The sequence below is a fragment of the Cyprinus carpio genome, chromosome A6 (genome assembly GCF_018340385.1).
Source record: "Cyprinus carpio isolate SPL01 chromosome A6, ASM1834038v1, whole genome shotgun sequence".
Classification (NCBI taxonomy): Eukaryota; Metazoa; Chordata; class Actinopteri; order Cypriniformes; family Cyprinidae; genus Cyprinus; species Cyprinus carpio.
In genome coordinates, this window is record NC_056577.1 from 29,070,047 (window position 1) to 29,142,135 (window position 72,089).

General features: G+C 36.1%; 1 protein-coding gene across 1 annotated transcript; it reads right to left on the reverse strand.

The window, feature by feature from the left end:
- Window positions 1-1,730: 1,730 nt before the first annotated feature.
- On the reverse strand, window positions 1,731-10,258 carry LOC109088765 (phosphatidylinositol glycan anchor biosynthesis class U protein-like). The gene is made up of 12 exons (XM_019102897.2): window positions 10,070-10,258; window positions 9,431-9,495; window positions 9,291-9,350; window positions 9,020-9,082; window positions 7,442-7,551; window positions 7,234-7,334; window positions 6,670-6,767; window positions 6,436-6,590; window positions 6,210-6,353; window positions 6,000-6,124; window positions 4,057-4,199; window positions 1,731-3,885 (listed from the first exon to the last, which is right to left on the reverse strand). The coding sequence occupies exons 1-12, from the start codon at window positions 10,197-10,199 to the stop codon at window positions 3,772-3,774; spliced, it is 1,308 nt and encodes a 435-aa protein (XP_018958442.1). The 5' UTR covers window positions 10,200-10,258; the 3' UTR covers window positions 1,731-3,771.
- Between the last annotated feature and the right edge of the window lie 61,831 nt (window positions 10,259-72,089).

The following is a 72,089-nucleotide window of genomic DNA, read 5'->3' on the forward strand; positions in this document are numbered from 1 at the left end:
AGCCTTTGTTTATATTCCGGTGTGAGGAAAATGGTGGCATGGTCCGATTTGCCGAAAGCCGGTAGTGAGCGAGCTTTGTAGGCATGCTTAAACTGAGTGTAGCAATGATCCAGTGTATTCAGTCCTCTGGTTGGACAGGATACATGTTGATAAAAATTAGGCATAACCTGCCTGAGGTTGGCTTTGTTAAAGTCCCCAGGGATGATAACAGCAGCGTCAGGATGTTTGTTGATGTTGCCGCTGAGCGCATCGTGAAGCTTGGACAAAGCCAAGCCGGTGTCTGCTTGTGGTGGGATGTAAACAGCAGTGATTATGATCAATGAAAACTACCGGGGCAGATAGAATGGGCGGCAAATAATAGGTAAATGTTCCAGATGAGGCAAGCAGGAGCGCGACAAAGTGGAGATATTCCTGGGGTCACACCATTTCTTGTTAATCATGAAACACACTCCTCCACCTTTGGATTTACCGGCCTCGGCTGTCCTGTCCATCCGTAAAACAGAGAAGTTTTCAGACGGCGTTACAGCAGCGTCCGGGACCGAGGGCGTGAGCCATGTTTCAGACAAACAAAGGATGTTACAGTCCCTAATGTCCCGTTGGAAACTTATCCTGGCTCTAAGATCGTCCATCTTATTATCCAGAGACTGGACATTGGCAAGCAGAATGCTCGGCAGTGGAGGACTGTGAGCTCTTTTTCTCAGTCTATCGCGGACCCCAGCGTGTTTCCCGCGGTGTTTCTTGATCCGTCGCCTCGGGTGGTTATTCAGGTGGCCATTGTTCATCTCGGCATTCCGGAGAATCTCAGATGGCCACGATGGGTTGGAGGATAAAGTGTCCTGAAACAGGTTAGTGAAGCGGTATCCAATGTCCAAAAGTGTTCCTTTGTCGTAGGTGATCAGTGCAGAGGTTATGTGTGTAAAAAGAGAAAGCAAAAGTAGGTAAAAAAGTAAATAAAAACACAATCTAAGCGGAGCGACCTGGACGGCGACCGAACTCGGCGGCGCCATCTTGGAAATTCCAGGCAAGTCACACCAAACTTCCTGGTTGCAAGGAATTGTAGCTAGATTTTTAATTTTATTGCAACGTTATATTGTCCTAAAATCTAGTTTTCAACGTGTACCACTTGCATAAACACTGCATCCGTAGGCAATATTGTCTGTTTGGGCTGCCATTGTTGTTTCGCGGGCTATGTGACGTCAGAGCTCGTAACTGGGAGTACATCGATCTAGTGCGAGTCCACGGGGGGGAAGTCTCGGGTTTGACTGTGGTTCCAGTGCACTTTCACGGGTAGAAGGTTGGGAAAAACACGGGTTACGGGTTGCCTGGAACGCGGCATAACCCTTCAGTCATTGATTATCTGACTTGTTCAGGTGTGTTTGATTAGGGTTGAAGCAAAACTCTGCAGGACTGAATTTCGCCACCCCGATCTATAGAATATGTAGAGAACTTTAAACTTTACTAAGAAATCTATTTATTACTTCACTCATCAAGTCATGATTTCAGCAATGGTTTGTACATACTTAAACTGTGACACAATATTTGCTGACATGAGAGATTATTCTTCATGTTTCCTATAAAAACACATGACAGGCTCAGTTTAAATAGCACTTTTTCCTAGAAAACAGATCATAAGACTGCTGTTGTTCACTGAGCATAACGGGTTGATCTTTTACAAGTTTTGATAAAACCCCTGAATCAAGAGCCAACATGGTTTAACAAAACAACACAACTGAGAAATAATCTTTATTGGCATTTTAATCACTGCATAATTTACAAATCATTTCAAATCAGCGTTATGACAACCAAAATGACCCAAACCTTCCTTTCAGGCTGAAAGGGGAACCAGAGTAATGTGAAATGGAGGTCATGTAATGCGTAATACTTCAGTGTGCACATTTCTGAACCGCTTAGGCATTCAAAATGAAAGAAAAATATTCCTGAAAACACATTGAAGTTTTTCAAATGTCATGGCTGAGTTAAGAAAAAGATTCCCTGCAGCTCCATCTCTGATGCAAGCAGGAGAGAAGCCCTTAATTGTGCCAACTACAGACATGTTCACATTTCGCAGGCCATTCAAATGTTTCTTACTTGGTACAGAGAAACACTAATGAACTTAAGTCTGTTGTTCATCCAAGGTAAAATGGAGTAGAGAAATTAATTTAAAAGAACACAATTAATAATCACCATGCGGACTGAAAAAAAAAAAAAAAAATTGGTACTGGCTAGTACAACTGCTCAGAATGGTCAAAGTCAGTAGTTTTAGTCAAAATGCTGTATTATACCACCACCAGAAGAAAAAGAAAAAAAGTAGTCTTAATCAGTCTTTCTTGTTGCCACTAACAATATCTAAACAGCGTCAAAAAACACCAGTTTGTTTTCAAATTGAACAAGATATAAAACTTTTAAGTTAATTTTCTTACATTACTGATGTTTGTTTTTATAAACAAAATAATGTAGTAAGAGAAGCAAACTTAACTGAATATTTATTCTCTGAAAAGTCTTCTTAATTTTGTTTGTTTTTACTCAAAATCAGGAAAAAAAACAGGTTCTTGGTTAATATACAGTATGATATAAAATATTTTAATTGTTACTAATTAATTAGTTTAAGAAAATTTGTTTGCGTTATAAATGTCATTTAAGGTCAACATCAGGTATGGTAAGATATGTGATTTCATGTGGAAATAAAATGGCAAGCAGTTGTTTGTAAACCTTCAGCATCTACATCTTTATGACTTCAGAGATGATTTCCACACACTAGACATTGAAACAGCTGACCTCATGATCAAAGCCACCCGGATGTTGACGTCTTCCTACCTGGCCAAAGAGTGGATCATTCTAAAAGTCTGGAAACAATACAAGCAATGGAAAATTCCATCATCTAAAAACTACAAGGAAGGTCTAACCACAAAAAGGAGGAGTTATACAGGTGTCGATAGGTAGATAGGTTCACATGCCCTGGTGGTGTTAGATCAAAAGCACAGATCAAAGTAAATCCAGGCGGTTAATTAGTGGTTAATTATTAAGGGAATCATACAGAACATCAAACCGAATTCAAACATGGGCCAATTTCAAAATAACTAAAAATTCAGTGCAGTTTAATCCCTCATTTTGTAAGAAAATAAACAAAACAAACAAAACTGTTGTACAAAAAGTACCAAATCTGAATATTTACGCAACTCTTATGCCTTTTGCATTATTAAAATGTGTAAAAAAAAAAAAAAAAAAAAAAAAAAACAAGAAACCAAGAAAAGCATTCAGAGAGCATTTGAACAAAACCACCTCTTCATGTCAGAATCACTGATAAAATGTCCACAAAGGCGCAGAGGGGTCTGTCACATTCATGTTATGCCCTCTGCTGACCATGGCTTCAAACTGCATGTCCAACCAAATAACCTCACTTTTTGAATCGACTTTAATAAAGAAAACAAATCCTTCGAAACAAAGAAAGACGAGCAAATCGAACGTGAAAATAACTTTGTACCCGCCTCATGGGAGCCAAAACAGTAAAGTCCTGTATCACTCAGATACCTTCAGTCAGCCCCCATTATCAAAAAGTCTCTTACAAAACAGCTTTGGTCCAAGAGGGGGTGCCAACATTCAAACATGAGGTAAAATGCTCAAATGTGTAAAAGAAAGTAACAGGTTTTGAAAAAAAAGAAAGGAGAGGCAAATAGAGCTGAGGGAGTAAAAGAGCTGGGAAAAAAAATGTAGTGTGGAAAGTTATGAGAGTGTGAGGCAGTCGGTGAGATCTCGAAGACATGTGACAGAAGGTCACTTTAACACTAGAGTGGCTTCAGTGCCATCTTTCTTCTTCAGATAGAGGCCGTGGGTCAGGTGGTGTTCTCGACGCAGGTAGGCGTAGAAATAATCGGACACCAGGAGGATCTGTGGTGGTGTAAACACACATGACACTAGGTTCATGTAATCTGTAAACTTTACAGTGAATTTTCACAGTACTTTTTTGTTTACCTCAAAGCATGAGCAAAACAGACAACGTTCCAGCTATATTTCCAGTTGTGTTTAGGTGAAATGGTTTATTAAGTTTAGACTCTTTACCTGTCCAAAGTTGAAGAGCAAAGTGATGGCATAGTAGAAATTAGAGTTGGCACTGCCAGCGTATATCCACAGATGCCAGAGTACAGGAAAGAGCGCGGAGCATGCCAACAGCACACATGACACCAGAAAGATGTTTCTCAAAACTGAAATAGAGAAAAAAAGAAAAAAATAATTTCTACAAAAAAGCGCATTTCTAGAATTCAATACTTGTAGTTGATTTCTTTAAAAAGCTTGCTAGCAGATTTCAGCCTTAATTAGATGCACAAATACAAAGGAGGGCATGTCTATTCAGGCTTCAACGGAATCTGCAATCAAAGAATTCAACTGGGAGCTCGACATATTTCTGCAGAATTAGAATAATAGTCCTCCACAAAGTTTTAGAGAAGCTTAACTCCTTACATTTGTGTTTATTAAATAGTTTGAAATTACAACAGTGCTTTTGGCTGCCAAGTGCAGTTTTTTTTTTCAGGATTCTTTGATGAATAAAAAGTTAAAAAGAACAGCGTTGATTCAAAATATAAATCTTTTCTAACAATATAAATCTTTGCTATCACCTCTTAACAATTTAACACATCCTTGCTGAATAAAAGTTTAAATTTCTTTCAAAAAAAAAAAGAAAGAAAAAAAATTTACTGACCCCAAACTTATGAAAGGTAGTGTATATTGTTAGAAAAGATTTCTATTTTAAATAAATGCTGCTCTTCTTAACTTTTTATTCATCAAAGAATCCTGTAAAAAAAGTATCACAGGTTCCAAAAAATATTAAGTTTCCAGCTCTGATAATAAATCATCATATTAGAATGATTTCTGAAGATCATGTGACACTGAAGACTGGAGTAATGATGCTGAAAATTCAGCTTTGCATCACAGGAATACATTAGATTTTAATGTATATAAAATAGAGAAACATTATTTTACATCATAATATTTCACAATATTAAATTTTTTCCCCCTGTATTTTTGATCAAATAAAGGCAGCCTTGAGGATGAAACTCCTGTAAAAAAACATTAAAAATCATTCTGATCCCAAACTTTTGACCGGTAGTGTGTGTGTGTGTGTATATACTTGTGTGTATATATATATATATTTATAAAATGTATATAACAGAATATACTCCACATTTTATTAATTCACATAAAAGAAAAAAAAAGGTTTGGGGTCAGTAAGATTTTTTAAAATGTTTTTGTAAGAACTCTCTTACGCTCACCAAGGCTGCATTTAACTGATCAAAATACAGTATAAAAAAACTAATATTTGTGAAATATTATTACCCCTTAAAATAACTTGTTTTTAATCTGCTTAATATTTTTCCATAAAGTGCAATTTTTTCAGGTTTTTGAATAAATTGAAAGTTCAAGACAACAGCATTTATTTGAAATAGAAATCTTCAGTAACCGTAAAAATGTTTTTACTGTCACTTTTGATCAATTTAATGCATCCATACTGAATAAAAGTATTAATGTCTTTAAAACAAATTCTTCCTGACCCTTTTTTATGGCAGTGTATCAATATATCATGCATCAAGAGTGTACAAATTCATAAAAGGTATAATTTAAGCACTTTCATATTACTAAAGAATCAAAATTGAGAATTAAAAAAAATATAAATCGAGGTTCTTTTGCCTTTCTTTTAGCTTATATGATGTGTACTCCTAAAAACTGATAAAATAAACTTTTAAAATTTTAAATAGACTTCTTTTCTAAGAAAATGAACAAACAGCACAACTGATTATTATAATAATTAATATTTCTTTCAATAAAATGCTCTCTAGAATGAGAATGTCACTTATTATCACCTGTCTCCAACTAGCAATAGTAAGTAGCAAATGGTTAAAAAATAACATAAATAAATAAATAAATAAAACACTTTTGCTATGCCTTACTCCATTTATCTGTTTCAGTAGCAAATCTGTCAGCATATTTAAATGAAAACTGATACTCACATCGGTAAAGGTGACTCCAGGCCGGCAAAAATGCCATGTAGAGGGCGACATCTCCCACAGTAGGGTACGACTTAAAGATGGAGATGATGGCAATCTGCATGAAGATGAGGAACACCGGATGCTCCCTGTTTGATTGAATTGTTTACCCATAAGAGTGCTATACATGCTAAATAAATGCATTGCTCATGTTCAGGTATATGCAGGACCTACTTGAGTTTGATGGAGAGCGGGATGGTGTAAAAAAAGACATTGATCTGAAAGACGCAGATGAAGAAGAGACGGAAATGCTCAAACATTTCTGCAAAGAAGTACCAGAAGAGTCCGATGTTTGGAGTCAGGTCTGGAACAGAAAATCTGTGGAATACACACACAGTAAATATTTGAATAATAAATACACATTTAAATAGAAGTGTACGACGTATGACTGCTGACTGACATGAATCCATAGACAGAAGGGATGAAGTCCCAGGAGCCCAGGAGGAAGAAAGAGAGTCCAGTGATCACCACCAGACTGCCAACATATATGAACGCATACTGAAGAGTGAAGAACCAGAAACTACTCCTCCTCAGGTTCACTGGGATATATAACCTCTGAAACAGACAGAGACAGAAGCTTCATTTTGGCCATCAGAGCAACTGTGTCAGCATTAGTCTGAGTTCAGACTCTCACCTGAAGGAAGAACAGGAGTGCAGGAGCAAACAGGGTTAGAGGATAGATGGACTGATATGTGGCCAAGGCCAACAATATCCCACTCAACAAGGCACTACCTGAAGAAACAATAACACCACATATAGTAACCACAGATAATTATTTCATACTACTTTTATACTTATAAATAATTTCTTATTATTACCAATGTTTTGACTAGATGACTAGTGATATAGATGACTAGTGATATTGGTTTATTGTGTACCTATAGACTTATCTCGATGAATAGAAAGTTCAAAAGAACATTAATGTGAAATAGAAATATTAATCTTTTGTCTTATTATCCTTTCTGAAAATGATTAAATTAAATTAAAAAAGAAAAGAAAAATATGATTGATCCCTAACTTGTGAACGGCAGTGTGTATTACAATACTTGGCAAGTGGGTCTATGATACCAAGACAATACAGTCCCAATACTGGCATACTGTTTCACTACATACATACTCAGAAGTATGTACTTTACCTTCACCTGCAAAGCACTTTTGAAACAAAGCACAGCCTTTAAGTGTTCTAAGGAACACTCACCTTTTAATGTACAGAGAATGAAGAGCGCAATAATGGCATTGTTCAGCCCACAAGTTGACTTTGCCACACAAGACAGGATGGTGAAGGGATTTAACAGATAACTGGAAGACAGTTAGGCAAATGAAAACATCTGCCTTACGTTTCTTTTTTTAAATGAGAAAAAAAAAGTGATAGCATAATAACGATTTAAAGCCTGATCAGGACTTACAACATGGCAACCTTGAGGGGGATGTAGAACATTTCCTTGGGAGAGCGGAGGAGCTCCAAACAGTCTGCAGGATACCGGTCCGATTCCAAGGCATACTTCTGTTTTCTAAACTACAAAGTACACAATGATGCAAGATATGTTTAACTATAAAATATTAAAAAATATAATATAAAATAATACTAATAATATTAAAATACAATGAATTAAAGGGTTAGTTCAGCCAAAAATGAAAATTATGTCATTAATGACTCACCCTCATGTCGTTCCAAACCTGTAAGACCTCCGTTCATCTTCGGAACACAGTTTAAGATATTTTAGATTTAGTCCGAGAGCTTTCTGTTCCTCCATTGAGAATGTATGTGCGGTATACTGTCCACGTCCAGAAAGGTAATAAAAACATCTTCAAAGTAGTCCATGTGACATCAGAGGGTCTGTTAGAATTTACTGAAACATCGAAAATACATTTTGCTCCAAAAATAACAAAAATGACGACTTTATTCAGGATTGTCTTCTCTTCCGGGTCTGTTGTGAATGCGACCGCTGTGACTGTTGACGTACGGCGCTGCTGATGTGTTCTCTGGTGTGCCCAATAACAAAGAAAACACGTCAGCAGCGTCATACGTCAGTGGCGTCACTGCAGTGTTGTGAACGCGCTCACAACAGAAGCGGTGTAGAAGAAAATGCTGAATAAAGTCGTCATTTTTGTTATTTTTGGAGCAAAATGTATATTTGATGCTTCAACAAATTCTAACGGACCCTCTGATGTCACATGGACTACTTTGAAGATGTTTTTATTACCTTTCTGGACGTGGATAGTATACCGTACATATATTTTCAATGAAGGGACAGAAAGCTCTCGGACTAAATCTAAAATATCTTAAACTGTGTTCCGAAGATGAACGGAGGTCTCACGGGTTTGGAACGACATGAGGGTGAGTCATTAATGACATAATTTTCATTTTTGGCTGAACTAACCCTTTAAAGTGCCCCTATTATGGATTTTTGAAAATTACCTTTCATGCAGGGTGTAACACAGCTCTAAGTGAATGAAAACATCCTGCAAAGTTTTACATTTGAAAGTGCAACATGTAAAACGTTATTGTGTCTCAAAAGAAAGAGTTGACTCTGAATCCCAAGTCGTTTAGTGTTGACGTCAACATGAAACATAAGCACATTGCCTGCCCACTTATTGGTCTTTTCGTGTTGGTCTGAATGAAAATGCAAATTCATCCTTTGCCACTTCGGTAATGCTGTACACAAAGCAGCACTGCGCTCACAAACGCAGCTTTATCAGGCATTACAGGCATGATAAATGAAAATGAGACCAATCGGACCAATCACCGAAGAGTATCATCACGCAAAGGAGGGGTTTGGAAAAATTAATCGCTGAGCAAGGTAAAAATAAATGCATATTATAAGACAAAGAAAGGTATTTTTTGACCTTGAATGCATGTCAACCTGTTGTTGGGGACTCCCAAAACCAAAATATGAACCTTTCGTTACCCATAAAAGGGGCACTTTAAGACTCTAACTTATGAAACATATGCAGATATCAGCAAAATACAAGCTATAACTTACCACATTCTTGTTATAAGTCTGAATTGACAGATAAAGAGCCACGGCTGTGATTCCATCTGCTATCTGGTGACAAACCATTATATGGGTATATTTACATGCGTACAAGCATAGAATTGTACAAAAACACAAACACGATTGATGATCTGAATTCATAGCATACTGGAAAATTGCATAGTAAATCAGATTTGGGTTCGTCACTACCAATTGCCATTTATGCAAGGTACAAAGATGTAAGAAAACGGGAAAGACAAAAAACTAAATCAGGACTTACCATAAAAACAATCTCTGCATAGTCAACCACAAAATGAAAGAGGTATATCATAAAGGGTGTCTGGAAGAAATAAAAAGAACAATTAAACACTGGCATCCGAGTATAGACTTGAAAAGAAAATGAATCAAACTCAAACTTACTTCATGAAACACATCTCCTGAGTAAGGCGAGACCCCCAGATCCAACAAGGCAAGACCCTCTACAACTGTTTAATCCACAAATCAGTCACATCATGCATTTAATAAGCAAAGAACTTGAGGACATCTCACCATTATATGACCATCAAATACATAAGTGATTGTATTCAGGGCAGTGAAGTGAACGATAGTGATAACATGTCTGTAAGGGGTTTTCTATTGGAACAACGCCCAAAAAACACATCACTTCAGTGTTTATCAATATTTGCCCGACTGTTTAAATATAACATAGATGATGGTTGTTGGATGATGCACGTAACACGGATTTGATGTGAAATCAAACTTAGAAGCAATTTGAAGGTAATGCAATCAATTCAAGACAAGACAAACTGTAAATAGATATTAAGCTGGGTGCCACGACAGACTGTGCAGTTCAAAATCTGCGTATTCCATTGATGCTGTATATTTGGGAGCAGATATATAAGTAAACAGTAATGTTACCAACAATAACAGACTTAAAAATAAAGCATAAAAACATGATGTGCTAAAAATGTCTTCTACTGACAGCTCAGCAATGCTGCCATGCAAGCACATATCATCAGTATACAGCATTCCCATACAGAAAAAAACCCATTAACATACCTCGTTTCCACGCATTCAAAGGCGACACCACCTCGACCCTCTCTGAAATTAATTCCGCCCAACTGGATCGGAATAAAACAGCTCTTATTGTAACAGCCACTATCAGCAGGAGTGTTAAAGGCGCCGCCATTTTTGTCGCGAGGAAGAAGCTGTCAGCGCGATGCACTCTGGGAAACGAAGTTCACTGCCACCTTCCTGCTTAAAGATTCAAGGAGAAAATGGGAGCTTAAATTAGTCAGTGGAATTTACAAATTGGAATTCATGAGAACAGACGACAGATTTAAATCACATACTGTCTTATTTTCCTTATGTGCAATACAATAACAATACAGCAAAACATAACCCTTTCACTGCTCTTACAGATTTTATTTTTCATGACCTTATTTCTTCTTTATACTGTTCTCCATTAGAGCCATAGTTTCTTTTTTCCTTTTCAGTGTCTTTCATTATTGCTTTGGTATTATTTTAGCAAGTCAAAAGCTGCAAAGGTTAAGACTTTTTTTAACTGACCTTTTCACTACATCTAAGAATTGTTCCATCTAGACATATATTTAATTTTAAAATAATATATTTTCATATTGAAATTATCATGAATATATACACTGCCGTTCAAAAGTTTGGATTGCTAAAATTTGTAATTTGTTTGAAAGAAGTCTCTTCTCCTCACCAAGGCTGCATTTATTTGATCAGAAATACAGAAAGAAAATAAAAGCAGTAATTTTGTGAAATATTATTGCAATTTAAATGAATGGTTTTCTATTTTATATACTTTTAAATATAATTTATTCTTGTTATACAAAGCTGAATTTTCAGCATCATTACTCCAGTCTTCAGTGTCACATGATCCTTCAGAAATCATTCTAATATACTGATTTATTACCAATTTTGGAAACAGTTGTGCTACTTTTTTCAGGATTATTTGATGAATAAAAAGTAAAAAAGAACAGCATTTATTCAAAATAGAAAACTTTTGTTACAATGTACACTACCGTTCAAAAGTTTGGGGTCAGTAGTTTTCCTTCTTTGTTTTCTTTTTATTTGAAAGAAATGGATGCTTTTATTAAGCAAGGATGTTTTAAATTGATAAAAAGTAATAATAAAGGCATATATTGTTAGAAAAGATTTCTGTTTTAAATGCGTTTTTTTTTTTTTTTACTTTATTCATCAAGTAATCCTGGGGGAAAAAGTATCGGAGGTTCCAGAAAAATATTACTCAGCAACACAACTGTTTCCAACATTGATAATAAATCAGCATTTTAGAATGATTTCTGAAGGTTCATGTGACACTGAAAACTGGACTATTTATGATGAAAAATCAGGTTTGCATCAAATAAATATATTATATTTTAAAGTATATTTAAATAGATAACTGTTATTTTAAATGGTAATAATATTTTTCAATATTGCTGTTTTTTTTCTGTATTTTTGGTTAAATAAATGACGCCTTGATGAACAGGAGACTCTTCTTCCAAAAATATTAAAAATACTGATCCCAAACTTTTGAACTGTAGTGTGTGTGTGTGTGTGTGTGTGTGTGTGTGTATATATATATATATATATATATATATATATATATATATATATATATATATATATATATATATATATATATATATATATATCATGCAGGTTCGACGTGAGGATGAATAACTACAGTACAGATGAACATTTTCACTAAAATGTGGTGCAGGATTCAAAACCGACCACAAGATGGCAGTGGATGCACACTCAATCGCTTCTGTTCATAAATCAACAAGGGCACTAGATGGTAAACGAGATTCTTGTATTAACAAAGAACTATCCTTAAGTTTTTCAAATTAATTTTTGGTCGTATGCAGACCAGTTTTGTGTCCCATTACAGTCTTTCTGAACCTATCAAGGACATGCTGACCCAAAAAGAGCCCCACTACATAGGCCAAGAAACATTTATGGATGCAGTGTCACATTATGGGAGAACCCTTGTCTGTATAATATGCCACATCAGCCAGTGAAGGCTAAATGGAGCTGATGGGGAGAAGATGACTAGAGCGTGTGTCAGAGGATTACTGAGTGTGTGTCATAAACCAGAGATTCAGGTCATTTAAAGATACCACTAGCTTGATGCACACAGGATCATGAGGGTCTCAGCGGGGGAAGCGGCAAAGTTCAAGGTCTGGACAAAGAGAGATGATGTTGGTCTGGGGATGTAATGAAGTCAGGGAGAAGAGCGCATTAAATCCTTCCCCTCCAGACACAGTCTAGCCCCTCTTTCTCGCTCTGGGCAGGGCTGGAACGGGCCGGTGAGTGGATAAAGATTATTAAGCAACTGTGTTGACCGACACCGGCTCACCCTTCTGAAGAACGGCTAAAGCACCAGGCCACTGAGGTCAGGTAACAGCATGTGGAGAGAAGCTGAGCAGTGAGTCAGTGAGATGTGGATAGAGAGGGATTAGAAAAGAGAAAGTTCAGGATGAGAAGAGTGACCTTAGAAAGAGCAAGAAATAAGGATGTGTGACTGAAATACATTTTTAATATAGCATGCTGAGCTTCCTGTTCTAGTGAGATTGACTTTCTTTATATTTGGAGTCCCAGAGACCCCAATTAATATATTTTACTTTCAATTTTTTCAATGTTCCTCTGAACTAATCAAAACCCAGCAGACAGATACTGAAGCTTTAGCCCTCTGTTGTATCATATAATAGGCATGGATTTTAACTTTATGTTTTTTACCTAGAATATTAATATGGTTTCTGTTTGGTCTTAAGTTGACCTTCACAGGAACATTCATTTGCATTTATTAATTTATAAATTAACTAGTGATATTGGTTTATTGTTGACCAATAGACCTCTCTGTTGAAAGAATCAGCATCGGCTGGCTAGGTATGTTTTGAAGAATGGCTGCTGGTTTTAGCTGGTTCTGAGCATATGCTGTTTTTTTCAACAGGGCTTAATCAGGTTAGATGCCATGTTAAATTGCATGGATCTCTTGCTTAGCTTTCAAAACTGTTTCTTGTCGTATGTTGCAGTATTTCTAAAATCTGGTCAGTAGAATGTGCAATAATAATTTGTCCTCCACGTTCAGGTTGAAAAGCCTCAAAAGTGCAAAAGTGGATGTCAACTGCAAACTCAAATTCAAGTCTGGCTCTATTCAGGAATAAAACAACGCACTTTTCATGATCCAGCAGTTCCTGTGGCTAAAATCTACATTTCTTCTACATCACATTGTGGAAATCAAATAGACTGTGAATGGATTGCATGATGACTTATGATATACAGTATATATTATTTAATGGGTTAAATGTGAGGATTTTTTTTTTTCAGTGTTTCCTGTGGTCATATCATTAAGTTACAGACAGTTGCCAATAACATTATCAACCAACTCATGCTGACCCAAACTTTAGTATGTTTGCTGCAACTTCTTTGAAAGGATGAAAAGCGTTACATCAGAAGCAGAAGTCAGACAGCTATCAAAGGCTGGGCTCACCTTTCAAAAACCCCTGCCTATGATGTTTTCTCCATTCTCTTGCTTTTAATTCAACAGGAGTCTCTTTCTGTTTGACTGAGGATAACTCATTCCATCCTGCCTGAAACTCTGTGTATGTCTTTCTCTCTTGGAATTTCAAGAGGGAAGTCATGGCCTAATGGTTAGAGAGTTTGACTCCTAACCCTAGGGTTGTGGGTTCGAGTCTTGGGCTGGCAATACCATGACTGAGGTGCCATTGAGCAAGTCACCAAACCCCCAACTGCTCCCTGGGCGCCGCAGCATAAATGGCTGCCCACTGCTCCGGGTGTGTGTTCACGGTGTGTGTGTGTTCACTGCTGTGTGTGTGTGTGTTCAATTTGGATGGGTTAAATGCAGAGCACGAATGTCACGTCACTTAAAAAAAAAAGTGTCTGGCTTGCTGAGAGTCTTAGTGTGTAATAATTTGTAAAGTTCAACAATTAAAAACCTGGTATACGATGTGTGCTCATAAATCAAGGTGAAAACGATTTACACAGTCAAAAATATTCAAGTTGACTTTGAACATGGGATTTTTATTGACAGAATGAATAATATCCAGAAGAACAAGGCAATAATGCAAGAATCAGTTTAAATGTTTAAAATAAACTTTAGTATCTTATAACAAATTTAAATTAATATTATACAATCCCCCTTTTTTGGCAGAGTCTCCTAGAACTTGCTTTAATGTTTATTAAATTTATATTAATTTGACATTATTATTTATTAACTTGATTAATTTGCTTGATTTAGGCAGCAGAATGAGAAACAAAATTTCATTCAAATTTAATCCTGTCTTGCAGGCATGAATTAACATAAAAACCAACCGCCTGTCCAGAGGCCTCCATTGACCTGAGGGCCCTGAACTGTCACAGATATTGTGCACATGCAATTAAATTCATGTTTTTGACAGTGTAAGTGAAAATGATGCTATGCCTAAGAAATTATTTTAAAATGGGGTTTTGTGATATGAAGTAGCCATTTTGCATAAAGGAAGAATGAAGTGCAGATAATGATCAACAGAACAATGTTTTAAGGTAGATGCACAAGTCTCTTTTATTTATCAAACTTTGGCCCATGACCAAAACCAAGTCATAATGATGACATAAAATTAATCCATATAAAATTTCTTATTATTATCATTGTTTTTAGTACTGACCTCAAACTTTTGGACTGAATCAGTATTTCTCACATCACTACTACTGGCATTGTCTGTAACACTGGGTCACTAAATCCCTGGTTGTCCCTGTAATATTAGAGATCAGAGTTGGAGATAGATATTCTGGTGGACTGCCACAGTTGTTGTTGACACACATCTCATATGGGAATTAGGCCTTTCTGTCAGCATTATGATTACCTGCATCTCTAGCACTGGAAAAACATTATCAGTAGCTTCATTTTTCAGGGAAATCATCACCATGATCATCATTTACTCACCCTTTTGTAGTTAAAATCCATCAGACTATGGTTATCTTCAAAACACAAATTAAGATATTTTATAATGAAACCTGAAAGCTTTCTTTCCCTTAAGTAACCGACCATGTATGTATATATATATATATATATATAAAAAGTAAAAAAAAAAAAAGTTTGACTCTCAAGAGTGTAAAAAGCTTCATTTTTTTCCCCAAACAGTAATTCAATGACATTTAACACAGTAAAATCACATTCTATAGGTGAAGAAATTGCTTAATATTTTCAATTTAGATGTGTATTTATCTGGATATTTGATTTTAAAATATGTAAAAATTTAAGTTAATCCAAATAGATTTAGTGATAATTTATGATATAATCATGTAAAAAAAAAAAAATCAAAAAAAAAAACAACAATATAAAAATATATATATATATATATATATATATATATATATATATATATATATATATATATATATATATATATATATATATATATATATATTTAGTTGAAAGTGAATTTTTAGTTTCAGTTGACTAGAAATTTGATTTGGTCAAACTTTTTTTTTTTTTTTTTAGGTGAGAAAAGTAAACCGATTCCTTGTAACAAGTTGAAGCAATTTTTTATTTTATTTTTTTACTTTGATCCAATTATCATTTTTCAGTGCAGTAATAATTTTTCACAATATGAGTATTTTTTTATAAAAAATAATAAAATAAATGCAGCCTTGGTGAGCATAAGAGAGTTCTTTAAAAAACTATATTGTAATATGTTATATATTAAAAAATATTATATTTCAAAAATATATATATATTTTTGTGGCATGTAGGGAGGACTCACATTGGGACACTTTTTGCCATTTAGATGACTGGAAAAATATAGCTGTAGTAGAATATTTATATACAGACCATGCCTCCACTGTATTTTTGTAAGGGAAATAAAGTGCAGGTATAGTGAATAAATATATTATTGTCAAGTCGAGTCATTGTTCCTGTAAATATTTTTACAGAATCTTAAATTTGAATGACATAGATCTCTATCCACACAGGTTCCTTGACATTATAGTTCTGTAAACCACAGGCCATAAATTGTGCATTTGTGCGAGAGTGTGGTTCAGATAGGGATTCGTGAGGATCTGGCAAGGGTCTTCATTCATTAAACACAGAGACACTGATGATTCAGAGTTCCAGTGACTTGATTACCTAAAAAATGATGACATTTCCAGGAAGCGATCACAGGTTGAATTAGGAATAGCTTACTAGCATCGGCCTACTATTCCATATACTCCTAAGAAAAAAAAGTACAAAAGCTGTCATCTTTCAAACCCATTTAGGTACTAATGTGTACATTTAAGGTAGTAATATACCTTTGAGGTACTAATATGCACCTGTTAGGGGTAAATATGGTACAAAAGTGTACAGCACTGTAAGAATTTTTAGGTAGCATTTCGTTTTAATGGGACAGCCTTAGACTATTGAACTAGCTATGTGACTTGGTGTGGTTTATACTAATTATTATGAATAATAAATGCATTAATTGTACACTGGTGTCTTTTATTGCAATTATTCACACAAGGCCATGTATAAAACGAGTTTTCCTCAGATTGTGCCAAATAACACCCCTATCCGTGCTAAAATCATTGTAACACACTGCCTCAAGTGGCTGATTGCTTTAATCTAATAATCTACGGCACTACGGCTGCCTCAGTCACTCTATTCACAGGGAGTTTTTAGAAGGCACCGTGGCAGGACAGCACGGTTAATGTCTCCTGTTCATTTTTCTTCGTAATAGAACTGTCAGTGGGAGACACGTGGCAAAAAGGACGCACTCTGGTTCAATAGGAACAGAGTTTCTGCACGTCATGGGGAAAAATGAGACACCCACTGGTTGGGGGGAAATGAAATTCACACCGCCTGCCAAGCACTGGAGCGATTCATCACCTCTTAACTGTTCTGCCTCGGCTGGTGTGGAATAATTCACCGTTGGGTGACAGGTCAGGCCACGACGGGAATGATCGCACCTGACCTGCGTCAAACACCCGAGAGACACACCGCCGGGTGTTCCCTGTCTGGAGTGATGGTATACTCGAATTAACCCTATTAGCACTAAAGACCAGTGACCCCAGTGATGGAGGAATTAGCTAGAGCCTCAAAATGAGACTGATAACCTGTTAATGTTAAAACGTATTATTAGAACAGACATTAAGAAAATTAATCATTATTACACAATATTATCACTGTTTTTTTACATACCAAAAACCAAAACCGAAGATATGACAGAAAGTATTTAAAAGCAGTATTAGTGTGACTTCACTTGTTTGAGGTGAAATCTGAGGATTGGCACATTTCTGGATCAGTTATGGTTGCCTTCTGGAGAATGTTTGGGTGAGTCTGAATTTTAGTTTAAATGAGTTTTAACTATGGTGCTACTTTAGTGTAAAAATATAACGTTAACATCTAAAGAAAATTCAAACCCTCCCTTAAGAAAATGTCTTGCTATCAAACTCATAATAAATTTCTCAGCATCTTTCATTACCTGCTCTGTGGGTTGTATAACAATGGTGGGCATGATGGGTAATGTTCTGTACCCTTTCCTTTGTGTGAGTTTTTCTTCCCCTAAATTAATATCTGAAAGTAATAACACAAACATTTATAGCTTATTTACAAAAATAAAAGAGGCAGAAAAATACACTTCTGTGATTTGCAATCATTTGCCCACTGCAGTCATTTGTACATTCTGAATTATTCCAGTATATCATATTTTCTATATTTATCTAACAACCTCTTATTTCCTTAGTTTGATGTTTCTCCTTTTATGTTCCACCGAAGAAAGTAAGTCATACAGGGTTTTAGACGACATAAGGGTGAATGTTTCCTTTAATTTATAGTCATATTTGATATGTTGTAGTAGATTAAATATGTAAATCCTAAGAGCAGTGCTGTAAGTGAGTGTTTTAAGTTTCATATCTTCATGCTACACACAGCACCCTCAGTTTGTCTGTTCAGCCTCTTGTCTTGGTGAATTCTCTCTCCCATACATGCTCACACATCAATCAGCTGTCCCAACTATCACGTCTCAATCTCAGACAGACCGCTCTCTGGAACCTGATCAATCAGTCCCTCTCTGTGGGCCCTGCGCGCCCGCGACAAGACAAGGTCTTGGCTGTCCCTCGAGGTGCCTGTCTGAAACCTGTCACACATAAATAATGACAGGAACATCATTAGAGGCCTTATTTATAAGGACCCTGCCAGATAAATTCTCTTTATTGTGCTCTCTTTTTATCCTCCATTAAACTTTATGCTCAAGCCTCTGTGGAGCAGAACGAAATACTGAGGTTCGTTCAAGTGAAGGAGAGAGACTATAGACTGAAGGTGGTTAAAGAGCAGTGCTTTGGCCTAAGGCCCAAAACATACTCTATGCAAGTACGTGAACGCAATCGTTTCTAGTCACGCAAGCTTGATTAAATGCATTGCTGCGTCCTGGACTGTGTCAGACTGCAATTTATAACATAACTCAAATACGCACAACGTTCTCAACGTTGCTGCAAGGGCCGATATAACGGACATTAGTGTAAACAGTTTCCTTCTGCAGCCAGTTTCTCTTTCAGGCCATGGCAGAGCAACAGTTTGAAGAAAATCTTGCTGAGAAAGTTAGTTAAAGTTGATAAGTTAATATCTAGCTGGCAGAATAACAACATCAGTTTTGATTCTACAGACATTAAGTAACTCTGTTTGTGTGTTTGCATTGTTGCAAAGCAATTATGTGGGCTTGAAATATGTGTCAGGCTTTAGTCATAAACACTAAAATTGAAAAATCCCTTAATTTATCTGCAGCTCCATTAGCATATTCATATGCATATTCATATTTTTTCCATTTCATATTCATAGCAGCGTACTTATTCTAATGGAGGTTAATGTAATCCAGAGAGGCACTTAAAGGAGTATCACATGACTGAGTCCGCTAGTCCTTCACACTCCAGAATTGCAGTCTGCCGCTGATGTTATCTCTAATAATTGTATTGTTCTCGCTGCGCTTATCACATTAATAATATTTGGCAAGTCTTCAAGGGGCATTCAGATACTCTCCTAGCTGTGGTTAATCTAATTCTGTGTTTGCCACAACAAAACCTTGTCCTGGGGCATATGATTCAATTATTAAATATATGTATTATATGCATGAGAGGTTAGCACGATGAGTTTTGAAGTTTGGGGAATTATTTATAACCAACTAGATTTTATAGCAGTATGATTTCATTTCAGCTTCAACTTTTACATCAGCTTCTTTCCATCAACATCATTCCATCATTGAAACTAAATGGTGACATGAAAGCTGCTTTCAGCAATGACTGATTTAACCTGATATGAGTTAATTATTTGGATTTATCATTTGCATTTATCTCTCTAGTGTTTAATAAATTAATGCGAAGACCAGAAATAAAAAACTCCAGTCCTCAGAGGTAAAGATGCAGAGAGATAAAAAAGCAGAATTTACTGCCAAAGGGAACAGACAGTCCGTTTTAATTTTTTGGTTATTTTATGAATTTTAACCTTTTAAACTCTGTGCTGACCGTTTCTCTGATGCTTTTAACAAAATTATAATCCACAGTCTAAACATAGGGCTGAAAATTTTATGAAGGAAGAATAATATTATTCAGAATTCTTTTTTTTTTACTAAGAGAGAAACAAACCTTTTAAAAAACACCTCCTTAAAGGTTAAGTGTGTAATTTTTGCGCTGTCGAAAGAAAATGCAGAACTAATGATTGTTTTCCAATGGCATGGTGTTTACACTTCTCTAGGAAATCAACTTGCCAATGGCCTAGTAAAGTTCTCTGTATTGTATGTGTATGGAGGAAGAAGAAATCTGCTTCATGTGCTATGTGAACACACAGTCAAGAGTCATCAGTATGCAGTTTAAGTTATCACTCCATATGTTGACCTTACCCTCACACTCGGAACTCTGAGCACAGATCTGTCTTAATATCTCAGAGCAGTGAAATATGTCCACAGAGACAAAAATAAATGAATGAACAATATGTAATAAAAAAATAAATAGTCATTTTATTAATTTGTATATTCATTAAAATTTATTGAAAAAAGTAGCCTAAGCCTATAATCACAAGAAGCAACGGTTAAATATGAGTTAAGTTGAATCAAATTGACTGTGAAAGTCGTTTCAGCTGATTAAACTTTTTAAACTGACTTAAAAAATAATTTGTTGCCATGATTTTTGGATTATAACCTGTAACATGTCTCTGCCGTACCCAAATTAAGAATGAGCAACAATCAATTTCTACAGACAGCAGAGAAAGAGAAAGAGCAAGAGCGTCTACCTCAGCAGCAACAAATCTCGCATTCTCACATCTGTAGTGCTTATTTTGATCTTTAACGTTATAGGTGTTTGATATTGTTTAAATCAGCACCATGATTTGTTTTGTTTCATTTTATTTATTAATGATTAATTAGTTGATTAAGGTTGTTTGAATTGCTACAATGACAAAGTTGCTTATATTAAACATAAAACTTTTATGAACAGAACAAATAAGACTGATGTACCTGCGTTGTAACACAAATAAATGTGTTATTAAAGGGATACTCCACCCCAAAATGAAAATTTGGTCATTAATCACTTACCCCCATGTCGTTCCAAACCTGTAAAAGCTCTGTTCGTATTCAGAACACAATTTAAGATATTTTGGATGAAAACCGGGAGGCCTGTGACTGTCCCATAGACTGCCAAGTAAATTACAGTGTCAAGGTCCATAAAAGGTATGAAAATCGTCATCAGAATACTCCATCTGCCATCAGACGTGCAATCTGGGTTATATGAAGTGACAGGAACACTTTTTGTGAGCAAAGAAAACAAAAATACGACTTTATTCAACAATTCCTTTGTCAACCTACTCCTCTGTGTCTCTCCATATCATCATATGCTGCATATACTCTTCTGTATCATTCGCGCCACAAGGATGTGCTGTTTCTACATGTATTTAGCCTTGTTTTGAAAGAAAACAGCGCATCCTTGTGGCGCTTCTGACGACAACTTTCATACCTTTTATGGACCTTGACACTGTTATTTACTTGACAGTCTATGGGACAGTTCCAGGTCTCCCGGTTTTCATCCAAAATATCTTAAATTGTGTTCCGAAGACGAACGTAGCTTTTATGGGTTTGGAAATACATGGGGGAAAGTGATTAATGACATAATGTTTGGGGTGGAGTATCCCGTTAAGGCTTTTTGGATTTTCCCCTTACTTTCAATGAATGCTTATGGCTCATTATTTTTAATAAAACAAAACAAAACAAACAAAACAAAAAACATAGGCTATACGATAAAATAGTACAATGACAAATTCACCTATATTAAACTTTTAACTTTTATTAACAAAATAAATAAGCATATGTTTTACCCGCATTTAATATGAATAAATAGCCTATGGATTTCCTCTTAGTGTACCTTAAAACGATCGTAGTTTGTGGTTTATTATCTTAATAATTAAAACACATCAGCCATAAAATAGTACAATGGCAAATTCGCATATATTTAACATCTTACGTTTATTAACAAAATTAATAAGATGGATATAGCCGTTGTAACCCAAATAAATAAGGTATTTTCCCTTATTTAAAACGAATGCTTAGTTTGTGGTTCATTATTTTTTTAATGAAAAACCCAGCAACAAATAACCCCCCTCTGTTTTATTTCTCAGCCTCCACCCCCCCAGCTCAAAATACATTCCCGCGGCTGTGGCCTGTTATTTTCCATTCACAAATGTTCACATATGTATGCCGTTGAACTGGAGTAGCAATGAGATTTGGAGTAGGATTGGTTATGTTTTACTTTTGTAAGTTAATAGGATTGTTAAAATGTACACACTACACTTTCACTGGACAAAGTTCACCAGCATTCTCTTAGTGACATTATAGCATACTGCACTTCCATAGTGTTTTTTTTTTTCATGCATAGCTCTTTTTCTACATTTCTGCTGTATATGTGGATTAAAAAGTGCCTCATGACCGGCCTTACATCATTTCTTTCCCATCTTTTTTTTTCTAAAGCCAGTTGTAAGTCATTATATTGGCCATGAACATATTCCTAGAAGATTAAACAAATTCATTCATCTTGCCACAGCTTTGATGATTAATTATGTCTCATTATGGAATATGATGACAATAGTATGCATATGCTGTGTGGCTTGAGAGATGAAAGCAAAAACAGTTCAAGAGTGATTTTGTTTGGCTTTTTAACAGCTTGTCACCCATAATTAGAAAATGGCTATACACTATACAGACATGTTTGTGGACAATTGAAATCTTGGTAAAGGTTGGAGAGGGAAGAGATATATCCTCTGCACATCTCACTAATTAAAAACAGCTTGGTCCCCAGTTGATTGAGTAAAAGGAAGGAAAGAAAAGTGTTTCTTTATGTGGAAGATTCTTTGAAACCATGGTGAGAAATCAAAGGTTGACCTTCTCTGTCTGTTCAGTGCCGTTGCTGTAGAACTCCTGTGGCGAGTGGAACTCAATGCACCGTAGTGGGAATCAATATGATGGAAAGGTGGGATAACTTTAGTTCCTCCTCAGTGGATGTGCGTGCCTTTTCCTCTTCAGAATAGCAGTCTTTTATGTTTTGATTTCTAATGTACCTGGTTGATGTAGCTAATTTAAATTTTATTACTTAGTGGTGTTTGCAGTTATGCTACTGCTAGTATCGACTGTCTTTGGTTTTTCTTCTAAAATTTGTAATAAATAGTGCAACAAATGTATTATTTTTAATAAGTATGTTAATTTAATAATGTAATTTTATTGTGTATGCTGTTGTACGTGTATACAATTATTTGCTATAATTAGTATTATATATAATGTAACCCATCTCTCTAATAGATATATCCGCAATGACCACTGTAAAACTCATATTGGTCAGCCATTAGCCTAGTTGTATCCTGTGTGATTTTGGTATATCTGAGCCCATCTGCTAACCACATTTCAGCTCACCCATATCCTATTTGGCCAGTGATTTCCCTGAGAAGAGATATGATTTCCTTTTTTTTCCCCCCCTCCCCATTTACTTCTAATGGCCTTCGTTTAGAGATGTGATGACATTATCCTTGGAGGTAATGCCTCCTCTGGGGCTCTTGATGTACTTTCGTCTTAGAACTAGTTGGCTAAGTCATTGTGACCCAAAAGAAGAGAGGTTTTCTCTTTCGCTAATATATCCCTGATTGTGAAGCAAATCTATGGATGTATTCATGTGTTTGTATAGGTGCGCGAACTGTGACAAATAACCCATAGAAGTGTAGTTATAGTCTAAGAATGGATACAAAATGGTAAAATAGAACTGCAAAATATTCTAAATTATAGAATTATTCTGATTCACTGTCTAGAATATAAGAACAGGTCTTGTGTTAATGGCTCGTCATATATACAGTAGGTGTATGGAGGGTATTCATATAAATTCCATTCAAAACATTTAAAGCATTTCCTCAGATTTTGTTCTTTTAGGCAAACTGATTGAATGTCAGTTAGCGCAAACTGCACCTGAAATGAAACTCTACCCTTTTAAAAGTCTCTCATAGAATTTCTAATCATTGTCTGCCCATCCTGACAAGCAAGGTTCCTTTTGTGTAATAGAAAAATGTTCAGATGATTAAAGAAATAATCTTCTAAGGACTCTTTTCATTATTTTTAGTGCGCTTTTGAAATTATATGTCTTGATTCCTGACTAATGGCTAAGAATACAAAAAGGGCATTTACCTTTAGTTCATTAATGAACTCAATTGTTTGTAAATATTTATTTTAATACACAAATCTCTAGTGATGAAATAGCTTCTGTTTTTTTTTTCTTCTCCCTTGCGAGGGTATGCTTCCAACACTGTAGCTTTATTTTCCATGTAGGTGTGCAGTATGATTTGGAGATGTCATTCACATGTGGTGTTGGAGTCCTCTAACTCAAGATCTGCTTAAGACTGCTTTTCATTCATTCATTCATTCATTCATTCATTCAATTCATTCATTCATTCATTCATTCAAGTACTTGCTTCTAAAAGTTGATTTTTTAAAAGTACAATAAGTTAATATAATAAATGTGTATAGTTATAAACAGGTTTTTATTGTAACACTTTTAATTTGTTTACCCTTTTTTTTTAACAATGTGGTAGATAGGTGTATTTCTGATGAAGTCCAGGTAAAGGATATGAACAGCACAAGATAAATAAGGTATGTTTCCAAGTTTAGAATTCAGTTTATGTGAAAAATTGCAATACAGCAAAAACAATTGCAAAAACAATTACAGAATAAGGCATTGTTTTTAGGTAAATTTCGGAATTGTATGTAGAGCAACATGTTTTATTTAGACTTGTTGAAGCAAAGTCACCTGAATGTTGTTGTTTTTTTGATTTGCAGCGTAACACAGCAACAGTGGTGTGAGTTGGTTGCAGACACTGTTTTTGGTAACCAGAGGCCAATTAGGAAAGGTGTTCAGGGGAAAGCTATTTGAAAACATAATTATTTTCATAATTTTGTTTGGTGATGTTAGTGGCATAGACATGACACTTCACCTTTAAAGTTTAAATGGCAATGACAAAGTGACCCACCAAACAAGAAGGTTTATTTTACTGTTTCAGCTTTTATAACAATGTGTTTAGCAACTTTTGATCGATTTCTTACAGTCAGCATTTAGTTGTTGTCGTTTTTATTTGTATTCATAAGAACTATGGCAGCAAATGGCCAATGTTAGTGTGTTTGCCGGAGTATGTTGTGTGGATGGGCCACAGGTCTTATTTTACACCGTCACTCTTTTACTACTTAGTGGGAGGCAAATCAGTTGAGCTGAATTCACAGATAAGGCGGTACTGTCATATAAACAGTGTTACATGAAAAGGTTCCTTAAATCATGCATGACATTTCAATCTCTCCTCCCTTGTCACTTCAGCGGGTGACATTTCTGATGAGATGGAAAAACACTGAAATGCACCATGTGGTTAAAGGGATTAGCTTTGTCTCTGATTCAGAATATCACACTCTCTCCATTTACCACTGTGGATGAACTTAAAATGAAATCGAAATTAAAAACACCCTTCACCATCAATCTGTTGATGGATGGTAGATGTTTTGTGTGCCACAACATGAGGCAGTTTCATTATGATTGAAAGAAGAGCAAGTTTAATCAAACTAAAGTATCTCAGACTGACATTTTTTGCATACAGACTGTTTGATTTAACTAACCAAGGCCAAAATAATAATATTTTCCCCTGTGGTGCTGCATGCTGGTCATTAAGTCTAGGCGAAATCTAACTGTCAAGTATCTACCAGTTTATATTTCTAAAAGCAACATGACATTTGTCATATCAGTCTGATTTGAAAATCAAACTTAAATTATTTATTTATTTATTTATTTATTTTTTTACAAGATGCAGCAGTCAGCATACTGTATCCTCAAAATTCACACAAAATAATTTTCTAAAACTTGTCAAGTTTATTGAAACATCATTCTGATTTGTTCTGCGGCTTTAGAGCAATGCATGAGTGTGCCCTTTGGCATAATATAAATAAACCATAATATACTCAATTTTGAGTTGAGAAAATTGAGAAAACACTTTTGAGTACTTAAGGTTATTTAGGTCTTACATTGTTTGAAAATAGTTGATAGATCTAGGATGGATTGCAATCATAAATTTTAATAGAAATCTATGGGTTTTGGGGAATTTTGCTTGTTAGCTAGAAACTCTATACAGGTGCATCTCAGTAAATTAGAATGTCGTGGAAAAGTTCATTTATTTCAGTAATTCAACTCAAATTGTAAAAATAGTTTAAGTCTTTGGTTCTTTTAATTGTGATGATTTTGGCTCACATTTAACAAAAACCCACCAATTCACTATCTCAACAAATTAGAAATACTTCATAAGACCATTAAAACAATTTTTTTTAGTGAATTGTTGGCCTTCTGGAAAGTATGTTCATTTACTGCACATGTACTCAATACTTGGTAGGGGCTCCTTTTGCTTTAATTACTGCCTCAATTTGGCGTGGCATGGAGGTGATCAGTTTGTGGCACTGCTGAGGTGGTATGGAAGCCCAGGTCTCTTTTACAGTGGCCTTCAGCTCATCTGCAGTTTTTGGTCTCTTGTTTCTCATTTTCCTCTTGACAGTACCCCATAGATTCTTTATGGGGTTCAGGTCTGGTGAGTTTGCCAGTCAAGCACACCAACACTATGGTCATTTAACCAACTTTTGGTGCTTTTGGCAGTGTGGGCAGGTGCCAAATCCTGCTGGAAAATGAAATCAGCATCTTCAAAAAGCTAGTCAGCAGAAGGAAGCATGAAGTGCTCCAAAATTTCTTGGTAAACGGGTGCAGTGACTTTGGTTTTCAAAGAACACAATGGACCAACACCAGCAGATTACGTGGCACCCCAAATCATCACAGACTGTGGAAACTTGGTCCTTGGACCTTGGTTTCCAAATGAAATACAAAACTCGCTCTCATCTGAAAAGAGGACTTTGGACTACTGGGCAACAGTCCAGTTCTTCTTCTCCTTAGCCCAGGTAAGACGCCTCTGACATTGTCTGTGGTTCAGGAGTGGCTTAACAAGAGGAATACGACAGCTGTAGCCAAATTCCTTTACACGTCTGTGTGAGGAGGCTCTTCATGCCTTGACCCCAGCCTCAGTCCATTCCTTGTGAAGTTCACTCAAATTCTTGAATCGATTTTGCTTGACAATCCTCATAAGGCTGCGGTTCTCTTGGTTGGTTGTGCATCTTTTTCTTCCACACTTTTTCCTTCCACTCAACTTTCTGTTAACATGCTTGGATACAGCACTCTGTGAACAGCCAACTTCTTTGGCAATGAATGTTTGTGGCTTACCCTCCTTGTGAAGGGTGTCAGTGATTGTCTTTTGGACAACTTTCAGATCAGCAGTCTTCCCCATGATTGTGTAGCCTAGTGAACCAAACTGAGAGACCATTTTGAAGGCTCAGGAAACCTTTGCAGGTGTTTTTAGTTGATTAGCTGATTGGCATGTCACCATATTCTAATTTGTTGAGAATTTGTTGGGTTTTTGTTAAATGTGAGCCAAAATCATCACAATTAAAAGAACCAAAGACTTCAACTACTTCAGTCTGTGTGCACTGAATTTATTTAATACACAAGTTTCACAATTTGAGTTGAATTACTGAAATAAATGAATTTTCCACGACATTCTAATTTATTGAGATGCACCTGTAGCTACAAAATATATAGCCATTTGAGTGAGAACATGATGAAGCATTCTGCCAAGTTTGTAGCTTGAACTTTAGTTATGTACCTGTTTTCTTGCCATAATAAAAATGATGAATTTGATAAATAAAATGATGAATAATGAATAAATTCACACTATTCAGATAAATGATGTAAATGCACAAACTAGTTTAGCAAGTTGTGAATTTGTTAAAATTTGATATATTGCAAATGATAAAAAAAAAAAAAAATCTATCTCAATGTGTCCTACTGGCCCTTGCAAAAACTAGTAGTTCTGCTTGCAATCCTACATAACCTTCACAAGTCTCAACCAATCTCAACAAATTTGAAAGTCATTTTAGATGAATGACAGCCCTTACACGCTCATTTAGATGCTGTTCATGAGGTAGGTTGCCACATACATCCACAATGAGTAATTGTTGGTTGCTTCTGTCCTTCATTTCAGCAGATGAAAATGTCTGCCAGGTACATATCAGTGGGACATTTCACACTGATCATGCTGTATTATGCAGTAATTCATATTCAGAGGCAGGGAATCGCCTTTAACTGTGAAGCCCCTTTAGGGAGCACAACTAGTATTGTAGTGTTGTGCTATGAATACTGACACAGTTAAGAAGTGAACTTTACAATATAATGCCAAAATGTGCCACATTATTTGGTTTGACATCATATGAAGGATCTAAACAAGTGCAAAGCAGATGCTGGCTTCAGGACCCCATGAGTTTTGCTGGGTTGTGATGATTATTTAATTAATCTAGTTTTGGTGCAGACGTGTCTATATTTCATGGAATTTAAATTTATTTGTAAGTTATGAAAATAGTGAAAATAGTCCACATGACATCATATTTCATGTCTTAAGAAAATAACCATCATTTACATCAATATGCATTGAAAATCTTGCCCTTTTATGTAGCTTTCAAATAGAGGATGGCACCTTTTGAAGCGTCACATCAAACATCATTGGCTGTATTACATTATATCTTCTGACAAACCTATTACCTGCCAACATATTTGATTTTAGAGCTACAGATGAAGGGAAAGAATTTTAGTGAATAAATTTGGTCTTAAATATCAGTCTTTTCATGACATAACTGAAGTATAGCTTCAGATGACTTGGAATATCAGTTGTATAGACTACTTTTTATGATACTTTTAATGTATGATGTGCTAGATACTGCTGACAATGGCAGAAATGTTAAGTCCTGCCGACTATGACACGCCGTGAATATTGGATCTAACATTTCTGGCATTGTCGGTATGATCTAAAAGCTGAGTTTCATCCTTTGGAGCTAATCTATTTGCGTTTCTTGGAAAAAAATAACCTTAAATGGGTTTTGGACTAATCCTTTACGGAAAAGAACAGGTTTTTCAATATGCCATTAAGAAATGCATCAAAAAGGACAGAAAATTGTGTTCACCAGGTGATTTCATAAAGTCATTTAGGTTTATTTTACAGCGCTGGAATAGAAATTAAAAGACAAATGAACACTGGTGAAAATTATTGGTGATAACTAAACCGAACAAGCTCCTGTGATGAAGCTAGATTGTGTCAAATTACTTATCTGTCCTCTTTTTCATATTTTTGTCTGCATTAGGAGTCATTTCTTTGTTCCACAGGGCTAGTGTCCTTTCTTTATCTAATATACCTGTTCTCTGCTGTAGAAACACAATGTGAAAAAGTCAGAATGCGACTATTATCTGTTTTGGGTTTGTAATAATATGTATTGAAGACATCTGGTGGAAATTCTGAGTCATCATTTATCTAAACTGTTATCTTCTATACCATATATGCATTTCCTCATATTTGATGTCCTTGTCCTTGTGCCTCCTTTTTCGTCCTTTTGCTTTGCCTGCGGTTTGGTCTGTAAATGTTTCAGACTGGTTTTGAGCGACTTTTTGTCAGTATGTTTTATGAGTGATCGCGAATTAGCATCTGCTTAACACCATAAAACCACTTTACACCACCGGATCAATTAAAACGAATCAGATAATTTAATTCATTAGGTTGTTTCATCAAAGTGAATGGCTGTCCTCTCTTCCCTTGAGAATTAGAAATGTGCGGCGTGTGCCATAAAAAGGGAAAATGTTTTGATTAGACTCACAGACCCGCAGATAAATTGACTTATTGAACATTTTCTACTGGACGTTTGCCAAGGGAAACGTGGATTTCTGTCCTTCATTTGTCAGTGAAGGCTAATTCGAGGCTAAAGCAGTCTGTTAAAGCAGTCTTTCTTTTCTATTTGAATAAAATAAATGCTAGGCGATCAACTACTCCATTTAGGGATTGTTCTGTGTCCTTGGAGCATTTACATAGGTTGTTTGTCTTTCACATGAAATGCAGGAGAGAGTGGGCATTTATCTGCTTTGAATCCCACCTGATTCCATTCCCTCATTCTCTCCTTTCATCCGAGCGTCCTTTGCCTGTCTATCATGCAAGAATTAATCCTTGAGAAACACCAACAGTTTCTGTTATCAATTATTAATCCATCTCCATGGCAATGAAATGCAAAGAAGAGGAGACATTCATTGGTCATTAAAAGATTATTCCCAAATAGAAGCACATTCAATGGTCCATGTTTCTATATGAGTTGTACTAAAGGATTCCTATATATTTAAACACCAAAAAAAAAAAAAAAAAAAAAAACATGGTACAACTGTGATTTTTAGACTTTGTTTCATAGTGTTCTTGAAACTACTTTAATGTGCTATGTGAATACCATAGATCATGAACATTAATATCAACGTACCATAGTCTTACTATGGTAACATTGCTGTACCATAGTACTGCGATAGTACTTTTTTTGTAAGGGTCAAAAAATCCATGATGTTGATATATGCCTTGGTACTGATTGATTCTCATATTAATATACTTTAATATTTACTGTACATTGCAATTCAAAAATAACATATTATTACAATGGTCAATGTCAACCCCCCACCATGGTATTGCTATATATGGTACAAAATGATTTCAATATGCATTTTCCATGGCATTTACACTTACTTTACTTAGTACAAATTCAAAAATTCATGTTATTGTCTCTTTTTTTTGTCCTAGAGGATTATTTCATGATGCATTGTAATTTTCTGATTTTTAAAAAATGTTTTTATAATGTTCTAATGTCAGAAGTTTCTTTCTATAATTTTGACCTTTTTTTAGAACTTTTCTTACAGCTGAAATATTTAAAAGGCTATAATATAACCATGCGACTTTCACATACAGTCTTCTCAACTTTGAGCAGTGTTTTTGCAAGTGCATATATTAACCGTGTCTTTCCAGACTGTTCCATCGTATCCTAGGAGCCTGCGTACACAATGCTGCACCCTGATGCACCGGTGTTTATCTGTGATGCGTGTTTCCCTCTCAGCCATCCGTGGGAAAAACCGACGGAATAAATGAGTCTTCTGCCAGGGGGCCGGAATACACAGGTAGAAGGAACTCCCAGCTGTTTCGCTTCAGCAGCAATTTTCGTACTAATGTAGGATATTTTTTTTTTTTTGCAAAAAGCCATTCCTGTGGCACAATCTAATCACATATTGACGTGAAAGAAACAGGTTTAATAAAGAACAGATATCTTAGAGCGAGGTGGCGGCTGACAGATGCGGTATCAAATAGACCCCACAGAGAAAATGTTTATAGAGTCAGTGAACATGGAGCAGGGACGTGTGTGAAAAATGAGAGCTGGATGAAGTTGGTGCAGTAGTGTGGGTTTATTTCGTATTTTGTGTGGGTAATGTTGTAATGTCTTTGTGGAGGAAAACTATGACTAAATTGTGTTTATAGGAAAAAATGGATGGAGATTTATATGATGTGACGTACAGCCAAGTATGGTGACCCATACTCAGAATTCGTGCTCTGCATTTAACCCATCCAAAGTGCACACACACAGCAGTGAACACCCACACACCGTGAACACACACCCAGAGCAGTGGGCAGCCATTTATGCTGCGGCGCCCGGGGAGCAGTTGGGGGTTCGGTGCCTTGCTCAAGGGCACCTCAGTCGTGGTATAGCCTGCCCGAGACTCGAACCCACAACCTTAGGGTTAGGAGTCAAACTCTTTAACCATTAGGCCACAACTTCCCCCAGTCATATGGTTAAATGGATAAAAAAAAATATAGAAGTACGAGTTGTGTGCTATAATCAAAGTTTTCTGAAGCCTTTCAATAGTTTTGTGTGAAGAGCAGATTTAAATGTATGTCTTCAGCTCTGCCGTAGTCCTCAAATTAACTTCCAATGATTTGCATTGTGTTTAGTCACAAGACATGTCATGTGCATTCATGATTGTCTTTATTTAACATCTGAAGAACAAACACAGTCTAGATCCTAGATTTAGCACACTCATCCACTAGATTGTTCCTCCAGTCATCTGCGAACTAATTTAGCCCCCAATTAAGAGGAATTATGTAACTTCTGTAGCGAATGCTCTCGATTCAGAATGCAGGTTTTATATTTACATGCTAACTAAGATCCGTACCCTACCTGAAACTGAGTGACAGATGCCTTGATTAATATCCCCCTGGCTCAAGCCTGATAAGAACCTGTGCGTCTTGCTATCTGCCTCTGCCAGACCTGAGACAATCCATCAGACGGTCTTAAGAGAGTGAAGCATTCAGGGTTTGGTAAGGGATGTAAAGACGCATTATCTCTAGCTAGCGGCTGCACACAGATAGAGGCTGTTGGTTGTGTGTGTACGTGTGGTGAAATATAGCACCTGTAGAACGGTTTGGTCCCAGTGTTATTACCCTGAGAGCGCTGGGGTAAAGGTGAGTAAATCATGTTCTATACCATGATAGCCCTCTAAAGCAGTTACTGACGAGTTACAAAAACACCCACTGGCATGACACTGTTGCTGTCTCCCTAAACAGCATGTGAGAGAAGATTTAGAGCATCTCAAATATATGTGGAAAATAGTACTTTCTCTGATGGACTTTGGAAGTGAGGAACTCTGCATGTCATTCTGCTAATGCTTCCCACAATTCCTGTGTGCAAAGGAAGAGGTGAAGGTCAAAGATGTTACAGCACATTTTAAATTAACATGAAATTTAAATAATATGATTTTATGGCAATGGATTTAGCTTAATGCTAATGTGCAAATGCAAACTGTAGGTGATAAGAAGGACAATTTAATGATGTGATTAGTATGTCTCAGTACTGACGTACTGTTTCATTACACCATCGATAAAGTACCATACACTACCTTTCAAAACTTTGGAGTCAGATTTTTAAATGTTTTTGAAAGATTCTCTTTGGGGCCGTTTACACAGAATGTAATTTTCCATTTCACTGCAGTACTTTTAGATTGATTTTTCAATGTAATCATGCACTGGATGGACATATTTGACCATTGCGTCTTGTCTTTTGCAACGTCTCTGTGCATGACATGCTGCTTTAAAAACAGCGCTCAAATTAAAAGTTCAACTTTTAAAAAACGTGAACACTCAAAAAATCTTTTGTGACATTATAAAGTTTTCATGGTTACATTTCATTAATTTAATGCATCTTTTCCGAATAGAAGTATTAATGTATTTCTTTCATCATCATCATCATCATCATCAAAAAAAAAAAACTTACTGAGCCCAAATTTTCTTTAGTAATCCAAATGGGGCACAGCTCCAAATTTAACAAGAGTGAAATGTGAGGAAAAACTTGGCTTAGGTGAATTGTTTATGTGCAATCTATCAGTTCACCTGTCCAAAGTTCTTTTTGGGCTCTGGACTCAAAAAAGGCAGGAAATGTCAGGATGATTGTTGACAGCATTTGCATGTTGAAGGCAACTCTGTGAAGATCAATTCATTCTGAACCTGACTGTCGTGAACAATCTGGCTTGGCTGATGTTTTGAATCGTTAATTATGCAGTGTATTCAGCTGTGCTGAATGTGGCACAATGTTTGATGTGTATCTGGAGAGACAGGAGCATAATTTATAGTAAATAACAGATGATTAATTTACATGGAATTTATTGGATCATTATGATATGCATGCTAACAAATCTGAAAATGATTTCTTCTCTGCACATAAAGTGTATAACACTTCACCCGGGTGAGGATTTTATGCTAAACCTACTTTATTAAAGTCTCATCAATCAAGAATTTGGAGAGCTAATTGCTCATAGTAAACTTTCCTTGTCATTCTCACAGATTGTTCTTACATGTACTGTTTTACATTTAGAAAATGTGAGCAAACTTGTCGCAGCGATGCTAAGGTATCGTGAAGGTGGTTACCAAGATGTTGCTAAATGTGATCGCTTAGGTGTTTTGAATTATCCATATACAAGCTCAATAACTTGTCAATAAACCAGTTCCTTCAACTATGAAGGATGTAAACAAATACTGTAGGCAGCTGTATAGTTCTCTTCTTTGCATCTGTTATCTGACTTCCTATTGGCTTAGAAGTGACATACATCTGTGGCTTGTCACGCTCCACCTCCTTGTTATGTTCAGATGATAGATATTGAGGAATTTTAATGTAACCTGATGTCAAAACAGCTTCCAGAATGCAATCCAGGTGTCTGTTAGTCAACCACTCGAGCAATGACAACGACAGTGGAACATGCTGGAATTTCAACCTGGAAACCTGTGGAGGATCTTGCTTGAGATAATCCTGAAGAGGGTTTAAAATAATAAATAAATCATAAAAATGTAAAGTTGCAATAAATAAATAATTTTTAAAATAACAATAATCAACATTAACTAAAATAAATAATTTATCTGCATATCATGAGACCATTAACCAACTTTAGAGAACTATGAATTTGTGAATGTGTTGCTATATCGTCCAGATTTTAAGTAAATATTTAATGTCAAAGAGGTTTCGCTCTCAAAAAATGTTTGGGAATCCCTGGTTTAGGCTCTTCTGGTAGATGTTGTAATTACATTATTCTGCATATCAAAGCATCTTTTGCTGTTGATGAAATTCAAATGTAGCCATGCATTCTAACTAAATTATATTTTTTAAGCAACGTTAATATTTTTAAAATGGAATAAGTAAGGAATAATTGACGACGGGCCGTTGAATTATTAGAAGAATAATGCACACCCATGTGCATTAAGTCAATTATTATAATGCACACCCATGTGCATTAAGTCAATTATTCTGCTTATACTTTGGTTTATTCGAATAATGATGTAGATCAGATGATATATTTAAAGGGATTCGTCCGGTTTTTGTACTTAAATCGCTATTGTGAGGAGGATTATTTCTTCCGCATCTCCTCCAGCGCCTCTTTTGCTGGTTAAAAAACTTCATTTTAAAGCTGGTAATGGAGGCTTGAGCCATTGATAGCATTCTAATGCAGTTATTAATGAAGTTATTAGAAAGAGAGCGAGAGAGACAGAGACACACCGAGAAAGAACGAGAGAGAGAGCTTGTGTGAATTGGGCTACCTCTGTGCGTCCCTCTTCTGCAGCAGCGTTTCTAAACAGCGCTGTTATTACCTTGCTAGTGAGAAATGTCATGTGTATTTACTTTCAGAAAATCATCTGTCATGTTGTTGTTTTTGTTAGTCCTGTAATTTCCGTTATTACAGTTTTACTATGCGAAGTGATATGGAACTGTAATGCGGTCAAGAGAGCTGCCTGGAACTACTTTCGCCGTGCGTTTCCCAGAAAATAATTGCACACCTCAGAACATTTTGTCAGCCAGTCAGATTCAAGCATTCAATGGCCCCGTAGTATAATAATATATTATTAATATAATATACAAAACAATAATGTAATGTTTCATTATAATAGATTTTTCGCCAGTGCTTTCTCATTCATTCATTCATTTTTTACTTTTACTTTTTTAAAATGTCTTTTGGTGTTTGTTCCAAGTTGCCTACAGTTTTCTAAACTGAAGGCATGTGGGAAACACTGCTGTAGACAACAAATGTCTTACATTTCCCCTCGTAGCACTGCCAGCACATGTTGCCAAGATGTTAGGCTCTTCAACATAATCTGTTTCATTCTGTCTGTCATATTCATTGTAATCATTCTGACGTTGCCTTTCATTCGTTATAGCAGGAATGCTGGGTACTGACTCCTGCTCCCAGTGTCTAACTTTACACAGGTCTGGCATTGGGCCTAGAAAGAAGACTGAGCCAAGAGACACGCTCTCCCTTGTGTATCTTTCAGAGCCACAGACATTCAAGGACAGATGAGAACTTAATCTGAGCACATGCATTTACATTTCCAGTTTGTGACAGTTAAGTATATACTTGAGTTTTATGAGTAGAAGAACCAAATCATAAGTTGATTTTAAGATTTTGCTAATGTTGTAATATTGAGCTGATGTCATTACACAAGCCTTGTTCCAAAACAGCATTAAAAGGCATAATAATTGCATTTTTTACATAAAAGATAGCAATTTCATTTATCTTAATTATGACTTTATATCACTCAATATGTCTTAATATCCCAGTTTTACACTTGTGTAAACATTGTGTAGATTCTTCAAAAATGCCTTTAAGAATTCCATGGCCCAGTTTCATCTTTGACTTTTTTTTCCACCTTCTTTAATCTGGCAATTTTTACCCTACAACATCTGTAGCTATTTATCAAATATCGACTTTTCACCAAACTTCTGCATTTCTCCACAGCTTATGTATAACATACAGAGCTTAAAGTTAACGAGGTCACTGTATTGCTTATTAGCATCAGTGGTGGCTTCATTAGCTGTGGTTAATAAGGTGTAAAGGGTTCACTCTGCTGGGCTGCAGCCAGCTGGCGCTTAAGCACTGCACTGACAGAGGATTGGCATGATGGGACTGCATGTCTAGAATGAGAGCATGATTTGGGGGTTAATGTCCTTGTTGTTGTACACAATGCAGACGCTGTTGCTAGAGGCTTGTGTCAATTTAGGCCTGTGTTGTAGAAAGAGACAGGAACTTTAGACCAATCAGCTGCAGAGATTAAATGCTGACTAAGAGACATTAAGTTTAAGAAATGCTGTTCAATAAGTGCATTTCATGATTCTAATATTTTTCTTTTTCATTGTTTTTATTTAGGAAATACACTACTGATGAAATGTTTGAGGTTAGTAAGACTCTTATGCTCTGTAAAAACAGTAATTATGTAAAATATTATTGTAATTTAAAACTCTTTCCTGTTTGACTATATTTTACAATTTATTGCTGTGATGCAAAGCTGATTTTTCAGCAGCCATTCACTCCAGTCTTGGTACTGCTTATTATTTTCAATGTTGAAAAGTTGTGCTACTTAATTTTTGTGGAAACCATGTTTTTTGAAGACACTTTAATGAATATAAACTTAAATAAACAACATTTACTTGATATGTAAAAGTCTTAACCGTCACTTTTGGTTAATTGAATGTGTTCTTTTTGAATAAAAGTATTCATTTCTGTCCAAAGTAATAAATAAATAAACCATACTGACTCCAAATTTCTTTGAACTGTAGTGTAATTATATAAAAATAGTATTGAAAGCAGAGCAATGAATGCAGTAATAAACATTTCAGCCAGGAGTACTTGATGCATCTGTTTTTTTTTTTTTCAGATCCAATTTTATGTAAAAATGTCCTTGTTCTTGGTAGTCCAATCAAATAATAATATGCTTAAAATGCAGATAGCACTTTCAGTTCTTTTGTCACACTGGAACTGGAAGGATATATTGAGCATATTGCATTGTGGGAAATAGTGTTGCACACAGTGTACTCTGGTTATATATTGCAAATTTTAGCCAAAATTTGTATGTTATCCAGTTATCCCTGCATGCAAAACACTTACATATGCACATTATACATGACCTTTTGAGGGAACCTTAGTGAAGGGATTAGATTCCTTTTTTTTTTTTTTTGTCTGGAACAACCCCACAAATACTGTTTGTTTCCTGTGGTGCCCTTCAAGGGTGCAAAAATGTCATTTGGAATTCGCTGACTGACAGAGTGTTCTTTGCCAGCACTTCACAGCCAGAGTGAGTAGGTCTATAATACAAAACTGACACACAAATATTTAGCATTTCAGCTGGTTTTAGATGTGAGTTATGGTCTTCGGTCATGGTAGTACTGATGCAGTAAGTACTAAGATTTCCAGATTGATAAACTCTGCTTTGATCAACGTCCCTTTTCTCAGGAAGTAAATAAGTAATACCGTTGCAGGGTAGTGGGTGGCCTGAGATAAATCCCTTTTCACCTCCTTAATTATTAACATTGCATTATTTTTCACCATAGGGGTCAATATCTCTCTAACGACACGCAATAATTTCAGGCTGAATTACAGCTTTAATCCTGTCCCTGCTGGCCTCATCTTTCAGCACACACACACACACACACACACACACACACACACACATACACAAAATCATTTAGGATTCAGTTACGTTTATCCCATTTAATTGGTCTATGCTATTCCCCTCAAGCAGAGCTGCAATGCAAGTTCTTTTGAGTCTAGCTAATGTTCAAAAACATTAAAAATATATAACTCTTACACTTCCAATAAAGATTTAATTATATTTTGTATTTAAACAATTCAAGATTTGATGTGTGTAAAGATGATGGTTCAATAAAATGGTTTAGTAAATTATTAGACCATTTTTATGATAGCAATTATTTTTTTATCTTAGTTTTTGGTTCTTTTACTTCTATGATTGGAACAAAACACTGTGTTAGCAGTGCTATCAGAAAGATGTCATCTACCCTGATATCTAACAAAGTGTTGCAAGGAGAGAGACACTTTTGTCCTTTAGACATACATTATTCAAATGGCTTGCAGCACAGAATACAATTGGCAAGGAAATCAAATAAAATTCTAATCAATTTATAGTTAAAATAATATGAAAAAGTATCTATGATGTGGAATATTGTGGGCCTATTTTCTTCAGGACCAGGTTGAAATATCAATAAATCCAGCCTATTATAATATTGCATTGTTAAAACATTATTGAACTAGAGTTTTTTTTTTTTTTTGCTCTTTTACCATAATATAATTCAATGGAACATTTTAGCATAAATTAAATAGCTTAAAGTATTAACAGGTCACAACAAATATTAATGTTTCTCTGTTTCTGGGCCTGTCATTTTCTCAGTGTTAATTAAAATTAAATTTTGGATATATATGTGGTTAATATAACAATTTAGTTCATTTGTAAACTCCACATAAGACTGTTTTTTTTAACCCACTCTTGTCTTGTTTCTTGCTTCAGTTAAATCAACAAAGTATCTATTTTCTTAACAGTCATAAAGCTTTTTTTTTCTTCTGCTTTATGCAATTTTTTTATATAGTGACGAGTATGGTAACCCATACCTGGAATTTGCGCTCTGCATTTAACCCATCCAAGTACATACACACAGTATTGAGTAGTGCAGTGGTTTTCAACCACATTCCTGGAGGCCCCCAATAAACACTGCACATTTTGCATGTCAATGCCTTGCTCAAGGGTCTCACCTTCAGTCGTGGTATTGAAGGTGGAAGAGGTTCACTCTTCACACTCACATCATTCGTGTTGTTGAGGTTGTGAGAGTGGGATCAATTAAGTTTTGGTTTTAAGTCCGACTGTCTAACCATTAGGCCATGACTGCAATGTCCAATGCATGGCTTAGTCTAAAATTATATATATTTATTACATAACACAATATAATAACCATTTCTTTTTATATATATTTATTTTTTTCTTGGTTGCAAAAAACTTAAGATTTCCTGGTGTTAAACATGACTATGCAGTGATTTTCTATCATGTTGCACATGTTAAAGGTTAATTAAATCTTGTTAATTTCTAAGCTGAAATGACAAAAATACTGAGGCTGATGCCTTGGGCATCTCTAATGGTTTCCATGAAGAATTGACTTTCTGTGATGTATACCGTGATTAAAAATTATTTTAATGGAAGAAAAAATTGGTTCAATTAATTTACCTCAGATCTTGACATTTGACACAAATATGTGTTTTGGTGCCTGAATGATGGCATTTGATTAATTTTAGCACAACATTATTCATAGTCAAAAATTAATCAAACAGACTCTCATCCTTCCCATCAATTATTAGTGTCATCTAATTTATTCATTTTTGAAATAACTATTTTGACACTGGTAAAGGAAAATACCTATCTAATGTGAATGCTTTATTCAGAAGATCTTTTTTTTTTTTTTTTTTTTAACAGTTTGAGGTTTTCTGTTTTATAGGTCTGGAGAATCCATTGTGTTATATTTTAGTATTAAGTTTAAAAATTGACATACAAACTGTAAAAAATGCATTATATTTATTTAGGTAACCCAAAATATGCTTCATATGTTAGCTTATTTGTACATTGCAGTAAAAATAAACGGCTAATTAATTTGGATAGACCTGGTCATATTATTCTGTCTTGGCAGATTTTGCTAAATTCATATTGAAATAATTTACTTCTCATTGGCATGTTGAAAAATCTCATCACAGATTGAGACAATGACTAAATTGGGGTATTCTTTTTAGGAGCAGAAGCGTCTGCTTCTTTAATGAACACACACCCAACTCAAAAGCAGAGCTCAAATTAAAACTTGAGTAATTATATTATCATGTGCACTCATCTCATAAATACAAAAATTCTGAAATGACTTGAAGGCTGCTAAAGGTTTCTGTGGTGTCCAAGTCCACCTGACTGGGTTAATAGTGATTCTTTTGTCCTCCCCTTCATTGTGTTTTTAATTAAAGACAGGTGTTGTTAATTATTCCTTATGATCCTAGGTTGCCCAGGATGAAAATGACAGGTAAACAGAGGTCTCGCCCTCACCAAGCACTAATGAATGTATATTGTTGTCCTTTTGACATATTGGCACTTGGCACTCTGTCATATGTGTGCACAATGTGCATGTATTTGTGCCTCAGATTCCCTCTCATAAGCAAGTTTGGCACTGGACAGCAGGTATCCACTTTGCCAGCAACCAGAGTCTCTTGGCACCATCACCTCTCGCAAAGCAAAGAAGCGAAATGAGCTTTCAGCTACAGAAAAGGACCTTGTAGGCACACGCTTCATGTGCATCCAACAGCCAGTTCTTCATCCAAAAGCAGCATTTGAACTTGTTTTGCATGGCAGGAAATTGTGCTAGTTAGTATTCTTAATTAGTATGTTTTGAGGTGTGTAATTTATTCCTTGCTAATGCAGATGTGAATTCTAAACACAGCGGTCACATTTGGATGACTAGGAGGAACAATAAAAGGTTCTGGATAGGAGTGAACTCATTCAGTATTGTGCTGCAGTGGTCACCAGGAAATCCTTCTGGATCCCCAAAGCCTCATAGCTCTGCAAAGCCCTGTGTACAGACAAAGAAAGCATATCCAGCTGCCATAGAGGCATCTAGCTACGCATCTGTCTGCCTGTCTTTCCGTCCATCCATCCATTGTTATATTGTTTCATCTGTCATTGTCCATCCATCCATTCATCTATCATCCATCCATATCTATCATTCAATCATCCATCCATTGTTCTACCATTCTATCTATTGTTATATCCATCCATCCATTCTTCTTATCTATACATCCATCCATCAATCATCCATCCATCCATATCTATCATTCTATCATCCATACATTGTTCTACCATTCTATCTATTGTTCCATCCATCCATCCATCCATCCATCCATCCATCCATCCATCCATCACCCATTGTTCTATCATCCTATCCATCCATCATCCCTTGTTCTGTCATTCTATTCTGTCATTCCATCTATTTATCCATCCTTCCATCCATCTATTGTTCTTTCATTCCATGTTTCCATTCCATCCATCTGTCCATTCTGTCACTCCATCCATCCGATTCTGTCATTCCATCCATCTGTCCTATTCTGATTCCATTCATTCATCCATCCATCCATCCATCCGTTCTATCAGTTTCTCCATATACTGTCTGTCTGGCCTGTAAACCTTTGACCAAGGCTTTGTCATGCCAACATTTACACACCAACATCAAGACAAACACCCAACCAACTACCCAGAAACCACATAGCAATGCCCTAGCAACCATTCTGAACATCTTAGCAACTGCATGCAAAATAATGGCTAAGTTAAGAATTGCCTATCGATGCCCTAGCAAACACTCTAAATATTTTTGTAACCAGCAGTGCCCTATGAATGCCTACTACTCTGAGCACCTTAGTAACCACATTAGCGATGTGGCAAGGGCACCACTAATATTGTTTCCCTAAAAATGAAGTTGTACTTGTTTTGAATTAATAAAGCCACATTATGAGTTTTCATCAGGCCATTCTGATATTGGAGTATTTGTTTGCGCTGAATAATATATGTTGAAAATATCCCATTTATTTGTGTTAACTGTGAGGGAACAGACTCATTTATCACTGTGAGCCAGTGTGCGTTTTTCTCACAAGCAAAAGGCTTCTCCAGCCAAATGGTGGCAATAAAAGAGAATTTTATTTGCATGAGGTGACAGTGTGGTGGAAGGCATCAGCTATTATCTGTTATCATAATAACACATTAAAACACCACAAACTCTCCTCTCACATTCCTCCCTCAGCTTCTCAAAGTGCTGTCTTAGGGTTTTCCTGCTTTTGCAGATCTCATCCTTCATTGAAGAGTTCAGATATGCAAACTGAGCCCAGGGGGAGGCTATTTGTGCTTGACAGAGGGGTTAAGACGTGGAGCTCAGTTAATTTCGGGACTCTTGCAGAAGTGGGAGTGTGTCGCACCGCTTTGGAAAACAGCTTTTGTGAGATTATCGTGTGTGCGAACAGAGGGGAAAAACTTGACAAAAGAGATGGCTCTGTTTAAAGCCGACACAAAGCAGGGAGTTTTTTTTTACCGTGCCTTGGTGTTTGTTCACAGTATTTTATGTGCATCGCTCTGTATTTTCCTTTTCTTTTCTCTTTTCATTCAACACCTTTCTCGTCTACACACAGTTTCACACAAACATGCTCCCCCCCCCCAATCTCTTCAGGTCAAGCATGTGGTTCTGAGATATGTGTGCATTATCAGATGAAAGATGAGAAGAAACAGCAGAGAACCCCTTAGACTGAGACTGAAATCTCTGATTAAGCTTGAGTAAAGTTACCAAAATGGAGTTCCTGACAAAAAGACATTCAGGAAGGGAATGTTCCCTGCTGGAAAATCCAGATAAAACCATCTTAAATTGGTAGCTGCTCTTGCGTGCTTTATAGTTCCATTTATGTTCATTCACTGATCCAACTAGCCTAAAGCTGTTACAAAAACATGAAATTGAGTTTTTGACCAAAATGTTCATAAGAACAATGTACCCAGTTTGAAAATCCACCTAAAACAACATTACGTTTTTAGTCAGTTCTACAGTTTTACAGTAGAATTCATACAAAATCAGCCTAAATGATCTTGACATCTACTGTATCTTCTACCTATTCAGCACCTTAGTTTGGTCTTAACAGCTTGTCTGCTGGAGCTATGGACTGCAAACCATATCTGTCCACCTTTTCCATAATCCAGGTTATGCATTCATATGCACATGAACTTGTGGAACACGTTCGCATGTGTCTTTAGGCGCAGTGCAGTACATCGGTATACAAGCACTCCACTGCAATCTCTCTGTCTGTGAGAATTCCTCTCTGTGTGCGGTTTTTGGAGTTGTATTCTCTCATGCTGTTTGAAGATATATATTTTTTTGCCTGAAGTCAGGGTCTTTCACAGGATGGGAGTATATTGTCTTACTTTCCTCTCTCTTTGGAATCTAATTTTAGATGTTTGAGTTAATTACTTTGTTGCTGGTAATTAAGAGAGATTGGAAATCCTTTTTCATTGCTATTGTATTAACATGTTAATTTATATACAGTATATAAATGTTTTAACAAATATTTTGTTAAACTTTTGAAAAAAGGGTCAAACAATTACAAAGTAGTTTTCACATAATGTAAAAATACCTCTGATATTTTTTGTGAGATTTGTTGCTTGCAGTATTTATTGTAAATGTTTAATAATTAAAAATGCATTGATGCCATACTTTAAAGTTTAAATGTTTAACTTTATAGGCATATTAATATGGCAAAGTTTCATATTTATGAAATACATTTGGTTCCTCAGGTCTTCAAATCAGGATCAAGTCTTCACCCTGCATGTCCATGTAGTTTCCATAGGGGGAGACAGAACGATTCTTATGGTTCTCCCTCATTCCACTGGTCTTTGAGGTCTATATCAATACTTACAGGCGATACTTCTAAAAACATGCATGAACCCGCAGATAGCATTTCAGAGGAGTGAATTTAGATTTAGATTTTGGGAATATGCAAATACAAACAGAGTGCCTGAGTTATGTTTCTTTCCTTTGAACAGAACTTTCCTGTCAGTCCAGCAGGGTTTATATTCTGTCTTCATAAAATGCAATAAGAGCATAGATGTTTCCATATCTTGGTGAGTCAGGAAGCGGGTCATTCCTGTTCTACAGTACTAAAAAAAATAAATAAAAAATAAAAATAAAAAATAAAGACTCCATATGTTTGTGTTGCAATTTAAAGAACTATTTCTATAACAAGGAACACCAGGCTTTCTGAAATTAGCTCTGGTCAAACTTTATTCATTATACCATGGTTATTTATACAGTGGTGGTTGGTTATTAACTTGTTAATTCCAAGTTAGCCACTTTTCAGTGAGGGATGGACATTTATTTTTCTTCATGCTTCATTGATGTTTACCTAATTAGATGGAACAGTTACATTAACAAACTGGTTAATACTGCAAAACATTGCAGAATTCATTTCTAATACTTAATGGTGTTTGGTCAGGGTTTTTTTTTTTTTTTTTTTTATTTTTTTTTACCAAAATTATCACTTGATGTAAAATTATTAAAATATATCGAATTAAAATTATTAAAATATATCGAATATGTAATTTTTTTTTTTTGCACCACTCAGGGATATTACTAAATTGTAGAATTAGAAGAGTTTGCTGCAAGATCACTGAATTGTGATAGTTGTAATCCTAACTAAATTAAAATTTCTTTTCTTAAAGTTTGAGTTTAACATTTTACCAAGGATATAGTATTAATATAGTATTATATATATATATATATATATATATATATATATATATATATATATATATATATATATATATATATATATATACACACACTGTATATATGAAAACATACTTCATATTGAGAATGGCCGAGGTCAGGAAACCGTTTTTCTTTCCACCTGGTCCTACAGGGTGGATGATTGCTCCAAGCAGGGGCGATTCCAGGATTTTCATTTTAGTGGGGGGAATATTCAAATGAAAATGGCAACATCGTTTTATTAAGTATATGTTTTCATATGTGCTTCATTTTCCCTGGAGGAAACCTGTGGTATGATGAGGGGTGACCGCAGCGAAAACTTACAGTAGATGGGGAACCAATTGCTCCCCCATGATATTTTGTAAACTATATTTATGATAAAGAGTTGCACAGATGCAGAATATGATAACAATCTATCGATAAACACACACCTTGTCCTCTGTTTCTTGCTCTGCGCTGCTGCGGATTGAAAAAGAACGCGCTAAAAGTCGGGAAGGAGCCGATTGAAGTCCGTTTTCATATGAAATTTAAAGGGGTCCATTTATGCTCTTTTACAAAGTCTTGATTTTGTTTTGGGGGTTTACTAGAACATGCTCTCATGCTTGGTGGTTTGAAAAATGCATTATTTTTCACATAATTTACATTATTACAATACCTTTCTCCCTAGCCTGGCACAAATGCTCGAATAGTTCCAGGTTTGATGAAGGCCCGCCTTCCGAAAAATTAAATGTGTTGTGATTGGTTAGCTGTCCCAGTGCCTTGTGATTGGCAAACTGTACAGATGTTGATGTTGGATGTTGAGCTGGCATCCTAATCCCCCCACAATCCGCCGCATCCAATACCATTTTCAGAAAGACGTGTATATGGAACCCGAACCCTTAAAGGAAATAAATATGAGATTTGAGGAAAATATATATTTCAATACTTTCTCTTGCAGTTATATCACTGGGTAATTATACTGTAGGCCTATATAAATTGCGGGCATCGGGGAGCCGCTATCATGCCTGGCATTGAAACTGCTTTTAAATGCATGATTGTTTTTTAGTTTCACTTTCACTTTCGAGATTCACATGTACTCAGTTTATATGGAGTAGCAGTAGGCTACTTACCACACATTTTACAAGATTAGATGTTTGTCAGTGGTGCTCAGAATCTATTTGTTTATGTGGTAAGTGAAATTTTATGTACTGTAATCTGTAACAGGCAACCGTTAGCAAACGTTATTTGTTTTGTCACCCCCTCAAAAATAACTGCATTTACTATGTACAGATAAGTGCAATGGTAATATGCAATAGAATTCAAAAGGTACTGTAAATATGCATTGCTGTAAATTTTAATAGTTATTTATGAATTACAAAGGTCTGATGCACTCAACCAAGCATTCTAACCACGACCTCGCCCCTCCGCACCCCCAAAAATACACACTATACACACTGACTAAAATTCAGAAAGTGAAAAAGCATAATAGGACCCCTTTAAAGGGGACTGAGGTGATCACAAATTCGTGTACAGTTTATGGAACAAATCGCAAAATTATAGGGGGGCTGAGTAGTCATTTTATGGGGGTTATAGCCCCCCTAAAATGGCCTAGCGTTGCCCATGGCTCCATGTGCTGTATTACAAGTGGGACAGGGCTTTGGTATGAATCCCCTGCCATAAATCCCTCCAGTCGAAGAGAGAGAGGGAGGGAGATTGAGAGGGTGAGAGATAGTATGTCAAGTGCCACGCTTTAAGGGACTTTAATTAGGATTCGTCAGATTGGAAAAGCTAATGCCTCTCCCTGACTCCGACACAGATCAGAACAACTAGAGTGGGCAGAGAAAGAGAGAATAAATACTTGAAAATCAAATAAACTGCGAAATGGCCAACCGCCTCTCCAGAGAGCACGGGGAGGTTACGCTCGCTTCACTGGAGTGGAGAAATGTGGCAATGAAGAGGTGTACTTAGCTTTTCCACAAACATTCTGAGACTGAGGGGAGATTACCACGCTCTGTAATGTTCTGTGAGGTTTATCACTCATCATTTGTATCTATTCAAAGTAGGTAGCCAGCAGGGGGTTAGAGTAGACAGGCTCCATTAGAGCTACACTGAGAGTGGAACGACCCTGGCGAGTCCTCAGAGGAACCTAATCCAAGGTCAATTTGAGGATTGCATGGTTGTTACATCCAAATCCTCAAAATCCCCCTGCAGCAATTTATGGTCTCTCAATCCAAGTTGACCCCTTTAGGTAAGATGGAAACTAACCTGGATTCAAAGTAATATTCCCATTGTCTATATCTTTCCATACTTTGTGCTTTGCTCTAAAAACACCACGAATCATGAAACTGTCTTACTCCCTTTGAAACCGTCTACCATCAATGCAGCTTTTAGACTTGAAAATGTATAAATGTCTTTTGCCAAGTGGTGTCTACAGAACAAATACAATTTTTCTTCTTTGTTTTTGCACAATGACTTCAAATTGTGTTTTTTGATGTCAAAAGTATTTTATACATAAGCATTTTTTTTGTGTGTGAAATATTTCACTTGAAAAGTGTGCTTGTGCTTTTTTCTGTAAAATAAATAATAAACTGCCAGTGCATGGACATTCATACATGTTAATGTTTAAAAGTATGAGGTCATTTTTTAAAGGAAGTAAATACATTAATTTTGACACTGTTTAATTTTTAAATTCTGTTCTTTTGATCTTTCTATTCATCAAAGAATCCTGAAAAAATATATAAAAAATATTAAGCAGTATATTAAGCAGTTATTCAACATTGATAATAAGAAATGTTTCCTGAGCACAAAATTGGTATATTAGAGTGATTTCCTAAAGATGATATGACACTGAAAACTGTAGTAGGAATGATGCTGAAAATTCAGCTTTGAATCAAGGCAATAAATTAAATTTTTAAATATATTAAAATGAAAAATGGTTATTTTAAATTGCAATAATATTTCACAATATTACTGTTTTATTTTTGATCAAATAAGTGCAGCCTTGGTGAGCAGAAGAGAACATTGAACATTAAAAAAATCTTTCTGACTCTTTCTGATTTTTGAATGGTAGTGTACCTTTTTAAATGTGACTTAGTCTAGGTCGCTGTACACTCAGAAAAATATTATAGAAGCTGTCTGTGGTGCAGTACCCTTTCAAAATGTGCACATTTGTACTTTAGTGTTTCCCATACATAGATTTATTTGTGGCGGCCCGCCACAATATCAAAGCTGACCACCACAAATAGATTCTCCAAAAGGCTTTAACTTCGTTCAATAAACATGAGAGCAGAGCAGAGTTGTAAATGTGAACCGGTATATATATATATATATATATATATATATATATATATATATATATATATATATATATATATATATATATATATATATATATATATAGGTACACACACAAACCCGATTCCAAAAAAGTTGGGACACTGTACAAATTGTGAATAAAAACAGAATGCAATGATGTGGAAGTTTCAAATTTCAATATTTTATGCAGAGTACAACATAGATGACATATCAAATGTTTAAACTGAAAAAAAATATATATATACATAATTTAAAGGGAAAAATAAGTTGATTTTAAATTTCATGGCATCAACACATCTCAAAAAAGTTGGGACAAGGCCATGTTTACCACTGTGTGAGCCTTGGCCCAGAGAAAACGACTGCGCTTCTGGATCATGTTTAGATATGGCTTCTTTTTTGACCTATAGAGTTTTAGCCGGCAACAGCGAATGGCACGGTGGATTGTGTTCACCGACAATGTTTTCTGGAAGTATTCCTGAGCCCATGTTGTGATTTTCATTACAGTAGCATTCCTGTATGTGATGCAGTGCCGTCTAAGGGCCTGAAGATCACGGGCATTCAGTATGGTTTTCCGGCCTTGATCCTTACGCACAGAAATTGTTCCAGATTCTCTGAATCTTTGGATGATATTATGCACTGTAGATGATGATGATGTCACAAGGTGACGATCTTTAGGGGCGGAACCAAAATTCGGGAAGTTTGGTTCCGCCCGGAAGTGTTTCAGAACACCGGAACTTCCGGTAGCGCCGTAAGAAGGAAAATCAGGGAATTCGATGCACCTGTGCCTAGTTAGGGACAGCGGTTGGTGATTGGAGGATACGCTGGACAAGGCAGTACTTAAGGCCAAGTTATTTCACAGTCTGGGAGCTCTTTCTGGTGGGTGTGAAGCACTGTGTTGTGCCTGTCTTGGTGCGCTGCTGGTGGCTGTCTAACACTCTCTCTCCCTCAGGCTGGAATTGTATGATTGTGAAGACATCGCGAACCTTAAAGGTTGAGAAGTGAACGGATTATACGGCGAACTGAGACGACGTGAAAAAGGGGATTGGAAGCGGCATTGATGTGAGTACTAAGAGCCAGTCGAAAGTGCCCTGTATATTGACCTGGCGTTGTGTAGATCTCTCCAGGAGGAGGGCGGCCCTACCCCTAATATAGCGTGGTGGGAGAGCCGAAGGAATACTTATTGAAGTAGTCACAACGACGACATCACTAGCTAGGCCGCATATTCCATCGCCAGATCCGAACCAAGCGAAGTGAAGGAAGACGGGTGTCCTTTTCGTACACTGAGTGTGGTGGGTGAGTCTTCGTGCTGTGAAAACTTATAATTTTGACGTGGTGTTGTATATTGCTGTGGGCTGCTGTGTATTGCCGTGTGTCCTGTCAGATAAACCCCCGCCTTCACGCACTATTCGTCGCGGGAGGACAAGGAGACTGCTGGTCCTAGCCTAGTTCAGTACAGTATATGTTGTGAGCGTGCTTCAGATCTCCGGAGATAGCACGGTACGCTGTGTCCAGCCCAGAGGTGAAAGCCATCCAAAGCAGAGTAACTGTGCTTTGTGTCCAAGTTGATACCTGTGGAGAGGAAAGGAAAGAGAGAGTGAGTAACACAAGGAGAACCAGAGGGAACCTGTACTTACAGTACGCTGTGTTCAGCCCAGAGGTGAGAGCCATTCAAAGCAAACTAACTGTGCTATTGTGCCCAAGTTGATATCTGTGGGGAGGAAAAGGGAGAGAGAGGGAATAACACGAGGAGGAATAGAGCGAACCCTGTACTTACAGTACGCTGTGTCCAGCCCAGAGGTGAGAGCCATTCAAAGCAAACTAACTGTGCTATTGTGCCCAAGTTGATACCTGTGGAGAGAAAAGGAAAGAGAGAGTGAATAACACGAGGAGGAATAGAGCGAACCCTGTACTTACAGTACGCTGTGTCCAGCCCAGAGGTGAGAGCCATTCAAAGCAAACTAACTGTGCTATTGTGCCCAAGTTGATACCTGTGGAGAGAAAAGGAGAGAGAGTGGGTAACACGAGGAGAGACCGAGGGAAACCTGTACTTACGCCGCTGCCTGTGGAGAAAGAGAAAGCGAGTGAGCACCCAAGGAACGAACTGTGTGAACCAGTACTTACTGTGAGCTGCAATCAGCGAAGAGGTGAGAGCAAAACCAAGCCGAATTAACTGTGCCTTTGTGTCCCAGCCGTTGCCTGTGGAGGAAGGAGAAAGAGAGTGAGCACCCCGAGAACGAACTGTGTGAACCAGTACTTACCGTGAGCTGTATTCAGCGAAGAGGAGGAAGAAGGAGGGCGCTACGGATACCTAAGACTCAGGCCGGGGCCCGAGTCCCACGCCCCGGATCCCCGTGGCCCCCTTGCTCCCTGACCTCTTCCCGGCCATAGCCCATCTGGAGGGCCGAGTCAGAGTTTAGTTTTAATTGCCCTTTCCCTATTCCCCAAGCTATTTTTAAATATTTAAATAAAGATTGTTTTATCACTTACTTGTTCTCGTGTTGTTTGGCCATTGGGTTGGCTTTGGGGACCTCCTCGAGGTGGAAGTTGAGAAGGGGTGTGGCTTAGTCAAAGCATAGCCAGCCCCTGGGTGTGACAATAATTTCCATTTTGTTGGGTTTTTGGTCTGAGAAACTCCTTTCTGATATTGCTCCACCGTTTTTCGCCGCAGCATTGGGGGAATTGGTGATCCTCTGCCCATCTTGACTTCTGAGAGACACTGCCACTCTGAGAGGCTCTTTTTATACCCAATCATGTTGCCAATTGACCTAATAAGTTGCAAAATTGGTCCTCCAGCTGTTCCTTATATGTACATTTAACTTTTCCGGCCTCTTATTGCTACCTGTCCCAACTTTTTTTGGAATGTGTAGCTCTCATGAATTCCAAAATGAGCCAATATTTGGCATGACATTTCGAAATGTCTCACTTTCAACATTTCATATGTTATCTATATTCTATTGTGAATAAAATATAAGTTTATGAGATTTGTATGTTATTTTATTTTTTTTTTACTCTTAATTTGTACAGTGTCCCAACTTTTTTGGAATCGGGTTTATATATATATATATATATATATCCCCCAGGCGATGTGCTGCCACACATAGAGTGTACAGCAGGGATAGGCAACTTCGGTCCTGGAGGGCCACTGTCCTGCAGAGTTTAGCTCCAACCCTAATTAAACACACCTGAACAAGGCAATCAGTGTTTTCGGGATTACTAGATAGATACAGGCAGGTGAGTTTTTATGAGGGCTGAAGCTAAACTCTGCAGGATAGTGGCCCTCCAGGACCGGAGTTGCCTATCCCTGGTGTACAGTGTCACTTCCATCCCAGTGACAGCTTCTGTACCTTTTTCTGTCAGTGTACTGTAGCTTTAAAGGGGTCATGAAATGAGAAACCAAATTTGCCTTGATCTTTTGGAATATAAGAGGTCTTTGTACCATTAAAACGTCCTGCAAGTTTCATAGCTTAAGACGTCCTCCCCATTATAAACAAGCCATTTATTTAATCAAGCTCTAAATACAGCTCGTTCTGGATCCATGGTAAGAAGTGACGTCACGGTGTGAAGTGACGTTCCAACCATTTGCATATGATCGCCTCCAGCACAAGACAACTACGCTCATTTCGTATCGTTGTCGTGCCGCGCGCCTCACAAGTGTTCAGTCGACGGACAGCGAGTGGGTCTGTGTACAGGAAAATTACAATGCCACGCAGATGTGCTCAAACATATAAGGTTTTATCATTGTAAGAGCCATCGCTTCGAATGCATCACCCGCTACTAAACAGTTACGCTCAATCCGCAAATGTTCTGGCTGGGGGCATTAATAATTGATCCCTGGGCACTGTCGTTAGCCAATCATAACAGTGGGCGTTAACACTGAACTCTTAAAGGGGAAACAACCCAAAAACAGACTGTTTGAATCGAAGGATGAGAAACAGGGTGGGAAAATGTCATAATTCACTACATTTTAAAAGATTTTTAAAAAAAAAAAAAACTATAGTAATACTATAATTGCACCTAGGGGACCATAATAATAAAAAAAAAAAACCATGTCATGACCCCTTTAAGAACTCAAAAGCAAACCCCAGTTTTTTTTTTTTGTTTTTTTTTTTTTTTGTTTAAAAAAAAATATTACATTAGCCTGTAATATAGAGCTTTATTCTGGGAATATAATTTGTATGTTTGTGTACAACCAGCACACCAGCTGTAGAAATCACTAATACTGACTGGAAGATAGAATTCATCAAAAACATTGAGTTCAGCACATCACTCTGCTTTGCTAATCTAGTGTGGCTCTTTATCACCTTCGTTTGACTTCCTGATGTATGTTTGTGTGTGTTTGTGTGTGTTGGTTGTGAAGTACAGTCATCTACTTGCCAACAGGCTCACAGACCTCCCACTGATGTAGCAGACACTTCACTAAGCGCAAAGACACACATATTTGCCAAAACCATCTCAAGAGCTGTACACACTGGAGAAATATAAACAACTGAGCAAAGGAATAACAGTAAACACTCATATTATTTATTATTTTATCAAGCTAATGAAGCCGTTAGCAAGTGTATAACAGATTCAGAAGTCTTTTTTTAAAAACTATTTCAGCTTTTTGCAACTTTATTGTATGGGATCCAGAGAGGGAACACGTATCAGCCGGATTAAAACTTGCACATCCCAAAGGAGAACCAATAGCATCTGTTTACATAACTATACAAAAAATAAATATATAATAAATATACAAAAGTTCAAAAGCTCATGCTTTTGTTGTGAAATTGCACACTTTGCACTGTCTTGATGGAAACCACAGAAAATTGCCTTTTGAGACATTATCTGCTACAGTTGGCCAAAGTGGGACATTATGTTTGTGTAAGTTGTATGAAAGAGTCCATGTTTAGTTACTGTGGATAACATCTTAATATACCTTGTGAAGATGCATGTATCTTGACAAACTTTGTTTGATTCTGTAATCCTGCTCTGTGACCAAGCTCTTGACCGCCATTTGTGACTGTGTACCTGTGGTGTGTGTGAGAGTGTGTAACAGATGAGAGGGGTGTGTTCGAAGGTGCTGCTTGGCTCAGAGTGAGACATGCGAAGACTGGAGCCACATAGAGCAAACAGAAACTTTCACATTTTATCTCATTTGTCTTCTGGACCACAAGCCCTCAGGTGAATGATCTATGCCTGGAGAAATTCTCAGTATATGTGCACAGTATTTCAAGACACAATAAAGTACATATTTTAGAATTAGGATTAAAATGAATAAACAATTATTGTGTATATTTACATTACTGAAAACAATTAAGCAGCTCTACAGAATATAGTGGTCTCATTTAACTCGTCAATAACAGTATCAATGTTGCAAAATTCATCAATTAAGAATCAAATTTGATTTAGCTATGAAACATCTCTACAGAAGACAATAATATATTCGGATTAGATCAGTTCAGTGTCTATTAAATTTAATTAACTAATCAATGATGAAACCACATCAGAGAAATTAATTTGAATTAATTCAGACTCTATCAGATTTTTTTTTAGTTATTTTTTTGCATTTTTTTAATACATTATTAGAATCCAGTGTCATTTCAAGTTTGTTCATTTAAACAGAATTAGAATCGAGTTTCCCTTTTTATTAGTACTAGAATCCATTTTTTCCCCTCATTTACTTGAGAATTAGAAACCATTGGCATTTATGATTAGAAATAATTAACTTTTTCATTTATTTTATGAGTTGGACACCATTAGCATTTGCATTTGATTTTAATGTGCATATGAATTCATTTTGAATGAGGCCTAGTTGATTGTGTGTAAGTACTTCAGTGGTGTGAAGTGTTTATTTTTGAAGATGATGAAGTTCAGTGTGTCCTTGATATAATGCCACTATATTCATATTACTAGCATTATTAGTGGGTCTTGCTAAGATACGCATCAGTATTATTTAGTAGATCTATTAAACATGATTAAAAGTCTGACCCCATTTGTGTTTTAGAAATCGGTAGAATTCCACCTCAAATCATAAGCAATCTGTCTTTCTATTTTTCTTATGGTCTTTCAATTTTCTTCTTTGTCTTTGGGTCTTTCTCCCTCACTTTATTATTCAGTTTTGCTCTTTGCTCTGCTTCTTTCTTGTCCTCTCTTCTCATTCATGTATATGCTTCATTAGCTACCGGGTCAAGGAAAGGTTTCAAACAAGAGAGAGTGTAACTTAAAAGACATTTTAAGAGCACAGGCACTGTTTTTGTGGTATATTATAGTAAGCAAATTATCAGAGCAAATTGCCAGAAAACAATGCAATGCACTGAACTTGACCTTACATTTTCAGTGTGACGGATTAACCAGAACTGATATCTGTCACAATTTTTAAAGCAAGTTTTACTTATAGGGTAAGTTTGCTGATTGCTACATTGTCAGTAAATAAATAAAGTGTATTATTTTTCTGCTACCTGCACCAAGATATCCCTGTTTATTTGTCAGTAAAATGCATCATTGGCGAACCTGTGACAGCTCCAAGTCTTTTTTGGAAACTATTGCTTGTCCTTCCTTATTTTTGTATCCCTGCTTATAGATAATCTGATCAAGTGGAGTGCATTATGGGAGTTGAAGTTCTCTTATCTTTCCCTCCATATCCTTTTTCTCTGTTTTCTCTAGATGTGTTGCACTGATTTACAAAAAAATAAAATGGTTTTCTAGTGCATACTGCCAACTTTTTTTTAAAAAACACCATCTTTCCAGCGGTGAATTATTCTTTTAACTTTTGGCAGTGTGATCAAATCAAGACATTTCTATAAAAAGCTGAGTTAAAAGTGCACAACATTTTTATTTCTAAAATTAAAACTGAACAGTACTTACTGAATTAAACATGCAACTCAAAGAGTCTACTAAATGTTTTTTATTTTTTATTTTTTTTATTATTAATGATATTGATATTTCTATAACCAATATAACAGACCATACAGTATTTAGAAGGTCAGTTTACACATACAGTAAATGTGCTGTATATGCTTAGAGAAAATTTTGATATTTCGCATACTGTATACTGTTGAAATAGTACGAGTAGTGTGGTAGTATGCTATTTTGAGTCTGCCAGACTTCTGATGTGTGTGTGTGTATATGTGTGTGTGTGTGTGCAAGGGAGATCCATCTCTGATTAAATCATGTTCCAGCTATCACAGCACCTGTTCAACACGTCCTGACTTGCACACACCTCATTACCCCCAATATGGCCATTACATTGATTAATCACGAATGTTAATTGAAATATGGATCTAAAGCCTGCTACGTATAAATTAGAACATTTAATGAGCATTAGTGGCACTGGAAAATGTCTCAGCAGTGAAAGTGTGAGCACCTTCAGATTTTTCCCCTCAAAAATAATTTTTAATTCGTTTTTTTTTTTTTTTTTTCTCAATAATGTGTCTAAACATTCTAAAACAAAATGCATTTAGTAAATTGAGATATTAAAACGTGTTTTTAGAAAATATGTCTAATTTAATTTGTTTTTCTAACCTCTGTAGCCAATTATTTTTAACTATAAATCTAACCAAATGTAATTATGAGGTTTGTGCTTAAAACGATAAAGAAAAAAAAAGTTATTTAAAACAATAAATACATCATCTCAAGAAAATATGTCTTGATTAAAAGATGTTTAGAATTTTGTTCCAATATAATTAGGCACAAATATTAAGAAAATTATTATTTTGGGGGGTGTAAAGAAAGGAGAAAGCAGTATTTTAGATCAAGTACCTATATTAGCAGAAAGCAATGGTTTAAAGTTTAAAACATCTTGATGGATTTGTTTGGTGTGGATTACTTGTAGATTATTGTGATGTTTTAAGTTTGGACTCTCATTCTGACGGCACCCATTCACTGCAGAGGATCCATTGGTAAACAAGTAATGCTAAATTTCTCCAAAACCCATCTTCATCCTGGATAGCCTGAAGGTGAGTCAATTTTTAGCAAATTTTTGGGTGAACTATTACTTTAATTTGTTGTCATGCAAAGATTATACACGCTTTAGGTCATGGACTTTAGGTTGCATGCTTATGTGATTTGAGATAGTGAGGGAGACGTACGGCTGTTTGAGATACTGGATGGTGAAATATTCATTGTGCTCCTCAGGGTTATGAAACAGCTGGACAGCAGTGAAAACTTAAGCTAACATGAGAAAAATATTGAGAGAAAAAGGAAAGAGAATGTTTTATTAATGTAACTTTTCTCATCTGATGAATGCGTCACATACAAATTTGGGTCTCCTGTTTTAATCACAAACATCCACACTCATCGAGGATCACATTTCATAAGCCTTGGCTTATTGGAGTATCAGAACTGGGCAGAATAAATAACTGTACATGTGAGAAAACTCCCACAGACCTTAATTACAGATGTAATGGAGCCAGAATTCCCATTTGTGTTACTTTAATTTCAGAGCTGGAACCTGAGCTTATGTATCATGAGACAACCAAGATTTACAAGTACTCCTGATGGTCGAAGTGGAGATTTATTCGCTGCCGCACACACACACACTTACTCTGGACAATGAAAGTTTAATGCATCAGAGGCTGTAAGGCAAATTACCCTGTTGATTACAAGTGGGACTGTGTCCACACACACACACACACACACACACACACACACACACACACACACACACACACACACACACACACACACACACACACACACACACACACACACACACACACACACACACACACACACACACACACACACACACACACACACACACACACACACACACACACACACACACACGGAGTCAAGGGGAAATGGAAGTAAATCAAAGAGCAGAATGGATAGCCTGAGGATATAGTTCATATCTTATACAATGGCATAAAGTAATAACACACACACAAACAGAAATTACTGATGATCTAGGTGAAATCAAACACCTTCGGCATATTTCCCAATGTCACTCTCATTGTAATGGGATGCTTTGAAAGTCCATAGAGGAGATCCAAAGCACTGGGCAGCTTTCAAAATATTTGTTAAGGCGTATAAAGATAGATAAATTGATGCTCTAAATTTTAACTTAATTGTATTATATTATCCATGTAGAATTAAACAATTGCTGTGAGTAGTATTTCAATAAAGATGCCATTATTCTTTTTCCCCCCATATTGCATCCAATTTTTCTTCATGAAACTAGGACATGTCAATTATGAAAATTCTATGAAGTCTCATCAGCCACTGCTGAGAGGAGAAAATGCAGCTCACAGATAAGAAAAATCACATCTGGTTTCTCAGTTTCTCCTTGAGATTTAATTGAGAACAAATGGAGACTTTTAAGTATATTACTTCTCAGATGTTTCTCATTAGAAAAAAAGGATGTTAGTGATCTTACAATCCTCTAGAATTTTAGATCTCAAACATTTCAAACACATAACGGAGTTCACTAAAAATTCAGGACCAGAAAGATTTTCAAAAGTCTCTTATGCTTATCAAGGCTGTATTTATTTGATCAAAAATACAGAAAACAGTAATATTGTGAAATGTTATTACATATTATTTATATTTTTAAAATTTAATTTATTCCTGTTGAGTATAGATTGAAAATTGCATCTTCCATTTCTCAGATTGCTGAGAAGCAAAGCTGAATTTTATTCTTATATTGCATATAATGTTTTGATTGTATTTTAAATTTTCTGATTATTTGCCATTTAAAACAGGTTCACGTTCATATTTTCGTGATTCATTTTGTTTTCAGGATTTTTTTGATGAATAGAAAATTCTAAAGAACATTATTTAAAAACAAGTCTTTTGTAACATTATGAATGTCTTTACCATCACGCGCAGAATAATAAGCATTAATTTATTTTTACAAAATTCTTACTGACCACAAACTTGTGAACTTTTGAGTGTATGTTAACCTTATATCTTGTACTGTATATCAACAGTCGTCTTATTTCTTTCTTTAGGAGAAATATGAGAAAGTTGAAACTTAAATGATATATAACAGAACTTCTTTTACATTTCCTAATGAAAGAGCAACCTCTGAGCAGTTAGTTGTCTTTTGGGCAGACAGAGAAGAAAGAAGCAGATCAAAGAGATAAAACAAAACTAAACGAAGATAAACATTTAATTGTACAAAGCATCTGAACATAACAAAACCCAATTTATCATCAGACATCCCTTTTGAAGCCAAATGCTGGCTGAGGAACGCCAGACACGGCAACGTCAAAGTCCCGACTGGCAAATCGCTGGCTAACAGACTGTTTGAATCCCTTTATAAATGTGGCAGACGCTGATGCTGCGGCTACAGTCAGACAGTTATCTCCAGACTGAAGGGGACCTTTTAAAATGTGATGGTTTTGAATTGCATCTGTCAAAACCTAAAGGACTAAATTAAGATTTCATCCCTGTTAAGCATCAAAGATGGCATTAACCTCTACTGAGCTTTATGCAACTCTAAAATATTGATTTAAAACCTCAACAGAGAAGCGTAAAGGATACATTTCCATGGGCCATAAAACATGTTTATGCAATCTTATGTGATTTTTTTTTTCAACATTAAACAACTTCTCTTATTGATCTAAATGCACCCGATTTAAAACCGATGTGTGTCATTTAAATGCTATGTCCTGTTCCAGTGTAAATAGACTCTTTTATGTCACTAATACATGTTCGTAGTTCATGTACTCTATTCATTGTTGCATGTTATTCTTTAGAAATGCTTGTGTTTGTAATCTTACATCATTCAAAACTCGTTCCTCCTCTGAAACCACTTTCCTTTTCGGGTGACGTTTTCTCTCGGATGTACTTCACAATCCTGAAGCTCCTGTTGCTACTTTCATTATGCTGCAACCTTTGTAAGTCCAGAGTGTCTGCATGCACAATGTGGATGCCAAATCCATGTTCCCTACATAGCATACATCCACTATACAGTAAAACCAATATTTATGATCAAAAGCAGCCCTCAAGTTAAAATGAATTTAGAAATATCCATCCATCTTCATGATCAGGTTTCGTCCCCCCCACCTCCATCAACCCCCATAGCGCAGTGTTCCTCTTTAGCCTGCACTGGGATTAATTATTTTCATTCTCCATAATTTGGTCCCAACACCTGTGAGCAATGAGGACAGCAAAGTCTATAATTACAGCACTCCATCATCCAAACAAGGTTTCCACCCTTAAATCTAAGGCGATGAAGTTGTGATAATGAAGGAGGCTGATGTGTGTCGTGAGAAATGTGGAAGTTGATGGTGTATGTTTGTAATCATTCTTGTATTGAAGGGTTTCACTGATTCATTTTCTTTGCCATGTCTTGAGTTGGAGAGTTATAGTCTGAGATGCTGTCGGATGCTGCACATGAAGATAAGGTAGATATGAGAGTTATTAGAATATTTCAGTGTAGGTGGAATCGAAATGAATTTATTGAAATAAATGTATGGTTGTCATGTAAGATTTATTATATATAACTATGAGTTTAATTAATTCAAAGTAGTCTATTTTTTATTTCATGCCTCAGTTTGTCACAAATATAAATTTCCTTTAGCACTTCGTTTGCTTTTGGAGAAGGTGCAAACACCAAGTGGCTTCCTGTAAGGGAAAAAATGAGACAAAAGTGAGATTAAGTGGAGTGAAAATCAAGATGAAGTGTAACTTTTTCATAATTTTCTATTTTATGAATTATTGTTATAGAACCCAAAATAACAATACAAAAAAAATTTAATAAATAAAAATAAAATCTTTCTTGTATTTTTACCTTAAAAAAACCCCAGGTAATTTCATGTTTATTCTCTAGTCTAGAGATTCAGAAGAGATCTCAAAAACTCAAACGGTTCAGATTGGCCAAAATACCAAAGTCTGCGATCAAAGGTCAGAGATCTCAAACATTTCTCATCAAATTCTTCCAAGACCAGATGATCTGAAATGCTATCCACATTCATTTTATTGCTATATTCTTGCTCAATGTCCAAATTTGTCTCATTTATATCCATTTTCATTCATCCAAAGGAAATTTGGTAAAGGAAAGGAAAACTCTGAGCTAATACTTAAATGAGTTATAATTTTCCTCTAGGTTGGCAGTACTGTAATTCAGTGCTGTTGAACAATAGACTGTGTTATTTACATCTTTGTTGACTCTGACAAGTCTTACTGTGTTTGCAGCAAATGATTTGTGAGGTTGTCATCAATAATCCACTCCACAGCTGTTTTAAAACAAATCGGGGAACAATACACGGTCTAGAATTCAAACAGCAGTCTGCACCTTCAGACAAGTCTTTTCGCAAAGCACACGGAAAATGTACTAAATGTCATGTTTGCTGCTCCTTTCTTCTGAGTTAAGTAAACACTGACAGGTGCAGCTGTTAGGATCACAGTGAAATGTCAGTAGTTAATGTTCTTTTGACCTCATTTAATCTGAAAGGCATGCTTATTTCCAATAGGAAGGTCATGTATAAATAATAATGTTAATCTCAGTAGCGATAATTACACGTTTTTGAATTATATTCCTAAATTACATTTACACTGTCATCTTAATATTCGTCCGGATGTCAACAACTGCCATTCAGTAGGCCTATTTAATGTGCTCATTTCTGAAAGGGCCTTCATACTGAAAGCGATTTATGAAAACAAAGCAGCAACAGTCATTTGTTGTCAATTATTCAATTGATTTTATTAATCAGGAATCGATTGGGATCTGAAAACTGGACGTTGCATGGGAAAAGAAAGAGGGATTTATGATGCCTTCAGAGGGTGGGCAAGTTGTTATATTTTGATGTAAGATTTTTGTTTGGAATAACATACACTTTTCATGCACATCAAGACCGGAAATGTGCTTATAGGATCCATTTTGATGTGGACTTCAAAATAGTTTGTTTAATATAATAATCAGATTTTTTTATGGCTTTCAGAATTTGTTGCACATTGTAAACACACCGATTGATTGATGGGTCATGTGCACGTAAAAGCTTCTTTCAAGCAGAAACAAAATGTTATCTCTGTGCAGCTACAGAACACATGCTGGTCACAGCTCTGCCAGTAAAGATTAGTTAAATGCAACCTTTTTCAGAGAAGTGTCTCTTTAACAGCACAACACTTATAAACAGGCTAGCTGTCAGAAATCAACACTTCATCATAAAAATGTAGTTTCGCCACAGGACACTTCATGAAGTAGTTGCAACACAGACAAATGTCAGTCGATCAACCCCCAATGAATGTGCTGTGATGCCCGCAAGAATCTCCTCAAATCCGTTAGGATGAGACAATCAATTTGCAGAAGTAATTAGCATACCAATTAAAAGTTATTACATTGATTCTCGTTATGTATCAATTTTCCACTCTGTTCTCTCTCACTGCTGTTGAAACATCTAATGAAATAAATTAAATGTAATTGATAAAATAATTAGGCGTCATTTAATTTGTCAATTATCAAAATTAGAAGGCTCGTGGGTTTTTTCCTCCATAGTAATTTTTCTCAGCACTAGGGGATTATGTGAAAGCATGCGCCAATTTTGAAAATCCAGCAACTCGTGAAAAGAAAATAATCTGCGGATTATGTAACTAATATCCTCTGCTCAAATTTCTGGTGTAAAATCACAAGTTGAGGACTTTTAAAAATAAAGAGATTTATGTGTTGATCTCTATAAGACCTATTTTGTTTACTTTCTTTGATAATTTTTCCTCCAATAAGTATTGATTTCATGGCTGTAGTGTTGCATTTTGGTGGGTTTGAGTGTTGCCTTCCTTTTTGTTTGTATACAGGGAGCTATCAGAGGATTTTCAGTGTAGTCTGGGTTCAGAGCTGGCTGTTCGATTTGTAGGGTTTGATCTTGGTGGGGGGCGGGATTATTAGAAATCGAACCTTAACCACTTGTACATTTCAAATGCTTTATTTTGATTCGTAATTAAATAAGATCACTTTATTATTTTATATTAGGGTTAAGGGTTTGTTTTAATCACTAACCCAAAGCATGAGCAATAATAATAATAATAATAATAATAATAATAATGGTTATACTTATTACATTAGACTACTATATTTGGAATATTTAGATATTTTTATGAATTTATTTTTGAATATAAAAAATAAATGTATTTGTAAAGTATAAAAAATGTAACATTGCATACCATAGTATTCTCTACTTTATAGATTTGTTTGTATTACAGTATGTTACTTTCTATGTTCTGCACTCACTGTGTTCTATGTTGCAGACTGTAGAATGAAAGTCCTCGTACAGAACCATTTGCTTTTTTCAAGCAAGTCAATAAGCATAGGTTAATGTGCAGCCCACACACTACTCTCTAATTAATGATGGTAAATGTGTCATAAAGGTCGTAAAGGATATAGATGAACATTCAATAGTTGCTCATTGCACAGGATGTTCATGAGGGACATGTGGAATGTTTATAGTAATTACTTGTTGACCAGGGGAAACGTAGGTGTGTTTATTTGCCGATTCACACGTTCATGATTAGATCTGCCTGACATAAGATCCTGATAGAAAAGCTGCAGTGCTGAGATCAAATTAGTACAAAATCTTTGAACGTCCATCTAATCAGCTCTTTTCTTGCTTCAGATAATTTTATGTGATAATTATGTCTCTTGTTTACATTTTGTTTTCGGCAGTCATTTTTTATTAGTCTAATGTAATAAGTATAACCATTATTATTATTATTGCTCATGCTTTGGGTTAGTGATTAAAACAAACCCTTAACACTAAGTATAAGCTCTTGCATTGTTTGTGCTACAGATATGAATGATAGCTCCAGTTGTGCAGCTTGTGAGGAAACATGCTATTACATTTCTAATTGTCCATATAATCCATATTTATTGTATTCCAAGATAACTTAATAACATACAATATTCATATTGCCTTTTCAGAATGACAGTAAGTTTATTTAATATTTTGGATCAACATATCAAATATATGCTTTTCAACAGACAGTAATTTTCAGTGCCAGGCCTCCAAGGGTGTCAGTGCAGGCTCTGTCCTAGTTAGAAGTGTTATTTAATGTCACAAATTCAGCAATTTATCAATTCAGATTAATGGCATTCTCACGCACATGCCTCAGGCTATAACTGTATACATATTTAATTAATTTGAGATTTTATGGCAGACTATCTGAGTGTCACCTTGGCCGGTCATTGTTTGTGCTCTTGATTCTCTTCAAGTCAATTTACTTTTTCAGCAAATGGTCAGTGAACAGAGACACAGAGACAAAAATGTTGATCATCAACTGCAACAGGTCAAATTAAATATTATATGAGCTCTTATATTTGCTTTTCATTTTGTATGAGTTTCGCAATTTCATTAAATATTATATCAAATATATAATATTAGATATTATAATTAAATCATAAATATTTTATAACAAAATTGAATTATTTCAAAATTAAATAGACAAAATGTACAAAATAAAAAAGCCAAAATGGTAAAATGTATTGATGTACTTATATATCCCATAAAAATATTTGATATTTTTTCAGACTAGGGAAAATTGAATGATTTTATGTGGTGATTTTTTTTTCTTTTTATATATAATGGAGGGAAACTATTAAAGATATGTTTTTTACTACAGTGAATTTAATACACATTTAGCCAATTATATAAGATTTATACAATTTTATAATGCAAAACTTTTTGATATGTCAGCATCTTTTTATTCAAAAATATTTTGTATAAAAATTAACTTAAGTTCTCACAACAAAAGACATGGTATTTGTGATGTTTAAAAAATTAATGGGACACCAATTTGTTTCCTGTTAATGGAAAGTGCCTTTCTGTCTCTTATTTTCTCTTCTTCCCTTTCTGTCTTTCAACATTCTTTTCTCTCTGTCACACTTTTTTTTCCCTGTGGCATCAAGGGAACAATAGCAACCTTGAACTGTTGAATTCATTTAGTCAGACCGGCTGACTTCTTGTTCAGAGGAAATCATCCAAGACCAGCGTGTCTGTCTAGATTAAAGGAGTGCTAGGGACGTTCTGAAATATTGAGGAGAGAGTGAAAGAGAGAGTAATTAAAGCTAATAAGTCAGAGGGGCCTTTCATTCGCCCGGGGTTACTAATGAAACCAGCTCTACTAAATGCTGTACCCGCTAGCTGGAGACCACATGAGCTGCAGGTGGAAAGACAAATGAAGGAGAATGAAAGAGTTGAGCACAAAGGAGTCTGTTTATCTGGATGTAAACGAATGGATACTTAGATGGATCTTAGTGATCTTAGTGAATGCCAGAGCCTTAGATGATGTAAATTAGCCTCACCGAGACTGTGCCATGTTGTTTGTGGAGGCTTTTTGTTTTTTGATGTTGCTGTGAACCTTGTTTAGTTTGTTAATGACTAGTCAGTACGGGTCAAACTTCAAGCTTTGGTGATTCTCATACTGCTCACTGTACAGATATCATAACAACATTAATGAGAAGGTAACCAGACAACTCTTGTGGCGTATGTCAATTAAACCTCTTTGTCATATAATTTTCAGGGCTGGCGATTTAAAATGTTAATTAAGTGTGATTGTGTTTTATAGAATTTCTGCTAATAAAAACTTAATTGATATAACAGTATAGTAGACCATCACATGTTTCGTTCCTATATGAATCAGATCAGATTTCATTCCTAAATGAAAGTGTTTTGAGTGAATGGTTTTCCACCAAATCTTGCTATTTCTCTTGATGAATGACAGGGTGGGTCTCTTAGCTTTGAACACTGGAAAATGCCTTTATCAGGGAGTCATTGAATGTTTCATTTAACCTTTACGTTAAAAAAACACTGATTTATTCAGGAACTAAACAAGTGACTGTTTTAATGAGTGAGTTACTGAACCAGTCACTTGATTCAGTGAAGGAATCATTGTTTTTAAATTAATTGGTTGAATCGATGATTCAATGATTTGCTCAAAAATATGTTGTTTCCATCTACTGGCATAACATAAGCTACAGAAAGAGTCAGATATGCCATAATTTAAGTTTTGTATCTTATAACAAATATTTAGCTTACTGTTTTTAAATGGCTAAATGTACAAATATTAAACTGTACTAAAATTACTTTCACAAATTTTCAGTTCAGTTTGCAGTTTTCTTTAAAAGATGTGGATATTTTCTATGCAGTCCAAAAAAGCTAGTTTTTACTTGCATTCAGCACTTGGAATATCTTAATTTTAGACTGTGGCTGTGCTGTTGATAAAACATATTTCAAGAATGCATCACTTTTCCATTCTTTTCAGTTCCACCCTTCCACCCCCTCATCTACCCACCCTTTCATTAAAATGACAGTAAACACCCCTCAAGTAAAATTCAGCCCCAGATTGCAGAGGATGGCAGTTTGTGTGATTTGTGAAGTGCGAAACATCTCGCAACATTGATCGTCACTTATTGAAACTCAGTCTCTTTAAGCATTCATTTGGCATTTATAATGGCCTGCGGTTTCCCAGCATCAAACCTCAAATCTTCTCCGCCTCACTAGACTTTTACCATTTAGCCAAGCTGTAAATTCTATCATCACAATTTCATCATTTTGTGTTGCACTAATCCACAAAGCTATTACTGCTCGATTTGTACTTCAAATAAGACGTTTAACTTTCTCATCTGCCACACTTAAGATATCTCATCCTTTTAATTGTCTTTATTCTTTTCTTCCCTAAAAGGTGAGAGTGACAGTTCTCAATCCAGTGAGGAATGAAGCACAGCTAAATCTTTTTAGGGGACTGCGCATGATACAAGAATGAATCATTACAAATGAATAAAGATTTGTGCTTTATGTAATGTATTTCAAAAGCAATTTCGGCACAAAGCCATGCATTCTGGGTAGAGTTTTCTGCCAGAGCCAGTGCTTTTAAAATGTTCTTCATTTTTCTAACAAAGGGGATAGGAAATGGTCAAATGATAGATGGACTTATATTAACTTGAATAAAGTTAAAAAGGGCAAAATAAGGGGAGATTTTGTCATGAATGGAATGCAGTTTTCTGAATACACAGAGATGGGCCCAAGGACAAAGGTAATCAGGGCATAACGTTCACAATGAGCACATACTATACGGCTCGCTTTTACCAGAGAACCAAGATGATTTATGAGCACGGCTCATGAATTTAGACACAGAGGCATTATATTTTCTACATTTCTGAGCTTGCTCAATGTTTATGACCCACAGGAAAATGTTATTGGCTAGAAGTTGCTCTTTAAAGCTCAGGAGGCGTAATGGAGTTCTCCATCATGTCTCCTTAAATGTCTGTAAGACAGTTGTTGACACACAATAAGAGAACAAGGCTTTAAAGTTCACATGAAATCAAAACTGACTGTATTTATTTGCAGATAAAGTCAATTCCCAAAGGATAAAATAATGTCATAGTCTACATTGCATTTTTTTTATTGTTAAACATCCTCTTTTATATGGAATTATAGAAGCAAAATGAATGACAATTGACTTTAAAATGTTGACTTGAAAATCTGTGTGACTCTGATATTTTATTTTTCTTTCCAAGGCGAAGCCACTATATCCTGACCAATTATGTTTAACACTTTCCATTTCTCAGATCATCCCATCACTGGGCAGCTGAACTTCTCCTTGTTATCTCTCCTCAGAAACTAGAGATATGTTTATTACCCTTTGACTCCAGACCAAAAATCTCATTAATGTAATTCCCATTATCTGTCCCTGGTAATTCTCCACTAATGACCAGATTTTTGTAAGAGTTTTATCTGACATGGAGCTAGCCCTTCACAGTAATCCCTTTAAGACCCGCCAATGCTAACTAAAAGAGAGCGAAGGATGAAAAAGAACAGAAGCGTACATGCTTTCTGAGAGCCCACCTTATCTGTAGCATTTGATAACCGTCTCCCCTCTGACCAGGCAGTTGTTGAAGTAGGAGTGTCAGTATTCGACAGCTAAACCTTAGCCAAAGGTTTTCTGTGACTGTGACCTTTATCATACCTCAACATTAATCTTGGTTTTATCTGTCCTTTGTACTACACAATGATATTTTGCTTTAAATGGTGATTAAAGTCAGGTTTTTTAGATGACCTTGACTTTTTTGTTCGGTCTTTTAGTGGTGCAAAGCTTTTGTAGGTGTGAACAAAAGCCGAAATAAAGTCTTCACAAGGAGAACAACCAGCCTTTATTTTTGACGGCCTCCAATGTGAATGTTCTTGTCAAATCATTAAAACAAGCAGAGGCAACACTTTTTAAATATAAAGAATATTCTCATGTTTATTGCTCCAATTTTCTCTCCCCACAGGTCTCTTTCAATTTTCAAACCATAGTTGCAGCATATTTAGCATATTTTGTATAAAATCCAGCTTTGCCATAACAGGTATAAATTACATTTTAAAATATATAGTAAAATATAAAATACTTATTTTAAAATAATTGTAATATTTCAAAATATTACTGTTTTTTTCTGTATTTTTTATCAAATAAATTGTGAGTACAAGAAGCATTAAAAAAGCATTAAAAAAACTTACTGACCCTTAATGATTATATATGAGAGCAGTGCTGACAACAGGTTTCTGTGTGCGTGGATGTGTGTATGTTTGTATGGGAGAGAGAGTGGGAGAAATAGAGTATGTGTTTTTCGTAATTATAATACGTAATTTTGTGGCAAAAACATGGTTTTATCCTTTTATTTACTGTATTTATTTGCTTGGTCAGTGCCATTGTGGGTTTTGGTTCTTTTGCTGTTGTAGGCTGTATGGACCTTTGAAAAAACTGAAATCTTTTGATGAAGAGATAAGGACATGTAATGCGGTCAAGACCTGCCTGGAACTACTTTAGCCGTGCGTTTCTCTGAAAATAATTGCACACCTTAGAACATTCCTCAACCAGATTCAAATCAGATTCAGTCATTCAACAGCCCCATAGTATAAATATATATTATTGTGATTTTCATTATTATTTAAATTTATGGGAAAATACATGTAGTTGTGATTAAAATAATGCCACAAAAACTTAATGGTCCTATTAATGGTGTTTTTACGCAAGTTTTTGTTTTTGTTTTAATTCACCTACTTGTTGGATTGACTGTAAATAGGGCATCAATTAGTGCATTTACATGCACCCTCTTATTGCGATTAAACTTTTCCTCATTTAAACGCAATTTTAATAATGCGATTAAACTCATAATTGCAGAAAGCACAATCGTATTAACATAGGTGGTGTACGCCGATTTTATATACAGGCATGTAAACAGGCATTTAAACACCTTAATCGCAGTATTGCCGCTCTGACCAAAGTGCGCATGTGCTTGTGACATGGGGAAGTCGTGACCTAATGGTTAGAGAGTCGGACTTGCAATCCAAGGGTTGTGAGTCCGAGTCTCGGGCCGGCAGGAATTGTAGGTGGGTGAATGTACAGCGCTCTCTCCACCCTCAATACCACGACTGAGGTGCCCTTGAGCAAGGCACCGAACCCCCAACTGCTCCCCGGGCGCCGCAGCATAAATGGCTGCCCACTGCTCCGGGTGTGTGTTTACTAGTGTGTGTGTGTGCCCCCAACTGCCCCCAACTGCTGTTCACTGCTGTATGTGTGCATTCACGAATTCCGAGTATGGGTCACCATACTTGGCTGTATGTCACGTCACTTTCACTTTACATGAATGACGTGACGTGCACCTGTAATAATAAGCAGATTAGAAACGAAAGCATAGCATTTCTGGGGAAAACACAACTCGCTGCCACCAGTGTGTTCCTTACCCTCATCCAGAAACGGCGAGTATAACGCGACGGCAGTGTAGGCAAACGAATTGCCATCACATTTCTATGGCACTGAAAAAGCATGAAATACAACCATACAAACGTGTTTTGCATTAGACGTAAATAAATTAAAACAGCGGCCAGTAACACACCTGCTCTTTCTGAGTCCATTATTTGTGCTGTCCAGTGGGGTATGTGAATAATGGCAGTAAAAAAATAAACACAATTCTTAGCGAGTAATAAGAATAATGGAAATCGCATGTAATTGGGAGTGAAGAGCTTTGCTCTTGACATCTAAACATCATAATGTGATTAAATCCTTACTCTGATTATTGGAAATAATGGCATTATTCGTGCACGTGTAAACGTAGTCAGTGACAGTTAAACAATGTATCCTAATGATTTGTAAAGCCAACCAATATACTAAACAAATGTTACCATTTGGCCTCATAGGATGGAGTATAGTTGCCATTTTCTTCTGTGCTATTAGACTGCCTCCATCAGTCCCAGATGTCTGCTTCTTTTTTTCAGCTTATTCTCTCATTAAGGATTGTTTGCCCTCTGCAATCGGGAGCTTGAGCTTATTGTTGGACATTAACAATTTAAATTGTTTTTGCTTTTTATCCTGCCAATTGCAATTACACTCTTCCAGAGGCACCAACTAATGAGTTTCCTCTTTCATACTCCCAAGACTTACGGCTAAATAGATCATCCTTCCCTCTCTGAATTAAATATATAAATAATGGCCGACAAAGATTAACACAAAAGGTCTGCTCGAACATCTCGGGCCGCCTGGAGACTACTGTTAGTGGAGATTGTTTTAATGAGAATGCAGTGGAGTAGAAAGCCATGCTCACGGGTTCTGTCCCAGCATTATTTCCACACATTTGAGGTGCTGGCCTGTTGAAACGAATGCGGGGTGTTGATAATTATCAGACCTCCGGTGTCGAGTTCTTCATGAATGGAAGCAAGGAAATTGCTCGGTGCTCCTAGAGACTCTTTGAGCTTCTGGGTCGGTGGGGTTCATAATCATCGCTTCTGTGGGCTCCAAAAGTGATCTAAGCCCACTAACCATACAACACATCATTTTTAGCCGTTTACATATACAGACCCAGTTGTAACACACAAATTATCAAGAACTTTTTTTTTTTGGAAGATTTAAAAGCAGAATTGTGGAGCCTAGCTTTTTTTTTAAAATAACTTATTTTAAGATATATGTATTATTTGAGCTTTAAAGCAGTTTAAATAAGTTTTACAGTTGTTTTAGGCAGTTTCCCAACCCTGTTTCCCAAGTCACCCCAACGCTAGACACAGCTCAGGGTATGTTTACACGTTAGCAATGTAAAAATGGAAAAGTTTTTCCTTCTCATTTTTTTGCGTACAGATGACAGATGTTGTCAAAATGATCCCCATTCACACAGATCTGTGAAAGTGACTGTATTATGCATGCCTCCCTCAGATATGGGAGAAATCCAAAATGTCTGCTGTTTGGGGTGGCTTTAAGAACTGGGCTGAAAAACACCTGGTTTTAGGGTTTACAGTATTACATTGTCATGGCAATATAGTTTTAAAATAGGAAATACCTACTAAAACAGTAGTTTTTCACACCAAATTCATGTTAACATGCGTATATATATGTTATAGCTATACTGTTAAACCTGTTAGTATTTATGTATTTTTATGGATTGGCCCCAAAAAACTTACATTTTAAGTGATTGACTGTAACCCAGATTTTTGCTTTTTTGTAGAGAAAAGGGTGGACAAGTCAAATTTGATTGTTGCAGTAATCAACATTATGCTTGTTTATTGAGCTTAACTTGTACTGAAGCCGTAGTATTCCATTAAAGCTTCTTTCTCCATTGACGGCTATTCAAAAGTAGCTGTGAATTCTTTCAAAGCTGAGTTTTTTTTGTGATATTTCTTGTAGGATTCTGAAAATTTTGATGAGAAATGCTTGAGTTCATATTGAAATCTTTGGTTTTTGATTGCAGACTGTGGTATTTTGGAACATTTTAGCACAGAAGGTCACTTCTAAATCTCTAGGGGAGACCAATACTTATTTCAATAAAATGTCATAAGTTAAAAAAAAAGCACATTTGTGGGGATTCTCTGCACTGTATCCAATTACCACCAATGCTAGACTGCAAGAAGGAAGTTCCCTCGATAGAGATTAACGAGGATAGATCTGCAAACAGATTCTCATCTCAGAATCAATTAGCATCCCCTTTAGCTCTCTGAGAGTGGTTTTATAGCGATGGCTTTGTGCGGGATACAGTGAGGGCATTGATCAGACCTGCTGCACTTCAGACACTTAATGCTCTCTGCACTTTGCTCTCTTCATCCCTCTTGTGTTCTGTGAAACTTGTTTTTCTCTAATTCATCTAGTGTAATTAAGGCAGAGGATAGTAAGTCAACAAACCTGAAGATCCACTATAGAATGAGTGAACGGCTTTCACTGAAGAGAATGTGATTTACACTCGGATGTCAGTAAATATAAGTGATATAAGACTGACTATTTTTTCACTGTGTTGTGCTTTAAATCTGTCTATTGATTAAAAATATTATTAACTTACATTTTTCATTTTTTTGAATGTTTGTTTATATATATATATATATATATATATATATATACACACACACACACACACACACACACACACACACACACACACACACACACACACACACCTCCTCATGCATTATATGTACGTGCATTGTGCATTGCTTTGACCGTTCTTTCTAGAGCCAGCCTTCTTGCATGCCATGATTAGTTGATTATGTACAACTACCTTTCGGTCATTATCTTCAGTAAGTATTAAAACAATAGGAGAATAAAGTCAAAACCGTTTTCAAAATGATTTGCGTTTACACATATGTCCAAAAAACGCTGTATTACATTTAGTCGTTTAGCAGACACTTTTATCCAAAGCGACTTGAGGACAATGGAAGCAATCAAAATCAACAAAAGAGCAATGATATATAAGTGCTATAACAAGTGTCAGTTAGCTTAAACGCAGTACACATAGCAAGGGCTTTTAAATAATATAATAAATAAAAAGAAAACAGATAGAATAGAAAAAGAAGAGCAAGCTAGTGTTAGAGGTCTTTTTTTGCTTTTGTTAATTGTATAATAAATGAAAAGAAAACAGATATAATACAAAAAGATTAGAAAGCTAATTAGATTTTTTTTTTTAAGAATAGAATTAGAATAGTGAGTGCTAAAGTTAGAGGGTCAAATAAATATGAAAGAGAATTGGCGCTGGCGCTGTCACCTTGTTAGTAAACAGTAGCTGTAGGGGAAGTGACTTCTTTGCTGAAGAAGCTTTAGCAAACTCTTGAGCAGCAACAACAGTACCATGTACTCCACAATTGTTGTGTATGTTTGTTCGTGCTTGCCTTTACAATTGACACGTACTGCGCATGTCTACATACCTAACACATAATACACACGTGCATGACGTCAAAGATTCCCATATTGGGTATTTACACTGAATCGATAATGGTGCCATTTTCAAAAAAATATGCGTTTTCAGTCCCCAAAACGCTGTTGTTGTGTAAACGAACAGGCAAAACGCATGAAAAATTTCCCGTTTTTGGCTGAAACCATTGTCATGTAAACGGCCCCTGACTCTCTTTATAGAAAGCTTGCAGCAGACTTTCTCAATCTCACAGTCTGCTGGAGCTGCACATGACCTCCTGTTCTGTCTGGCACGTTTCAAACACACAAGCACACGCGCGCTCACACACATGAGGCAGACTGACTCCCACAGAGCCATGAAGGTGCGCATGTGTAGGGGGAAAAGCCAGCTCTGTCAGACCTGAGCGCTGTGGAATAGTGTGAAATCTAATGAGTAATTCTGTGCTGTATAGCTGCAGCTGTTATTGCAACTGCTGTTGTTTTTTTCTTTCTTTCATCTTATTATTTTCAGCTGGTAGTTTGACCACATCAGAGCACATACAACATAAAAATGGGATTATTTTATCATATTCTTGTCACACCAGTACTTTTTTGAAATTCACTTGGTT

Coding starts and splice junctions, on each gene's coding strand:
- LOC109088765 (XM_019102897.2), bottom strand. CDS start 10,199: ATGGCGGCGCCTTTAACACTCCTGCTGATAGTGGCTGTTACAATAAGA. Junction 6,768..7,233: donor CATTCTCTGTACATTAAAAG/GTGAGTGTTCCT, acceptor TTGTTTCTTCAG/GTAGTGCCTTGTTGAGTGGG. Junction 6,591..6,669: donor CACTCCTGTTCTTCCTTCAG/GTGAGAGTCTGA, acceptor TGTCTGTTTCAG/AGGTTATATATCCCAGTGAA.